The sequence below is a fragment of the Sorex araneus genome, chromosome 2 (assembly GCF_027595985.1).
Source record: "Sorex araneus isolate mSorAra2 chromosome 2, mSorAra2.pri, whole genome shotgun sequence".
Taxonomy (NCBI): Eukaryota; Metazoa; Chordata; class Mammalia; order Eulipotyphla; family Soricidae; genus Sorex; species Sorex araneus.
Genome location: NC_073303.1, coordinates 280,593,910 through 280,663,665, shown reverse-complemented (window position 1 = coordinate 280,663,665; position 69,756 = coordinate 280,593,910). Strand labels below are relative to the sequence as shown.

The window sequence follows — 69,756 nt, the reverse complement described above, 5'->3', positions numbered from 1 at the left end:
ATTCTCTGGATGGGGTATTAATCCCATGATGGAACGAGAATTAAGAGCTGTTAAAATTCTAGTTCTCTCCAAATGACTGTGCTCATAGAACTAAAAGTGAATACTTAGAACCAGTTTAGATGTCCACTCTTGGCACTGTAGCCAATTGACAGGTTGGGGGAAAGCATTAATTCTGCACTTTGAGCTGAGGTTCCCCCCACTAAAGCTCTGGCTTCCAATACCCTGGTCAGACTAGTGACAGCATGTTCAACATTGAGTCCCAAAGACTAGGCTGCTTACTTTACAGTCAGCAAAACACATTTTACCTGAAGTACCCAAAAGGGATACCTTTTAGATCAAGATTAGAATACATTGACTAGATCACCTCTGTAGAATTTGAATTTGATTCTTTAAAAAGCAAGTTACAGAAACATGGCTTTCTCTCCACCTTCATTTTAAAATTTGCCTGATGGCTTAACAAATCTGACTTGTTCTTTTGCATAAATACAGCAAGATTGGAGAGCTCTACATTTGGGGTACCCCATTATTTACTGAGAAGTCCTGGGGGTTGGCTAAAGACAGGAGGCACACCAATAACGGCATTAATCTTATGTAGCATGTCAGAGTTACCCAGGCCTGGCCAAAAAAAGTTACAAAGGGGCCGGAGCAATAGTACAGCAGCTAGGGCGTTTGCTTTGTACACGACCGACCCAGGTTCAATCCCCGGCATCCCATATGGTTCCCCGACCACTCCCCAGGAGTGTCCTGAGTGCAGAGCCAGGAATAACCCCTGAGCCTTGCCGGTAGCGATGCTGAGTTCCTGATGGAACAGGTGCTGGCAGCTCTCACGCAAGCCTGGAGCTAGATCATGGCCTTTTTTTTTTTTTTTAACTGACATCAAAGTGGCTGGCACACTGATGAGTGAAAACTGTGAGCTTCCAAAGCCCTCCAATGCGGCCCTACTTGACATTCCTCAAGGGGTCGGATGGAGCTCAGTGGGAAGGCACGGGTTTTGGATATTTGAAAACCTAATTCCACCCTGGCACCCAGTGATAAAAAGTCTGTGCGTACAATGCGTAAGAACACACACCTAGGGCCAGAGAGATGGTCCAGGGTTAAGGCTCCTGCCCATTTCATCTGCTGCGCTGCGTATGGACCCCAGAGCGTCACCAAAAGGGACTCGTGACCAAGTGGGACCCAAACTCTCTCCCTACCCCGAAGAACACAGGAGAGCTCTACTCTCTTTTCCATCACCTTCTTTTAAAAGTCTGGTTCTTTTTTTTTTTATTCAGCGATGCTCAGGGGTTACTCTTGGCTCTGCACTCAGGAATTACTCCTGGCGGTGCTCAGGGGACCATATGGGATGCTGGGAATCGAACCCGGGTCGGCCTCTTGCAAGGCAAAATGCCCTACCCGCTGTGCTATTGCTCTGGCCCTGAAAGTTTGGTTCTTTCACTTGGCTTTGTTTTATTGCTGGGGAGGATTGTGCCGTGCCTGGATCAAACCCCGGCCCTCCCGCCTCTACCCCAAGGCCTGGTCGTTTTAACAGTCTTCGTTTAATACTCAGAGACTCTTCTTAAAGGTACTTTTCCTAAATTTTTTTTTTCTTTTCTCCCTTTGTTTTACTCTGTGAAAGCACCATGATTGACAAAGACTCCTCCACTGGGTTTTTGACATGCAGTGCTCCATTGCTGATGCCACCGCCAGAGTCAACTTCCCTCCACATGCATCCCGGGCTCCCTCTCCCACCCCACCCACCCCCAGCCCGACAGCTCAACAGGCACCTTTTAAAGTTTGTTTAGTTCAGTTCAAGTCTCATGATTTTAGGTTGTTGCCTCTGTGGTTTGGATATTTCGCTCTATCGTTCCTTATTACTACTGATGTACCATGCCCCTTGCCCCCTATGCTTCTGTCTGTCTGTCTCTCCTCTCCCCATTCATTGTCTTTCCTTCTCCTCCCTGTACTTCGGGGCCAAGGATGGTCCAGGCATTCCCCTCTCCCCCAAACCATTGCTTTTGCTCATCCAGTTACTCTCAATACCACATATAAGTGACACCACCCTGTGTTTGTCCTCTCCTTTTAGCTTACTTCATTTAACATGATCTGGCCCAGTTCCATCTGTGGTGCAGCAAACTGTGATTTCATCATTCCCTACTGCTGCATGGTACTCCATTGTGGATGTATGCCACATCTTCATGATCCACTGATCTGTTGCCGGACATCTGGGTTCATCCCGAATCCTAGCTGTCGTGCTGGGTGCAGCAGTGAATCCTGGTGTGCATGCATCGTAGGGGTACTTTTAGTAACAAGAGACTGTAGCAGAGCACGGCAGGCTTTCTAACTTCTAGGATGCTGGCGCTGCTCCTAAGGGAGCCCCCCAAAAGCTGTCCAGGGGGCAGGGAGATAACTCAATGGCTGTAGCTCCTGGCTTGCACACAGGAGGCTCTGTCTTTAACCCTCTGTCCTGTATGGTCCCCAGTACCGCTGGGTGTGAGCCCCCAAGCAGACAAACAATTCTATTTCAAAGCTGGGAAGGGGGTGGGTCCTGCTCTCACTTTATAGGCGTGGAAGCAAGGCTCATCGAGGTGAAGGACTCGAGAACAAGATAGAACTGGCCTTTGCTCTCCTAAGACCCACATGCTTTAGAGTCTCCAAGAGGTATGGGGCTGGAGCGATAGCACAGCGGCTAGGGCATTTGCTTTGCACGCGGCAGACCCGGGTTCGATTCCCAGCACCCCATATGGTCCCCTGAGCACTGCCAGGAGTAATGCCTGAGTGGATGAACCAGGAATAACCCCTGTGCATTGCCAGGTGTGATCCAAAAAGCAAATAAATAAATAAATAAATAAATAAATGAGTCTCCGAGATTTCTATCACTCAGGCTCCCTCCCCACGCCAGATCCATAAAACTCATACCCCCCCACACACATTTTTTGTTTCTTTTTAATTTTTCTTTTTAGTTTTAGAACAGTCCTGGACTGTACTCAGGGCTTACTCCTGGCTCTGTGCTCAGAGGTGATGTTTGAGGAACTCCACAGGGTGCCAGAGGATGAGATTCAGGTCAGCCACGTGCCAGGCAACCATCTTACCTGCTGTACTATCTCGCACCCCACCATCTTTGCCACCCACCCTCCTAGGAGTCAGATGCCCCATACCCCAGCAGGAACCCCATCACCCACGGTCCTTACCCATGGCCCCCCCAGAAGGACCCACATTGCCCTTGGCACAGGATGCTGGGTCTCTCAATTCCAACCTTCTGACTGAACCTTCTAGATCCTTCTACATGGATGTAGAAATTTCTGGAAAATGTCTTTTAAAAGAAGGTTGCTCTCCACTGACCATCCTCTTCCATCAGTTCTTTCCCAACAGGGAGCACTGTGGCAGGGAGAAAATGTGCCCCAAGTAGCCAGATAAGCTGGCAAGCGTGGCGCAGTGGTAGCGCGTGTGCCTTGCCTGTGTGAAGCGGGGGTAACCCTTAAAACTAGAAAAGAAAATGAAAGGGGAGAAACAACACTCTCTCGGGTGGCTGGTCTCTCCCCGGCCCCTGTGAGTGGCGAGCGAGGGAGTGAGAAAGTATTTCCTACACTGTTTTGCTCTGCGTGGTCACACCCTGCAGACTGGCATGAATCATGAGTAATTCCCTACAGCCCCCATCTGCCTGGAAATGCCTCATGGTGTTTCCCAGACCCGGAAGCCAGCAGCCCTGCATGCCAGCCTGCTTAGTTACTCCCCAGCTGCCACAAACCTCTTACCCAGGGCTGGGTTGGACACCAAGGGACAGGGGCCTCCCCTCAGTGTGTGGCCTCTCTGGCTGGGGCCAGAGCTGAGACCTCTGAGAGAACACTCTGAGCGTTAGGGGGAGATGTCGGGGGGCCAGAGCAGACCCTTCTCTCCGGAGACCCTCCAGGCTCCAGACGCCCCTATGCAGTGTGTGGTCTCTGCTCACCATCAAACAGGAGTAAGCCCTGGCTTTTGGTGTGGCCCCCAAATGAAACAACCAAAGATGCCCATGACGCCACTTGCTAGGGCTGCCTAACGGAGCTATGGCTAATGGCATGGATGTGGAATTACTGTGTAGAAATTTCTGGAAAATGTCTTTTAAAAGAAGGTGGTGATCATAATGCATAAAAGGAAAATGAGAGAGAGAGACAGAGAGACAGAGACAGAGACAGAGACAGAGCAAGAAGGAAAGTGCCTCCCATAGAGGAAGGCTGGGGGGAGGGAGTGGGGTGTTAGGGGATGGTGGTGGGGAAACGGCGGGGGGGCATTGGTGGTAGGAAACGTACACTGGTGGAAGGATGGGTGCTGGATCATTGTATGACTGAAACCCAATTATGAACAGCTTTGTAATGGTCTATTGCACGGATATCCAACTAAAAATTTTCTTTAAAAAAGTAATGTGGAGGGCTGGAGTGATAGCACAGCAGGTAGGGCATTTGCCTTGCATGCGGCCGACCCGGGTTTGATTCCCAGCATCCATATGGCCCCCCAAGCAACCACCGGAGTAATTCCTGAGTGCATGAGCCAGGAGTAACCCCTGTGCATCGCCGGGTGTGACCCAAAAAGAAAAAAAAAAAAAGTAATGTGGAGTTCATGCCCAGTTCAATCAGCTTAATCAATGGCTGAATAAATAGCAGTACTCCTACATTTAAATAAATAAATAAAAAGAAGATGGTGGTCTTTCTAGACCAGGTAGATTTGGGGTTGGGGGGAAAATCTTTTATCAAATACCTGAATGAAACCCAGAAGCTCAGAAGGAAAAAATGAACATATTGGTCTAGATTAAATGAAAACTTCTGAGCTGGAGAGATAGTAGGGCAGGGAGGGCACTTGTGCTGCATGCAGCCAACCTGAGCTCCAACCCTGGGGTTCTATCTGGCCCCCCCACGACCACCAGGCATGATCCCTGAGTCAGGAGAAAACCCTGGGCACTGCCGAGTGTGGCCCCAAAACCAAAAATAAAATTTAATTAAAAAAACTCCTAGTGGCAAAAGATAATACAGAAGACAAAAATAAAGGTTTGGGAACTTTATCAGTAAAAGGTACAAAACACTTATTCAAATTAACAAGAAAAAGAGAGATGACACAATAGAAATATTGGCAGCGTATGGAAGGGCGGTTTCTAAGAGCCCAAACCTGAAGAACCACTAACAAATGTTTAAGTGGGCCCAATCGAGTACCCACGTGGCTAGTAGGCTTGCAGATGAAGGGTCAGTGGAAATAAAGGCAGGTTTTCCAAAGAACTGATGTAAGGAGCCGGGGTGTGGCATGAAGGTACAGTGTGTCCAAGGCCCTCAGTACGATCCCCAGTAGCTCAAAGAAAACAAGAATGAAAGAAACAGAGGTGGGAAAATAGATCAAAGGGCTGGAGCACATTCTTTGCATGAGGGAGGCCTGGGTTTGATCCCTGGCACCACTTGATCCCATGAGCACAACTAGGAGACACCCCAGAGCAAAGAGCCAGGAGTAGCCCCCCAAGCATTGCTACACCCCCACAAAGGAAAAAGACTCAAAGAACTGACCTGGTGGGTGGGGCAATAGTGTACCAGGTAGGGCGTTTGCCTTGCACACAGCTAGGCCAACCCGGCTTCAATCCCCAGCATCCTATATGGTCCTCTGAGCACCGCTATGAGAAATTCCTGAGTGCAGAGGCAGGAATAGCCCCAGAGCATCGCCAGGTGTGTCCCAAAAAGCAAAAAAACAAAAACAAAAAAAAAAAAACAACACTATCTGACAACATTAAAATTATTGCACAAAATTAACAATTTAGCATTCTACATGAATACAGTATTTGCTCTTTTTTCATTTTTGCTTGGTTTGGTTTTTGTCACACCTAATGGTGCTCAGGAGTTACTCCTGGCTCTCTGCTCAGGGATCACTCTTGGCGGTGCTCAGGGGACCATATGGGGTGAGGGGGATTGAACCTTGGTTGGCCGTGTACAAAGGGACCACCCTACCCGCTGAACTGTGGCTCGGACCCCTTCCCTTTGCCGTGCTTTTGTGTCAGGGTCGGGGTGCATGACTGGTGTTTCTCACATAGGGCTTTGGTTTTGGAGACGACGCTAGGAAACGCATCATCTGGGAGCTGCGTGCGGAGAGTCTTGCTTCCCTGCAGTGGGGGAGGACGGGGTTTGTGGGGCTCTGGGGTGTTTCCCTGCTGGGGTGGGGGTGGAGGGAAGGGCTCATGGGCTTGTCTTTTATTTACATGGCACTACTTTTATGTTTTTTTTTTTTTTTTTTTTTTTATCCAAAATGTGTTTATTGGGATGGTTTCCCGTTCATCTGATTCAGGGAGCTTTTAGTGCTGCTTCCGTCTGAAGGAGCATCCTTCTGTAAGCCTTGCCTTCCCGCCCGTGGGCTGGCAGAGGACCGTGGAGCAGCCGACACACAGAACCACGGTCTGTGCATGGCTGAAGATGGTGGTGATCTTATAGCATCCCGGGCACTTGACATCCATGAAGTAGGAGTTGGGGCTCTGCACCAGACGCTTCTTCTTGTGCTTCCGCTTCTCCTCCTCCGGCGAGGGGTGAAGGAGGTCCTTGGCGAGAGGCATGTTCTCGTGGGGAGGCCGTCACCGCTGGAAAGTTACGTTTGTTTTTGTTTTGGTGCCACACTGGCGATGTTCAGGGGTTACTCCCAGCTCTGCACTCAGGAATCACTCCTGGCAGTGCTCGGGGGATGATATGGGATGCGGGGATTGAACCTGGGTCAGCTTCGTGCAAGGCAATTGCCCTCCCCACTGTCCTCTGGCTCAGACCCTGTACTCTTTTGTCAGCCGGTGTCCAGGGCCGAGTCCTCCGTGTCCAGGCGAAGGCCCCCAGCCCTGATGTGATCTGCCCAGCTAGCGGGAGTCTTTCGTGTTGAGCGTCTCTACATCTCCTGTGGAGAGTGGCAAGATCGCCTGGCGCCCAGGGTGGGTGGCACCTAACTGCTGTTTGCAGATGGTTGGCCTTGGTTCCCACCCAGTCCCTCTGCTGTGCCGTGTCCAGTTTCCTGCACCACCCAGTGCTCTGTGCCAGGAGCAGGCCAAGCCCAGTCTCCCAGGGTAGCCCCCTAGAGGCTGGCACTAGGCGGGGAGCACACTCTCTTTTCTTTTTTTTTCAAACCAATTTTGTTTGTGGGGGGAGTCACCCCAGCAGTGTTCAGGGCTGTTTCTTGCTCAGGAGACCATGAGTTGGGAATCGAGCCTGGGTCTCCTGCCCTCAAAGCCTGTGCTCCAATCCTTGAACTCTTGCTGGCTTTTGCTTATATTCCTTAAAAATGCACAAAATGGGGCAGAGGCACAGGAAGGCAGGTAGCAGCTAGGATACTTGCTTGCCTCGAATGCGGCAGACCCAAGTTTGATCCCTGGCAACCTGTTTTATACCTCTAAGCACAGCCAGGAGTAATTCCTAAGTGCAGAAGCAGAGCCAGGAGTAACCCTTGAGCATCTCTGGGTGTGGTCCAAAATTTAAAAAAAATAAAATAAAGAGGTGCAGAAAGGGGTTGCAGCTGCAGGGGCCTGGCTTCACGGCCAATCAGCCGTCACAGGACTCGCCACTGAGTCACTGTCATTATCGGCACTTTTCTGGGGAGAGGCCTTCCCAGGCAAGCCAGGGCAGTGAGTCAGCTCTGAGGAGCCCTCCCTCAGTCCCCGCCCTCAGCCTGCTTCCCAGGCTTGAGCTCCCAGCAGCTGGCTGAGGCAGCCAGGGAATTGAGGATTCGGGCTGGGCGGGCTTCCATGGCCTGGTTTTGGACAAGTCAGATCTGATCAGCTTGAAATTCTTGGAGCCCTGCAGGGTGCAGCCCAGGACCTCTGTGTCCTCAAGAGATTTTTCATGCAAAAAAAAAAAAAATGTAAACAAAGGTTCTTATCTGCAACCTTGGGGGCAGGTGTGTGTTTGGAATTCAGAATTCAGGGAGTGAAGACAGGTTGTGTGTGTGTGTGTGTGTGTGTGTGTGTGTGTGTGTGTGTGTGTGTGTGTGTCTTATGGCATACCCACAGACATGATCTGTGCTAAAACAGCTCATGTAAAGACCTAGCAATAGTATATGCCAGGCACATGCCATACTCCGGTTCTGTTCCTGGGACCACATGGTCCCCTGAACAGCACTGAGTGCAGCACCCCCAGGGTATCTTGGGTACCTCCGGGCCCATGGTACCAGTGGCCCATTGCCCAGTTGGTTGAGTGTACAAAGTGCCCTTTGTATGGGTGGTGTATCCTGAGCACTGCATGCGAGGGTCCTTGTCCTTCCAAAATAAAACAAAAACCAAGTTAGTGTTTCTGCAGGGAGCTGGATACAGAAAGTCAAGATGGAATATAAGTTGGTGCGATTTTATTTAGACTTTGATACTAAATGTGTTTTGTCAATTTTTTTCTCTTCATTCTGCTTTATTTCCCCACTCCTGCCCCACTCAATTCTCACCTCACCTCCAACAAGATTCTGCTTCTTCTTTTTTTTTTTTTTTTTTTTTTGCTTTTTGGGTCACACCCAGCAATGCACAGGGGTCACTTCTGGCTTTGTACTCAGGAATTACTCCTGGCGGTGCTCAGGGGACCATATGGGATGCTGGGATTCGAACCCGGGTTGGCCGCGTGCAAGGCAAATGCCCTACCCGCTATGCTATCGCTCCAGCCCCTTCTTTTTTTATTTTTAAATCAACTGTTTGGGCTTAGTTTGGGTTTGGGTTTTAAATCAACTGTTTGGGTTTGGGGCCCCACCTGGAAGACATGCATTGCGGGGAATTGAACGTAGGCTTCCTGCGTGCATCTGCTCAGCCTGAATGCATGAGCGAAATTTCCCACCCTTTTTTGGGGGGCCTTTTATCAATTTTTAAACTTCATAATTATGGATAAGGGAGTGTGAACTTGTGTCTCTTTCTCTCTCTCTCTCTTTTTTTTTTTCTTTAATGGTATTTTAGGGCCTGGAGAGATAGTCTGAGGGTTAAGGCACTTACCTTGCATGCAACCAACCTTGCTTCCAATTTCTGGCATTGCATTTGATCTTCAGAGCACCAAGCACATCCACCAGATGTGCCCCATCACCCCACCCTACCCCCAATAGATGACCTTAGGCCATGGAAATGGGTCTATTTGATTTGACGCCTGGCACCCTATGGCCCCTCAAGAATCACTGGATGTGATACTCCCCACAAAATTATTGGTAGCATTCTGCTCACTCTGGGTTGATCCTAGGAAGTACTTTATAAAATATTTCATCTGCATAGACTTTCACCATATTAAAAAAAAAAAAGAGGGAAAAAAATAAAAGAATTTCCCTATACTCATGCCTCATTTCCTTTCTTTCTTTATTTCTTTCTTTTTTGCTTTTTGGGTCACACCCAGCAATGCACAGGAGTCACTCCTGGCTCATGCACTCAGGAATCACTCCTGGTGGTGCTCGGGGGACCATATGGGATGCTGGGATTTGAACCTGGGTCGGCCGCGTGCAAGGCAAAAGCCCTACCAGCCGTGCTATCACACCAGCCCCTCATTTCTTTTCTTCTGCCCAATGCATTAATACAACCAACAGTAACATTGAACATTGATTGAGCGCATGGCCCAGCATATCTGAGGATAAATTCCTATCAGTAAATTGCTAGTCAGTGACTAAGAATGATAATTAACATTTGCATGGGACTTATGGAGAGCTGGCTACTGCTCTAAGTTCCTTTACAGTGGTGAACATATTTGAATCCTTACAATCACCTCCAGGGGTAGAAGTATCCTCCTCCCTTTTCACGAAGAGAAAAAAGGAGGCACGAAGATGGCTCTCACAGATGCGGATCAGACCCAGGTGTTCTGGCCCGGGCTCCTGCTCTGAACCATGACATTCCACAGTCTTTGAAGACCGTGGGAATCCATAAGTTACAGGTCGATTGCCCCATCGCCCTCCAAACACAGTTCCCATTCCCGCCGCGTGAGTGTGCTTGCTCCCCCGCCGACGCGGAATCAAACCTTTTGATCTTTGCCAAATCTGATAGGTTCAAATGGCATCTCCGTGTCGTCTTGACTTGAATTTCATTGCCCCGTGAGTCAGGTTGGAGCGTCTTTTCATCCCTGGGCCCTTTGCAGCTCCTAATCTTTTGCTCTTTTTCCTTGCTGGTGACATCTGGGTCTTGGCGAGATGACTCCGCAGTGATTCAAGTCACTCAGTTCTTTGCCCGGGGAAATCACCGCTCTTGGGCTTGGGCTTGTGGGAGACTTAGAGGCCAAGTGATGGGAGAATGGGAGGGGAAGCTTTCACTGTCGGGGGAGCAGAGGGAAAACAGACCCCCCGGCCCACTTAGCCAGGGGTGGGGGAAAGGGGTGCAGTCTGAGTTTCCCCGGGAGGGGTCTGTTTGGTGAGGACACTCTGTGGCCCAGCGAAGGTCTCTCTATCGAGGACTGCCCAGCGTGGCACCAACACCATGGACCTTGTGACACCCTGGCCAGAGATGGTCCAGGGGCCCAGCCACACCCACATTTCCACCCCTGCCTCCCCTGGCTCCTCTAAGGGTGAAGACTGGCTCTTTCCTCCCCCATCTTTCCCAGGTTTGCCCTGTTCTGGACCCTGTCACCAGTCCCCTTGTTTTCCTGACTTCTTCTCAGCATGGGCTTCCTGGGAAAACACCGCAGCCCAGACGCCTTGGATCTTCTGGTAGAAATCGGTGTGAAGATTATATAATTGAGAGGCCAGAGAAATAGTGCAGCAGGCAGGGTGCTTGCCTTGTCCTGGGCAAACATCCCCCCCCCCCCCCCGGCTCCCTGGCTCTCGGAGTGATCTCTGAGCACAGAGCCTGGATTCAGCCCTGAGCGCCTCCAGGTGTGACCCCAAAAGAAGAAAGGAAAATAGTGTGTGTGTGTTGAGAGAGAGAGAGAGAGAGAGAGAGAGAGAGGAAAAGCGCCCGCCATAGAGGCAGGCTGGAGGATAGGGAGTGGGGGGTGATGGGAGGGAGCGGGGGGACACTGGTGCTGGGAACGTGCACGGCTGGAGGGATGGGTGTTGGAACACTGTATGACTGAAACCCAACCATAAACAGTTTTGTAAGGGTCTATCTCCCAATGATTTAAAAAAAAATTTTTTTTTAAAAGGAAAATTATGAAATTGAAAGATGATGTGTCTAGTGAAGGTCTTCACTAGTGGGCTATATACTTTGCACACGGGAAGCCGGGGTGCAAGTCCGGGCACCACGCACAGGCCCGGGAGCAGCCCTTGAGTTCACTGGTTTGCATCCTCGTTCTTTGCAGGGAAATAAGGGGGAAACAGCACCTCAGCACGTGAGCAGTCCCCAGAGAGCCTGGAACCCTGGGTGGCCTCTGATCTCGCTCAGGCTGCAGGAGCAGGATGGAGGGATGACCTCTGTCTGGGGGGATGGGGTGTGTGGAGGGGGCAGGAAGGATCTCTTGGGTAAGGAAAGGGGGCGAACGCGCCACACGCACAGGATCCCGGTCCATCTCTTCTCAGTAAAACCTGGTTCCACACCCGCGCCCCCCGCCCGCAGTTCAAGTTCCCCTGTTCATTCTCCCTTTTTAGCTACCATTGGTCCATTACTCACCCCTGTCCCTAATCACGGGACTAACTAGTCTTTCTGAGGAGCCGGTGGACACAGTGTCCGTCAGTGCCCCTCACAACTAGTTCCTGCCCGGCACCCTTTTAATTTTCTTCTCCTCCCTGTGGCCTGGTTGCCCATGCTGTGGCTTATACATGACTTAGGAGGAGGAGACATATGTTGTGAGCTCTGTCTGCCATGCTCAAGTTTCTGGAAGAGTCCTCTGCCAGTATTGAAAATGTCAATGGCATTGGGGCTGGAGCGATAGCACAGCGGGGAGGCCGTTTGCCTTGTACGCGGCCGACCCAGGTTCGATTCCCAGCATCTCATATGGTCCCCTGAGCACCGCCAGGGGTAATTCCTGAGTGCAGAGCCAGGAGTGATCCCTGTGCATCATCGGGTGTGACCCAAAAAAAAAAAAAAAAAAAAAAAAAAAAAGTCAGTGGCATTTAGTAAAACCCAGGCATTCTGGAAGCACTGTTACAATAATGAACAAGTTTCGATGCTTGTAAGAATCTCCAGGGGTAGTATTTTATCCTCTCCTTCCACGTATGAGAAAAACTGAGGCACAGTGCATTAGCTGGCTTTTATGGATGGAGTTAGACCCAGGGGCATTAAACCATTCTCTTCTGCGCAAAAACCAGAATTTGATCCCTGGAACTGCACACCACAATCAGCCACCACTGCAAGCATGGCTGGGTCCTACCATTGAATCATGTCAACCTGTGTGTCAGCTGAGCATAGCTGAGACTTGCCGCTGGGGTCCTGTCCACTGCCCCATGGGACTATCATGTCTTTGAAGATGCTCAGTGCAGCCCAGACCACATGCCCGGCCAGGCCATGTGGGTTACGCGTGCGTTCCCAGAGGACAGACATTCCCAGCCATTCTTCTAGCAGCCGTTCCCACCATCCATATCTCCACAATCACTGATCAGCAATAAAACCACTAATTTGCATCAGATATTCTTTCAACTCTCTCACCAGGATTACCCGCAATGTTGAAATGCACGAGAATGTAAGTTAGCAGGAAACACTTACTGAGCGCTCACGGGCCGGGGTAGGTAGGTGACAGGTCAGTGGATTACAAGAAAGCAGAAGAGGCGGCAGGGGCCTCCCCTCGGGAGTAGCTTGCCCAATCTCTAGGCACAGACAATGCTGGTCCCTGGTGACTGTGCACAGCAAGTGACCCTGGACAGTGGCCCTCTGATGGAGCTCCTGGTGGCCGTGGGAGCCCCCTGCAGCAGGCAGGCACTGAGATGGGTCCTGAAGAATGGCAGAGTCAGACTGGAGGGAGGGAGTTGCCTCCAGAAAGAAGGCGACCAAAAAAAAAAAAAAAAACCCACAGAAAAATGATCACAGAGGAGGCACCATTTGAGGGGCCCAGAGATGTCACAGGGCTCGGAGGGTGCCGCTTCCCGACCTGTCTGCGGATCTGAATGACTCGCAAGCTTAACAGAATACTCGGGCCGAAGAGATGGCACAGTGGGTAGCAGCTCACTGTGCACACAGCCTACCTGGGTTTGATCCCCCAGATGCCCACCCCCCCCAGCCCCGCCAGGAGTGAATCCTGAGCACAGAGCCAGGAGGAAGCCCTGAGACCATCAGGTGTGAGGCACCCCCTAAGAAAATTTATATATGTATGTACACATATACATACATATGTATACATATTGATTTTGGTTTGTGTGTGTGTGTGTGTGTGTGTGTGTGTGTGTTTTTGGGTCACACTCGGCGATGCACAGGGGTTACTCCTGGCTCTGCACTCAGGAATCACCCCTGGCGGTGCTCAGGGGATCCTATGGGATGCTGGGATTAGAACCCGGGTCGCCCGCGTGCAAGGCAAACGCCCTACCCGCTGTGCTATTGCTCCAGCCCCTACATATTGATTTTGAGTGAAACAATGGAAGTTCCTTTTCAAAAGAAAAAGATGGCAAGCAGTAGCGTACCCAAGGGCACTGAAGTCCCTTCCCAAGAACGCTGTCCCGGGGGCCACCTCTGAGCATTGGGCAGGGCTGTCCCCGGCCGTGTGATGACTCTCCCTGCACAGCCCCCCCAAGGCTCGCCCCGCCCGCCCGGACGAGCAGCGTGGGAGATGCCGTGGCTCTGCGCGGCGCAGTCAGCCCTGTTGTTTCCCAGCCTCCAACTATGCCAAGAATGTGAACCATTTCCCAGCGGACCGGCAGCCACTTAGCCATCCTGAGCCCAACCGCCCCAAATATCTGCTACGCAAACAGATCCAACAGACAGGCATCCTGACAATGCGCTCCTCGGCGCTCACCTTGGGCCTTGCGCCCCTCCGCCGGCTCCCCAAGTCCACCAGAGATGTGCTGGGAACAAGCTGGGGGGTGGTCGGGCTCCCTGGAGCAGGAGAAGGACAGAGAACTCTCTGGAAGCCACTTCCATGGGAACCGGCCTTGTCAGGGGTCTGGCTCCTACCTCTGTGCTCGGGTCACTGTCGGGTATCTGGCATGAGGTGGCCTTAACCAGTGGCAAGAGCACACTTCCTCCAGCCTCTGTCTTCTCCATGCACACCCTTCAGAACTGGGGCTCTGGCAGGGGCTCGACCACCGTGCATGGGAAGGGGAGGGGTGTGGCAGAGAGCTTGCCCTTTGTAGTAGCACCCCACTTCTGGAATACTCTGGAATGCTGCTCCCTGACTGGCACGATCAGGTCCTGGTGACCTATATCTCCTTCTAGACATCTGCGGGGGGGGGCGGGGAGAAGGGGGCTCTGACTCACAGGACGGGAGCCCCCCTCTGAAAGGGTGGGGGTGGGGAGGGTCTGTAATCCCAGCCGCTGACACCATGAAGGTTTGGTGATGTCTGCGTGAATCATGAGCTATGCACAGGCTGGAATGTTATGTAAAAGTGGTTACTGTCAAGACGGTTTAGCAACAGTTCAAGCCTATATGATCTAATGCCCGGGGAACAGAAGGAACATAGGCACACTTTGTTTGGCACCCCAATAAGAAAGGACTAGATTTTATTGAGGGATGTGATTTTTGGTTTGGGCTCCCACACCTAGCTGTGTTTAGGGGTCACTGCTGGCAGACTCGGGAGGCCATATGTGGTGTCCAGGGGCTAACCAGGTGCAAGGCCGATGCCCTACCCACTGTGCTATCACTCTGGCCCAGAATGGGATTTTAAAAAGCACTGGTTGCTAGGCAGCCATGGAGCGGTGAAGGGCCTTGCTCTTTTAAATGGGAACAGCGACTTCAGAGGCAAACAGATCTGGATGAGCCACTCAGAAATGATCTCGGCAGGTCATGCACTGTCCAGGACTGGCTCCTTGGCCCTAGTTCCTGCCTTCCAAGATTCCTGTAAAGATAAGTCAGAGGCTGTGCTTTCCTCACTTCTCGACTTCCTTTCTGCCTCTTCTGGCCCTCCTCCTCCCCTGCATAGCATATATATTTTTGGTAGGTTTTGTTTTGTTATGTTTTGTGGGCACACTCAGTGGTGCTGGGAACAGGGTTGGGGGTGGGGGTGTTGCTATTCCTCTCCCTGGGCTTGTGGGTTGCTCCTGGAAGTGCGTCTGCATTCAAAGGACCAGGGACTGTTCTCAGGCCCCGGTGCGAAGATGCACTGCAGCCCACTGAGCACTGCGCAGGCCCCTCCTCCTCGGGGCTCCTCAGGAATCCAGTACCTTCCGGTGATGTCTTGAGACCCACAGGTGAATCCCAAATGGGCCTGCATCTTTCCCCGAGGCACGGAGCACGGAGGTTCTCGAACCTAGAGCCTAGGAATCACGGCAGAGAAAGTGTCAGGAGGAGCATCTAGAACAGCATTTCTCAGCTGGGTGGGGGCCAGAGGGTCCCTTGTAGGCCTCCAGGATAGTGCAAGGGGACGCAGATGAAAAATGGTGGAAACTGAGGGGGTTGCTGGAGGCACGAAGGAGACTCGGGGACCATAGGAAGGAAATGAGATCAGAAGGGGGCCATCGCAGGGAAAAGTTGAGGGGCCAGAGATAATTCAGGGGTTAAGGTGCTTGCCTTGAAGGCGTCCAACCCTGGTCCCATCACCCGCACCGCACGTGGTCCCCTGAGCACCACCAGGTGTGGCCAATTAAGGAGAGTAGAGACAACTGCTCTACCCTCCATCATCAAGCCTCGGGGCCTTCCAGAAGGGGTCTCTGTCCCTCGTGCAGTGAAATGTGACGGGGATGGTCACCCTTCCTGGCCCCACATCAGGATCCTGTACCCCGGTTTCTGCACCCAGCTTGCTGGCTGCACCCCAGGCCTGGGTGGGGCTTGTGACATCCCTCCCCAGCTTTCACCACCTTTCCCAGCTTCCTCCCGGGAGACCGTCTGCGCGATGGGTGGAGGGCGGTCCGGCCCGACCTCTGTCTTGTTCTGTTGGGAACTAGATCCTAGGTCACTGGTTCCTTACAACGTGAGGGCAGATGGTAGTGGGGTTTAGGTGCTGCCTTGCCCATGGTCTACCCCGATTCACCCCCCCTGGTCACTGTCAGGTGTGGTCCCTGTGTGCCTGCAGAGTGAGGAGGAAGCCCTGAGCCCTGCCAGGTGTGTGCCGATCTCCCCTTCCATCCCCCACCCCCCACCGCCCACCCAAAAATAAACAGATAAATAAATAAATAAATAAATAAATAAAGAGCAAATAATAAAAATAACAAAGGCTCTAGCTCAGGAACAAAACCAGCGTGGGGAGCAGAGGAGGGCAAAGTGTGGGGAGACCGTGGGAAGCCTGCAGGCCACGGGGCGCCCTCGCCCCAAATCCCCACCTGTTCCGCAATCCTTCCCGGCTCTTGGCCAGGTGTAGGTACTGAGCCTGAGTGATTAAGTCACTGGCAGTTAAACTCAACCTCCAGCCCCTCCTGGAAATGCGGGGTGCCCCACCCCCTCCACTGTCTCCCAGACACGATCTCTGAGGGCCATCTCTGAGGGCCCGGGACAGGTCCCAGTTAGCGTGGTGGGGCCTGTAACAGCAGGGGCGGGGGTGGTGGGCTGGAGCCCACTGACACAATCCAGCGACTGCAGCTGTTGTTTGTGACGGCAGGGTCTCCTCGAATCCCGCCGGGCGGCCTGGAGAGAGACCGGGCTTCCACAGCCACTTAGCCAAGAGGAGCCGGGCTCACTCAGCTCATTCTTTGCTCAGCTAGAATGCGGCAGAGCGAGGATCCAAACCTGGTGTGGCGCATGCACACACACACACACACACACACACACACACACACACACACCCCAACCAGAGACTTGGGTTAGCATCCCAACACACACACACACACACACACACACACATACATACACACACACTGAGACCAGAGACTTGGGTTAGCATCCCAACACACACACACACACACACACACACACACAACCTGCCCTGCCCCTCTGCAGTTCCCAGTCAGCCCTTAGTCTCACACACACATACACACACACACCCTTGTCCTGCCTTGCCCCTCTGCAGTTCCCAGTCCTCACTCTCTCTCTCTCTCTCTCTCTCTCTCTCACACACACACACACACACACACACACACACACTCCCTTTCCCTGCCCTGCTCCTCTTCAGTTCACACGCACCCCCCACCCTTGCCCTGCCCTGCCCCTCTGCAGTTCCCAGTGAGGCCTCAGTGGGGCGCACCAGGTCGGGCCTCCTGCCACCAGGTGCGGAGGCGCCTCGGCCTGGCATGCCAAGGTCACCGGGGCGGGGTGGCAGAGCAAGAGGAGGGACCAGCCGAGCGGACTCAGAGGCCTCGTGGAATTTCTGGCCTTTTTTTTTTTTTTTTTTTAAATTCTGAGAAGAGGAACCAAAAAAAAAAAAGGTCGCAGTATTTGAAGTATGTCGAGATAATAAGGGGCTCTGTGCTGTTTACGGGCCAAAACATCCCTGGCAGCCGGCACCTGGAAGCAAGGGGCCAGGAATCCGTGCGCCCCAGACGCCCCGAGCGGGGCCCCCGGCTCCAGAGGGGGCAGCCGGGGCGCAGGGGCGCAGCCGGCCCGCCGGGAAGGGGAGGTCAGGCGCGCGGCCCAGCCCGCGTTTCCTGCAGGAAGAATTCCGACCCTGCCTGGAATGTGGGCGGGCCCCGCCGCTGCAGAGAGCAGCTCCGCTCCGCCCTCGCTCCCCGGCGCGCCCGGCCCGCCGCGCCCGCTGCTGGGGGGCAGGGCAGCCCCCGGGGCTCCGCCAGGCGGGCCGAGGGGGCCGGAAGCCCAGGGCGAGGGCGCAGCGCGGGAGGGCGGCTAGCGGGAGACCCAGGTTAGCCACTCGCTTGCTGGATTCCGAAACTCCGCGCTGCGGAGGGGGAAGGACCGTGTCATTCCACAAGGCAGAAATTCCTTAGAAATGCCCGCGGAGGGGCTGGAGCAATGGCACAGCGGGGAGGGCGTTTGCCTTGCACGCGGTCGACCCGCCTTCGATTCCCAGCACCCCATAGGGTCCCCTGAGCACTGCCAGGAGTGATTCCTGCGTGCAAAGCCAGGAGTAACCCCTGTGCATCGCCAGGTGTGACAAAGAAAGAAAGAGAGAGAGAGAGAGAGAGAGAGAGAGAGAGAGAGAGAGAGAGAGAGAGAGAGAGAGAGAGAGAGACAGACAGACAGACAGACAGACAGACAGACAGAAAGGAAAGAAAGACCATGAATGCGAGCGCCTGGACAAGCATAGCTCCAGCCCACAGCCATGGGCGCTGGGCTGACTCTGTGCCGGGGGCATCTGGAAGCCTCTGGAAATGTCCACAGGGATGTTTCTCACTCACTGGGGGTTTGCGCACACTCACAGCAGAGCCCACCCCCCCTACCCCCTACCCCCCACCCCCTGCCAGGAGTCAGTACTTGGAGGGGGAGTTTGAGGACTTTCATTCCCAGGTACAAGCAGTGGATTCGAGACTGGTTTGTGGGCTGGAGCAATGGTGCAGTGGGTAAGGGGTTTGCCTTGCTCCACCGCTGGCATCTCACACGGTCCACCGAGCACCACCAGGAGTGATCCTTGAGGACAGAGCCAGGAGCAAGTCCTGAGCACTATAGGGTGTGTGGCCCCCCCCAAAACAACAAAACAAACAAGTGATTTGTCTCAAAGTCCCCAAATCCTATCTTTCTGGGAAGGTGTGGGGGAGAATGTCAGCTTGGGCTCATTCTTCCATCTCACTGATGATTGTTTAATACCTGTGGAACCAGATGTCCTGCAAATGGTCTGGGTCACGCCGACCTGAACCCCAGGCTGGCACAGTGAAGGGCTGCGTGCCCTTCTGCTCCCCTGCAGTGCTCCCCATTCTACCAGCAGAAAAGCAGCCCCCTGGGGTCCTCTCCTCCCTTCCCCCCACCCCTGTGGTCTCCCGCCTTTCCAATCCTCAGGCTTGTATCTCAGCGGACCCTCGGGTGGTCACTGGCTGCTGTACCCCGTGTCCTCTCTTCTAGCCTGTCACCTGCCCCTCTGCCACTGGCCCTGTCCTGCTGCTGCGGGTTCCAGCCAGGGGCCTCCCCACAGCATGAGACTGTTCTCATGGAGGGTGCTGGGCGTGGCCGGACCCCGCTGCTGCGTCTTCACCCACCGCACCCAGCGCGCAGAGGGCAGGACCTGGCATTCAGCGGGTGCTCGGCCACGGCTTCCCCAGCCCAGCGTGATCTCACGCGGGGACAGCTTGGCCGGACCGCAGGGGCCAGGCTGCCCGCTGCTGGGCGGCCGCGCCTCCGGTGCTGACCGTGGTCGCCCAGGAGGACCCTGCCTTTCTCTTGTCATCCCTGGGTGTTTCCCACACATGCTGCTCTCCGTAGCCCCGGGGCTCCGGGTCACATTCCTGGGCGGGAGGGCAGCAGGGACTGCTTGGTGGCCGGTCACGTATGCAGCCCGGATGAGCCGCCGCGCCTGCGCAGAAGCTGAGATAATGGGCTTGAGAACAATTGTAAAAATGCCGCACATGCCTGAGGGGGGCCCGATTCGGGAGGTTCGGGCCTCTCGAGTCCAGGAAGCTGCGGCAGGGCCGGAGAGCTTCAAGGAAACAGCCTACCCTGCGTCAGGTGATGGGCTGTGGGTGTGTGCGTGCACGTGGGGAGCAGAAGGGCGGCGGCCGGCCAGGGTCGCCGCCGGGCGGGGGGGATGCCACATTCCTCTTTCTTGCCGTTGTTTATTTGTTTGGAGTGCTTGGGGGTTAACTCCCTGCTCAGTGCTCCAGGATTGCTCCTGAGTGGTGCAGGAAAGGGGGGGGCATGCAGATCCTGTCTTCACCCCAGTGAAATGTTTCTGGGCCCCCCAACGTCACCTTTCTTTTTCCGGGAGGGGGGTGGGCACACCCAGTGATGCTCAGGGGCTCCTCCTTGCTCTGCCCTCAAGAATTACTCCTGGCAGGCTCACGGAACCATATGGGGTGTCAGCGGTTGAACCCGGGTTCGCCGTGTGCAAGGCAAGCGCCCTATCCGCTGTACTATCTCTCTGATGCCACCTTTCCGGGAAGGAGAGCTAACCCGTCTGAAAGACCCCAGGCAGAGTCCTGCTGGCAGCTCGCTCTCCCCACCCTGCCCAGCCGGGACAGAGGGACAGAGGGGGCAGCACCTCTACCTCCCCGCCGTCTGCTCCCACCCCTTCCCAAGGCTGGGGGGCAAGGGCACGCTCTGTGACGCCAAGTCAGACCCCTTTTCCTGTCTCAGAAAAGTCAGACCCCCCGCCCCCCCCCCACACACACACATAAAGACACACCAGGTAAGTATGTGGGCCACTTTCCCTGGAACAAGGCCTCCTTCCTGTGGCCGGGGGAGGAGAGAGCTGCCAGCATGTACCAGCTAGAGGCAACGGCTTCGCTCTGATGCCCCGGAACCACCGCCCTCTCCCAAGGTGGGGTCTGGGGTGCCGAGAGATGGGAATATACCTATGGGAGTGCAGAGAGGGGGGCAGCTCATAGGCAGGGGGTCCCGTTGATTCTCTGCTTGGATACCAGGCAAGGAAACTGAGGAAGGGAGAGAGGGAGGCCCAAGTGAGAGGTGATAGGGGCTGGGGCAGAGCTGGCACAGCCAGTGAGGGTGAGGCAGGAGGTCACAGTGGCTGGGGTGAAGAAGGAATGCCAGGGACGTCCTGCCACGCACACATCTGAGCGGGCTTGTGCCGGCTAATCAAGTCAGCCTGACTCAAGCACCTCTCCTCAGGTCTCCGTGCAGCAGCTCCTAATCCATCAGGCCGCCTCCCAGCCCCGAAGGCCCATCTGGCACCACGTTAGCGTCCAGCCCTGGCCGCAGGACCCCTGCTTCTGTGCCCTTTTACCCTTCTCCTGCTCAGTCTCACCATGTGCAACCACCAACTCCTGGAAGCCTTCCCCAGATAAATAGGCTGGTGCCCAGGGTCCGAGTGAAGGACCCTTTTGTCTCGGGGAGCCTTTTCCTGCTCCACAGACACGGCCACATAGGCGCTGCAAAGCTGGAGGGTGGCTGGCAAGGGCCAGCTCTGTGTGTGAGTGTGTGTGTGTGTGTGTGTTATAAAACCCGCAGTAAGGATAGAGGATGAGAGAAAGAGAAAGAAAGAGAAGAGAAATGAGAGAAAGACAGAGAGAAGAGAGAAAGAGAGGGTGGTAGGGAGAGAGAGAGAGAGAAAGAGAGAGAGAGAGAGAGAGAGAGAGAGAGAGAGAGAGAGAGAGAGAGAGAGTATTGCACACTCTGGTTCTTGTTCTTAGTCAAGACTGAAAGCAAAATGGGCTGGAGCACAGCGGGGAGGGCGTTTGCCTTGCATGGGGCCGACCCGGATTTGATTCCCAGCATCTCATATGGTCCCCTGAGCACCGCCAGGAGTAATTCCTGAGTGCAGAGCCAGGAGTAACCCCTGTGCATGGCCAGGTATGACCCCAAAAGGAAAAAAGAAAGAAAGAAAAGAAAAAGAAAAAAAGACTGGAAGCAGAAGACTGGAGATTCAGTAGAAACTTGATTTGAGAAAAGGAAGGACAGGGAAACTAGGCCATGGGATCTCCTTAAATCTCCTTAAATGGCAGCCTGGGAAAGGAGGACAACATTCTCTTATGTTCTATATAGTCTTTTTACTAGGGAGATGGTGAACACAGTGCACTGGGTTTGCAAGTTTAAGACATGGGGGACTGGAGAGAGAGTACCACAGGGCAGGTGCTTGCCCTGCATGCTGCATCCCATAAGGTCCCCCGAGCCCTGCCATGAGTGATCCCTGAGCACAGAGCCAGGAATGAACCCTGAGCACCGCTGGGCGTGACCCAAAAGAAAAACAAAAACAAGACCATAAAAGGAATTTGAGACGTGGAAAATGGGAAGTTGAAGGGTCCAGGAAGAGCGGGAGAGCTAGATGTCTGAGAGGGTTATCTTCTGTCTATTCTGGGTGTGTATCCTGGGCCCGCTCTCAGGGATCCGTCTCTGAAGCCATCCTCCGCCTTCCACCCTCACCGTGCCCACGTCCCTCCTGTCCCAGGACAGCCATATTAGTGGAACAACAGTCAGGGCACCTGTCTTATTTGTAGCTGTAGCTACCATCAATAGCACAGGGGGATGGCACTTGCCTTGCTCATGGCCGACTCGGGTTCGATCCCCAGCAATGCATATGGTCCCCTGAGCAGTGCGGTGTTTATCTGCAGCCCACACCCAAGAATGTTCCAGAGAACAGCAGGAAGTGTTTCCTTCCACGTGAAAACACTTAGGAACCCCTAAAACTCAGGGAATGGTCCTGCTGCCGGGGCCTCCCTCTGGGCATCTCACTCCAGCTCCACTGCTGTTCCCCGCATGCTCCTGAGCCTAGATCAGGCCCTTATTTATTTATTTTTGCTAAAAAATGATGTGGTTGTATAGAAAAGTGATCACCTTGCTTTATGGATATCACTAGTCCTAGGAAGTGTACAGATCACTCAAGGGAAGATTAGGATAAAGGTTCAGTAAGACCTTGAGAAAGGTATATGACGTCTTTTCTTTTTTTTCTCTTTGTTTTATTGAATCATCATGAGATAGAGCACTACAAAGCTGTTATGATTCTGTTTCATGAAATGTTCCAATACCCGTCCTTCCACCAGTGCAATTTCCCAGTTTCCCTCCCACCCCTTCAAACCATACCCCCACCCCCACCTGCCTCTATGGCAGGCACCTCTCTCTCTCTCTCTCTCTCTCTCTCTCTCTCTCTCTCTCTCTCTCTCTCTCTCTCTCTCTTCTCTTCTCTCTCATGTTAGGCATTATGGTTTGCAACACAGATGCTGAAAGATGATTATGTATATCCCTTTACCTACTTTCAACATTCAGTTCTTGTCCAGAGTGATCATTTCCAACTAGGAATAGACCCTCCTCTTTCTCAGCTACCCTCCACCTCCCACACCCTTGTGGTAACTCCCAACCATTGACCAGTCACCAGGCCTGTTATCCATGGCCTTGGGTATTAGTTTTATACTGTTTTTTTTTTATATCCCACAAATAAATGCAGTCATTCTATATCTGTCCCTCTTCTTCTGACTCATTTCATTCAGTGTGATAGTCTCCAAGTCAATCCATTTATAGGCAAATTTCATGATGGATCAGGCCCTTGGATCTGAGCCCGTCTCCTTCACTTGAGCCCCACTCCCTCCCTCTTCTCCCCAGAATCGCTGTGTGGATCCATATCCTGTGGTGTTCAATGAGCAGTTAAGATTTTGCCCAAAGTGTTGCTGCCAAATGTGCCCTGCCTCCCCCCTGGTCCTCTGTCACCAGAGAGGTTCACCTCAGGTCTAAACCCCACGGTGACCACCTGCCTCAGCAGAGAGCATGTCCACTTCGGGAGGGGGGTGCCCTCTGCAGCAGCACCCCCTGCAATTCCTGCTGTACCACTTCCCCACCATGCCACCCCTTCTGGAGAAAGGGCTCAGGGTTCTCAGCCACATCTCCCGAGCGTAGCAGGCCGAACTTCTCAATAAACCCTGAGCATATCAACAGCGTATCTCAGTCAAGATTCCTTTGATTCTTATTTTAGATAAAATAATTTTTCTTTGGACAAAGACTCAACGTACAACGGGTAGGGTACTTGTCTTACGCATGGCCACCCTAGTTCAACCCCCCAGCACCCCATATAGTTTCCTGAGCACCATCAGGAGTGACGTCTGAGCACAGAGCCAGAGATAACTCCTGAGTATGGCCAGGCATGGACCAAAAAAAGTTGTAGACAAAGGAGGTAGAGGGTTCCTCAGGCATAGCTCCAGGATGCGCTTGCCTCTTTTTCCTCTTCATCCCAAGGTGGGGGACATGTCCAGCCATGAACTTTCTGGCTGCAAATCCAGAGGGGAAATCTAGATTCTCACAGTTAAGAAGGGGCTGGGAAGCCGGCTCAAAGGCTGGCATGGGAGCCTGGCGTCTGGCCCTGGTGCCAACTGCATGGTCCCCTGAGTATGGTCCAAGCAGCCAACTAGAAGTAGCCCCTGAGCTCTGGGGATTTGACCCCAACCCCACCACAACAACAAATCTCAGGGAGAATGCTAACTGACTCAACATGAGCCAATTGCCCATCCTTGGAGCAGCCCTCAGGAGGGAGACTAAGATGCCAGTTCCCATTCAGTGTTCCTACGGTCAGAGGGTGAAGGGCCAATCCTGGGGATGAGGGGCTGCCCTGGGAAGACGAACAAAGCTAGATGTTGCTTTGTTTAATTAATGTGTTTTAATTAATTAATTAATTAATGTGAATTAATGTTTAATTGATTCTTCATTCACCAATGAGTGAATGAAGAAATGCACAAGCCAAGGACAACAGACATCCTTGTGGATGATGGTGCAGTTTTGGGCGACTTGTAAATCTTTCTCATGGGCACTTACAAAACAAAGTTCCCGAAGCCCACATTTCCTAGGTGAGGTAACAGGCGCAAAGGCACACGGTAGGAGAGGCAGCCAGGATGCCACCTCCACAGGATGTTCCCTCCCACGTGGGTATGGACAGCGAGGCCTCTGCGAGGCACTCACTGGAGAAAAGGGCACGTGTTTTCGGGGGGTGCTGGAGTGATAGCATAGCAGGTAGGGCGTTTGCCTTGCACGCGGCCGACCCGGGTTGATTCCCAGCATCCCATAGGGTCCCCTGAGCACTGCCGGGGGGACTAATTCCTCAGTGCAAAGTCAGGAGTAACCCCTGAGCGTTGCCTGGTGTAACCCAAAAAGCAAACAAACAAACAAAAAAAGAGTTTGCTGGGAGGGAGAGGAGAGGGAACTCTGCCAAGGGTCAGCTCCAAGCCCATTCGGGCGTCAATGCTGCTGCTGTTTGAAGATCTGCGCTGGCCTTGGCCAGCATCGTACGTGAGAATGTGGGGATTGGAGACGACACCATTCATGTCTAGGCCTAGACCTATCCCCAGCAGTGACCAGGGCCAGGAGGACTCAGGAGGCCAGCACCAGCCGGGTGGGAGGAGGCCCTTGACCTGGGCTGAGAGGCAAGTGGCTGCGTGGTGCCTCCTTCTCCCCACGCCTTGCTCTCACCCACCCACACAGAAGGCACTGCCTGCTCCGTGTCTGCCCACTGGGTGCTTCCTCCAGACGCCCAGAGGCTCACTTGCCTCTGGGAGCAAAGCCTGGCTCTGTTCACCTTCTGCCCCCAGAACGTGGAGCCTGTGGTCAGGTGTCCTGCAAAGTTGGCTTCCATCATTTCCCCCGTTCCTCTGCAGCCTGCTGCTTCTTCTCGGAAGAGTTGGAGTCTTTTCCTACCGATTGGACTGGAGCTGGCCTGTGACTTGCTTGGACCCCTAGAACATAGCTTCGTCTTCAGGAGACCTCACAGCTTTTTCACTTCTGGCCTCTTCCACTCTGCAAAACTGCAGAACATGCTTGAACCAACCTGCTGGGGCCTGGGAGGCCTCCTGGAGCAGACAAATGGCTGCACAGCTGAGTCTCACCAGACTGGCTACGGCCAGGGCCAACACCGGCACATAGGACCGAGGCCATCCTGAACTTTCCAACCTAGTAGGACGACCAGAAGTCTAACCACGCTATTGCACGGGTGAGGCGCGGCCAAGAATCTGTCAGCTGAGTCCCAGGGCCAATGGCTAAGTCAGATAATCAGGATTATCGGAGAAATCAGATAGCAGGCAGCAACCAAGTGCTGAAGTGGTATGTCACACAGTGATAGTGGGTACAGGATGTGGCTAGAATGCATGTCTCCAAAAGATATGTTCAAGTCCCACCTACCAATATCTGTGAATGTGACCTTTTGTTTTTCTTTTTATTTATTTATTTTTTTCTTTTTTTTTTGGGTCACACCCAGCAATGCTCAGGGGTCACTCTAGGCTCATGCACTCAGGAATTACTCCTGGCGGTGCTCGGGGGACCATATGGGATGCTGGGATTCGAACCTGGGTCTGCCGAGTGCAAGGCAAACGCCCTACCCACTCTGCTATTACTCCAGCCTCATGTGAATGTGACCTTTTAGAAATAGGGTCTTTGTTGGTGTTGTAAATTGAGATGGGGGTCATACTGGATTCAAGTGGCCCCTGCGTCCAATGGCTGATATCTTTTTAAGAGAAAGCAGAGGGAGGTTGGGATAAAGAGACAAAGGGGATAGGAAGAAGGCATGAGACAATAGCAAGTAGAGAAGAAACAAGTAGGAAGAAGGCATGAGACAATAGCAAGTAGAGAAGAAGCAATAAGCCTCAGAATGCCAAGGATGGCTGGCAGCCCCCAAAACTAGGAAGAGGTAAGAAGTTTCTCCCTCCAGAGCTTTTGCTGAGCCTGCCAGCATCTTGACTTCAGTCTCCAGAAGGGTGAGAGGACGGTTCCTGTTGCTTTAAGCAACCTGGGTGGCGATGATTTATTCAGCAGCCCTTTGCAGTTAATAAATGGTTGAAAAGTTTTCCTCAGAGTGCCGACGGGTGGCAAGGAGGAGCAGAGGGGACTGAACCCCTGCCTCTGGACCCTCTCACACTGGCTCCGTCCCTTATGCTTGGGTCACTGTGACCAGGCCTCAGGCACCTGCAGCCTGAGGTCCACCAGCTGTCAGCTTTGTTTCCGTGACCTTTCTCAAATTCAAAACGAAGATGCCGTGTGTGCACTAGTGTTTGCTTCCTGCTCAGAACTGTAGTTTGTGAGCCGCTGCGTAAGCCCAGCAGGTGAAACAGAGCAAAAGAAGAGCCAGCCACAGTTGGCACTGGTTTGTAAGTCCTTCAGCCCCTCATGTCTACAGATAGTGACACAAGTGGGGTCATTCTGTGTGCACTGTTTTGAGTCCTGTGTTTGACGCTCAATAATATGCTCTGGATTTTTTTTTTCCCGAAGTCAATTATTCACCAGTCTATTTATTCTGCCAGTATTTATTAAATACACCACATGTCAGGCCTTGCCCCTCCCCTTCTCTTTGCTGCTATTATTTTCATGATGGCGGGGTTGGGAGGGATACGTCTGTCTGTCTGTCTGTCTGTCTGTCTGTCTGTCTCTCTCTCTCTCTCACACACACACACATACACTTTGGTTGTGTTCAGACACTAGCTTGTGGCGCTTGCTAGGGCTCACCATCAGGGGATTGCAGTTTCAGCTGGGGTGCCCGTGGACTTGCCCAGTATTGCCCACTCACTGCTGGTGCCCGTGTACATTCTGGTTGTAGTTCTCAGTGGGGTCCCTCTGAGAGGGTCTATACTCCTGCCTGCAGTGCTCCTACAGCTTTAGATGGGTAGTTGTCATTAGTCGCACACAAAAGCAGTAACTGATTTTGGTTTGCTTTTGGCTCATACTTAGTGGTGCTCTGGACCGTCTCCTGGCTCAGTGTGTGGTGATTGCTCCTGGTGGCAGTGCTCAGAGGGACCATGCAGGGCTGGGACTGGAACTCAGGGCTCCTGAAGGCTTCAGCCCTTTGAGCCAATTGCCGTGCCCTCACACACACTTGTTTTGTTTTGTTGGTTGGTTTCAGTCCCATACCCAGCAATGCTCAAGAATCATTCCTGGCCCTGATTAGGAGTGACCCCCGCCCCCGTGGTGCTTGGGACACCTTATGCAATGTGGGGGGGTTAAAGTGGAGTCAGCAGAGTACAAGGTACCTGAACCCTTGTAATAGCTTTCCAACTCTCCACACACTTTTCCGTTGTGGCAGTCACACACAGCTGGCTGTGCAGTTGGAACTCACAAGCTGATTGCGGACCTGGAGGTCTGGGCACCAGAGCCGTCCGGACTGTGCTAGATGCTTGTGGGTGGCACTGGAATCAAATTCATGCTCTCGCGCTTGCTTTGTCACTGAGCTCTTCCCTGTGTTGGGGGAATGCCAAGATGCATTGGCGAGGCCACTATACCTACCATCCCTGTCCTGATGTTTATTGCCCAGCAGAGCATGCAAACATCCTGTCAATAATTACACAGATAGACATTTATTATTATTATTTTTTTTGCTTTTTGGGTCACACCCAGCAACGCACAGGGGTCACTCCTGGCTCATGCACTCAGGAATCACCCCTGGCGGTGCTCAGGGAACCATATGGGATGCTGGGATTCAAACCCGGGTCGGCTGCGTGCAAGGCAAACACCCTACCCGCTGTGCTATCGCTCCAGCCCCATTTAATTTTCTATTTCAGTCCACTTTAGAGTCATAGAAGAGTTACAGGAGCAATGCAGAGCTCTTGCATACCCTTCATCCAGCTTCCCAAAGTTACTAAATCTTCCACAAAGGGCCTTGACAGTTCTGAAGAAATGAGCACGGCACCGCACTACTCAGTACTGACTTTCATTCCTGCTCGAATGTTTTCTTTCTGTCTTGGGATGGGCTCCTGCGTGATGCCTCACTTTGTTGACACACTTCTTTGTCCTCCGCTGAGTTCTGAAAGTTTTTCACTTTTTCGTGACCTGGAGGTGCTTGCAAAGCCTAAACAGTGTGGCTCGCGCTCCCAAAGTCAGTTATAATTATCGGGAAAAAAGGCTGGCAGGGAGTGGTGCTTCTCAGAGCATCCCAGGAGCACGTGCTGTCTGAGCACTAGGAATGCTCAGGGAAATCTGCTAGGGTTCTCCACTGGAACTCAGATAATTTATTGGGTGAAGAAATATTTTGAGGCTGTGCAAATATGTTTCTTCTGAAGCTTTTACGCACGAAGTGGATTATCCAGAGGATCTGGCCTGCTGACATCTGATATTGTAATGATTTTGTGCTTCCTCATTCCCTGTACAGCTATTCAGTGAAATTCTTCTGTCACAAATAATTCTTTTGTGACATCAGGGAATAGTTTTATAAGGATGCAATGAGAACATAACACAGAGTGACATAATTCAGTCTGGGAGAGGCTGGGATGTCTTCCCGGAAGACGGGACATTTAAATCCTGTGGGATCAAAAGGAATTAGCCGGGCAGAGAGTGGAAGGTGAGGAGAGAGCTGTTTCAGGTCCAAGAACTAGTCTATTCAAAGTGGCCCATTCAAAGTCAACAGTGAGATGCGTTTGCATACCTTGGGATCCACACTTCTTTGGGTTTGTTTTTGTTTGAGGGGGTATCACACTTGGATACACTTGGGGTCATTCCTGGTGGTGCTTGGGGAACCCTGAGGTGCCTGGGCTCGAATCTGTACCTCCATTATGTAAAACAAGCCCTTTGACTCATATCTTTGACCCTAGAATCCATCCCTTTAAAACAGGGCTAGGAAACTTTTGTTCTGTCACTGGTCATTTGGATATTTACAGCATCATTTGTGGCTGTAGGATACAAGCTAACGGGCTGCAGGCAGCTGATAGGGGAATAAACATATCTGATTATATGGCCTACGGGCCAGACATTTCCTCCACTCTCAACCCCTCCCACCTCCCCCTCACACTCACAAAGACCCTCTCCCCGCCACACACACACCCAACCATACAAGTATACAGCCCAGGGATTTTCTAGTGTAGTTAACAAGTCTGGATGAAACCTAGATGAAACCGTCACCACATCTCTGCCCAGAAGTTTCCCCTCACCCCAAAGAGAACTCCTGTTCCTTCTTTCTCCTCTCCTACCTCCCGCCCAGTGGCCAGTTGGTCTGCACGCGCCTTGAGGATCAAATTATTCTGGCAGCTTCGTGCCAGGGTATCATCCACATGGGCCAGTGTGCCTGGTCCTTCAGGAAGTGGAATGCTGAGAACTTCCCTTTTGGCTGTGGTGTGGTTTGATGTTGCTGTCTCTTGAGATGATCAAATTCGGTGAGAATGAAGGCTAGATGGACTCTCATGCCACTGGTTCCTCTACCATTTAAAAAATGTTAGGTGTGTCCAGAAAGATAGTACAGGGGTTAAGATGCTTGTCGTATTATTATTATTATTATTAACTTTTTTATTGACTCACCATGAGAAAAGTTACAAAGCTTTCAGGTTTAGTCACACAATGATCAAACACCCATCCCTTCATCAGTGCACATGTTCCACCATCAAGAATCCCAGTATACCTCCCATCCCACCCTCACCTCTGCCTCCCGCCTGTGTGGCTGGTGATTTTCACTTTACTCTCTCTTTACTTTTATTACAATCAATATTTCAACAGAAAACTCACTATTATTATTTGGAATTTCCCCCCAAAAATCAGACCTGCCAAAAAGGCATCATTTGATAATTTGTTTTCCATTGCTGGAAATGAAGAGCATATGAGGTCCCCCTCAGCCACGCAGTTTTGGATTTCAGGTATTTTAGTAATTAAGTCCAGAGATATTTCTGCCAGAAATCGCATCACTGCAAGCACGTACCTCTGCCGCCAAAAGGAAAGGCCAAGGGACAAAAACCTTTCCCCTCCCAGGGCTGCACGGGGCTGTAGTTTAGTTCACAGTCCAGAGGCATTTCTGCAAGAAGTCGCTGGGTTCCAAAAGTAGTTAGTGGTCCTCTGGGATCATGGTAAGATGCTTGTCTTGAAGGCAGCAAGCCCGAGTTTGATCCCCAGCACCAAATATAGTACCCTGAGCTCCACCAACAAATGACCCCTGAGGAGAAAAAGAGGAGTAACCTCTGAGCACTTCCATGTGTAGCTCATACCCTGCCCCATCCTCAATAAATAAATGAATGAATAATGTTTTGGGCGAGACAAATAGCTCAGCAGATTGAGCATATGCTTTACAAGCAGGAGAACTGCATTTGATTCCTGGCACCACATTATCCCCTAAACACTGCCAGGAGTATCTCCCAAATATTTAAAATTTTTAAATGACCTTGGGCCAGGCTGAACCTCATATCTGGTGCACCCCTCAGGGGGGTGGGTAAGTCCCCACCTAAACAGAGCCCTGGCAGCAGAAAACCTCCAGAAGCCAATTGCCACCATGCTCACAGCCAATCTCTACAGGCTCGACAAACCTCATCCATGATTGAATCTGTTGAAAAACTCAGTTATGCAGGGTTTGTGACCAAAATCTCCAGGCTGTCATGGAATCAGGGATGAGTGACGTTCTCCCATCCCCCTGTATTCCTGTATCCCCTGTTCACTCAGGAACCTGGCATTCATGCCCACAAACTGCCACTGGCACCATATAAGCTCATTAACTGGCCATGATCCAAAGGCTCACAAATAAATCTCAGAAGAGATCAACAAGCTGTAGAGATGCCTCCAGACCCTAAAGTCACCACCCAGTTAAAAAATTAACTCCAGGTGTTTCACCTTATTTAAAATTTTAGAATTCCTGGAGCATGCAATCACATATGCGGCCATGAGACAGCTCATACTCTATATGACTGATGTACCAGAAGTAGGACACTTTGGATAGGATGTAAAGTAGAAGGCAGCCAATCTCGATATTAGCACACAAGACTGTAACAACATGTACGTAATCTCTTATACAAGGACTCAACGGCTCCAGAGGGATATACAACAATCTTCACACAATTTCTTCTAAGGAAACCTTTTTTTTATAATTTGTAGAGAATTATTCATAACAAGCAATAGAAAATAAATTATTTAGGGCATGCTATTGTGGCAGGCTTAGGTGGTAGTTGGGAAAATTTGCAATAATGGTGGTGGGAAGGTGTAGTGGTGGTGGGATTGGTGTTGGAATACTGAATGTAATAAATTACTGTGAACAATTTTATAAAAATGAAATAAAATGTTTTTAAAATGTGAAACCTCGTTTGTTCTCCCCAAACTGGAGAGTATCATGCTGAGTGATGTTCGCCAGAGAGAGACATGAATGATTCCTCATACATGGAATATAAAAATGCATAGTAAAGAAGCAGCATAAGTCTGAAATAAGAACTGGTCTATGGAATGAGCTTATCATGGTAATCAGATGAGGGGTGAGTGTTGAGGGGGGTTGGGAGGGGCCAGAGGGAGGACTCCAAGAAAATGGTAGAGGGAAACGGATGTTCTGGTAAGAAGTTCTGGCATTGGAATGTTGTATGCATGAAATCATATCACTGGCAAGATTGTAGCACTTTAAATCATGGTAACTAAAATTAAAAATAGGGGCTGGAGCGATAGCACAGCGGGTAGGGCGTTTGCCTTGCACGCGGCCGACCTGGGTTCTAATCCCAGCATCCCATATGGTCCCCTGAGCACCGCCAGGGGTAATTCCTGAGTGAAGAGCCAGGAGTAACCCCTGTGCATCGCCGGGTGTGACCCAAAAACCAAAATAAATAAATAAATAAATAAATAAATAAAATTAAAAATACATCTTTTTAATTTAAAATGTTTAATGGCAATCACAATGGATTCTGATGCTAAGGCTTGGCCTGGGGATGGGGGAGAGTCGGGGGGGGGTCTTCCTTGTTTGAAGAGAGCACCTACTTTCACGCCAGTGAAAGTCTTGACACGTGGCAATGGGGGTCTAGGGTAATTGGAGTTTCTGGTGTGCAAGAGAAGCTGGGCACCTGGATTTTTTTCCTATAAAATTTCTCAATCTTTTTCATGTTGACAGATATTCCCATTCACCTTATAAATCAAACAGAGTCTTTTCTCAGGCTTTTCTCTTCCAAACTTGACTGCTTTAGGGAAGTTTTAGGTTCACAGACAGCTAGAGGGGTCTGCACAGAGATTTCCCATAGCCCTCAGCCTGCTGCCCACCACAGTGACCTCCCCCAGCACACAGCAACCTCAGTTACATTAAAAGGACCCATCTCGACACTCCAGCACTGCTGTGTCCTGGAATCACCCTCGGGCTTACTCTCAAGCTTGTGCATTCTGGGGTCTGACGAATATACGCCCTGTGTCCGCCATCATACAGAACAGTTTTGATGCTCTGAAGTTTCTCAGGGTTCAGCCCATTCACCCCTTTAGCCACCCACCAGAACATGATTGGACTTTGTGTGTGTGAGGGAGGGAGGCCAGGAGGATACACCTGCCTGTGCTCAGGGCTTTGTCCTGGCTCTCTGCTCAAGGATCACTCCTGGCAGAGCTCAAGGGACTGAGTATTGAACCCAGGTTGGCTGCACGCAGGGCAAGCACCTTCCCTGCTCTGTCACTCCAGCCCCCTAGATCATGATTTATTCCCCTCCCTTGCTAGATCTTGAATGGATTTCCAGTGGGTCACTGACATAAATGATGCTGTAATGAACGCCCTGGGCAGATGACCTCAGCACCTTCTTCAGCTCTCAAAGTTTGCTCGGGAGCACGCAGATGGCTTCTCCCTGCAAGGCCAGCCCCACCTTTGTTCACCCTTTAACTTCCTCCCAAGCCATAGCTATCCTTCCTTTCCTCCAACTCAACCCTGGCATCCATGACCAGAGAGAAGTCTGAGGGGCCATGTGGTCTGGTCCCTTATGCAAAAGGGCACAACTCTCATCTGGCTGGAGCCACCCAGCTGGTCCTGGTCTTGAGGGCATTTCAGGCCAGAGACCTGGCCTGGCTTGCTCTGCTGATCTGCTTCCTGGAAGGGAAGGGCCCAAGGCCAGCTCTGCAAACACCCTGGTTGCTGACCGGGCAGCAAATACATTCTTGGTGGATTCACTGAATTGCTCTGATAAGGCTGGTATGGAGGAGATAAGGGGTTCAGGCCTGGTGCCAGAACCCAGACAGGAATTCTCCCCACTTGGGGAGGCAAGAAGCAGAAGCTGCTGCTACAGCGGTGGCCCCAGCACTCTGGGTGCCCCCTCTATCTGTGGGGATCAGGCTGCTTTTAACTGCAGGGGTCAAAGGCCAGCCTGGCACGTGGAGGGGGCATGGAAGGAGGAGGAATGACTTTGTCATCCAAGTTCCTGCTGGGGACCAAGAGGACACAGTGCTCTGCATGTCCTTTTTAGGCAGCGAGGGGGGTCTCCTGTTGGCACTGGAAGGAGGGGTTAGGGGTAGACGGGCTTCATGCTCCCTTGGTCTTAGACTGATTCATGACTCCGAGCGGAGCATTTTAAAATTATGAATAAAATGAAGCTTATAAGAGCATGGGATTATCAGAGTACTTCCTTATAGAATCATTTACAAGTAGCACTGTAGCACTGCCGACCAGTTGTTCACTGATTTGCTCGAGTGGGCAGCAGTAACATCTCATTGTGAGACTTGTTACTATTTTTGGTATATAAAATACGCCATGGGTAGCTTGACGGGGTCTCCGAGAGGGACGTAGGAATCGAACCCAGTGGCCAGCCCTGTGCTATGGCTCTAGCCTTAGGGCCAGGGAAATGGCAGAAAGAGCTGGAGCACATGCTTTGCATAGAAAGCCCTGGGCTTGGGGCTGGAGAGATAGCACAGCGGGTAGGGCATTTATTTGCCTTGCACACGGCCGACTCGGGTTCAATTCCCAGCATCCCATAGGGTCCCCTGAGCACTGCCAGGAGTAATTCCTGAGTGCAAATCCAGGAGTAACTCCTGTGCATCGCCGGGTGTGACCCAAAAAAAAAAAAAAAAGAAAGCCCTGGGCTCAACATCTACTGCCACACCATCCACTGAGCACCTCTAGATATGACCCAAAGGGGAAAAAAACAAAGGCTCGAGCCCACCAAAACCCTAAGCACAGGGACCAGAGAGAGAGAGAGTACCAAGCTGCCTTGCACACAGTTGAGTCTGCTTCCATCCCCAGTCCTGCCTCTGGTTCCCCAGAGCACTGCCAGAAGTGATCCTGAGCACCTCTGGATATGGTCCCCAAACAAAAGCAAAATGACCATGACCACGCACATCATCACGTGCTCCCTAGCTCCGTGTCACCCATCACACAGGCTTCATCCTCAACTTGTCGACTTATGGGCTGGCTCTCAGGAGTAGATGAATAGCTCGGTTTCAGGAGGATCTTAGTTAGGAAGCGGGTTGCTCAGAAGCTGGTTAGAGCAGCCTTGATGGCGCTAACAGCCCAAAGGAAGCACAGCAGGCTAACCCTCCGCCCATACCCAGCCCACTGTCTTACCTGCACTCAAGAGCAGGGCAGGTTTATCCCGTTCTGGGCCCCGGACAAAAGCTGTGTGTGCAGAGACAGTAAATCTCCACAGCATCTCCCTCCTGAGCCTGAGTGACACTCCCTGGCGTGCATCCCCAGGAAGGCTCCTCTGAGCTTGAGGGGCCCATCACTGCCCCTTCCTCTCACAAGGATGATGCACGCTGGGACATTCTTGTCATCACAGAATGGCCCCCACTTCAACTGAGCTTGATGGAGGTACGTGGAATCCTGGTTGTAAGAGATTCTGTTTCTCATTCATTTGTGGAGGCTCTCGGATCTCTCACTGGCACTGCCAGAGGCCCGGCCACATGGCGGGGAGCTGGATGCATGTGGCCTCTGTCGTTCAGTGGGAAATCCTCTGGGAAAACCTAGCAAAATGAATCAACCTGAAAGGAATCACAGGGTCTGGGGAGAGAGCTCAAAGGCGTGTGTGTGTGCTTTGCATGCAGGAGTCTGGGGTTCGATCCCCAGCACCACATGGTCCCTTGAGCATCATCTCAACCAGCCCCCAAACACCAAGTCAGGAGTAGCCCCTGAGCACCTCTGGGTATGATCCCGGGAGAAAACCAAAAAGCCCATACAAAAAACAAGTTGCAAAAAGAATTTAAAACTATTTATGTGTCTGCCTGACACATAAATAGTATTGTAATCTAGGATATCTCAATAAAAATAAAATCGAATAATGGTATTAAATGATATAATTCACTGTCACTATCATCCCATGGCTCATCGATTTGTTCTAGCGGGCACCAGTAACGTCTCTCATTGAGAGACTTATTGTTACTGTTTTTGGCATATCCAATACACCACGGGGAGCTTGCCAGGCTCTGCTGTGCGGGCGTGATACTCTCAGTAGCTTGCCAGGCTCTCTGAGAGGGGCGGAGGAATAGAACATGGATCAGCCGTGTGAAAGGCGAACACCCTACTGCTGTGCTATCGTTCTAGCCCAAATTATATAATTAAAAGAATTATATATCATCACCCCTTGGTACTTATTCCAGAAATTCATGTTGGATTTATGACAAAATGTACATGATCATTTCAAAAGTTCTAGAAAAAGCCTTTGATAAAATCCAACACTCATCATGAAAATATCAAGCAAGCAGTGGAAGGGAACCCATGTTCTCAAGTTGACAAAGGAGAGCTGAAAAACCCACAACTAACTGTAGGACTGCTGGTGAAAAATTAAGATTCCCTTAGATCAGGAACCAGACAGAGTAACAGGGAGATAAAAAACTATCTCCACTTGTAGACAACATGATATTGTATGTAGGAAATCCTGGAAGGTTCACAAGAAAACAATGAGGGCTAGAAAAAGAACAAAGTTTAGCAAGGCTGCAAGGGAAATCAATATAAAAAACAAAAAACAAACAGAAAAAACCCCTCAGCATTATTCCTTCACACAGTACCACTGAAGAGTCTAAAATGAAATCAAGAAAGCAATTATAATTAGAACAATTATAATTATTATAATAAAAACAATGATGACAGTTGCATTTACAATAGTATCAAAAAAGAATTAAATGCGGGCCGGAGCAATAGCACAGTGGGTAGGGCGTGCCTTACACGAGGTCGACCTGGGTTCAATCCCTGGCATCCCATATGTCCCCCGAGCACCGCCAGGAGTAATTCCTGAGTGCAGAGCAAGGAGTAACTTCTGAGCATCGCCAGGTATGACCACCCTAAGAAAAAAGCAAAAAATAAAAAATAAAAAAAATAAAAACAATGATGACAATTGCATTTATAATAGTATCAAAAAAGAATTAAATGTGGGCTGGAGCGATATCACAGTAGGTAGGGCATTTGCTTTGCACGCGGCCGACCCGGGTTCGATTCCTCCATCCCTCTTGGAGAGCCCGGCAAGCTACTGAGAGTATCCCGCCTGCACAGCAGAGCCTGGCAAGCTCCCCGTGGCATATTGGATATGCCAAAAACAGTAACAAGTCTCACAATGGATACGTTACTGGTGCCCACTTGAGCAAATCGATGAACAACGATGAATGACAGTGACAGGAACAACTTTCAAAATGAAAGTTTTGAGATAATGGAGTTGAGAAGAGGAGGCTAATGGATTGGAGCCAGGGAGGGGCAGACAGATCCAGCGAGCCGCGCTGGACTCCCCACCCCCAAGTCCTTCCGTGCTGTAGCTCCGCAGCACCCTGGAGCTCTGCCTACCATCAACCCTTCTGGTCCTTTAAGAAGGGGTTTCTGGGAGCCTTTGCCAGTTCATATGGTTAGTGCCTGTGTGTGTAGCATGTCAGTGCCGGGAGTTCAGTGGTACAAAGTTCATTCGAAACAGGAAGTGCCACACTTCCCAGAGGCCCTATTCTCGTGGGCTAGGACACAGGCAACACCTTGGGAGGGCAATGGTTTGCTTCCTGCTTCTTCAACATGCAAGCAGCTATCACGATTTCTTTAGCAAACGTCTCATTTCCGTACAGTGTTTGCCTGTGGAATTTGCGGGCAACCCTACGAAGGTTTCCTGTGTACCTTGTACTCTGTTTTCCCTGCCGTTACCCTATTAATCAGTTCTGCACATGTATCACAACGAATGACCCAACACTGCTAGCTTATCACTAATTAAAGTCCACACTCTGTGAAGACAGCCCGGCTTCTTCTTGCCGTCCTTTTCTCTGCCTGGGGCAGGCTGCACGTTCCATCGTCCCACTGGCGTCGGCCCCACTTGCTGGGATGGTATAAAAGGCAAATGGAAGCTTACCATGCAACTGGAAGCTTTTCAGGTGAAAGCGCGCTGGGCCTGGGTTCCCATCTGTGACATAGAACCCACAGTCACAAACGGGCAGGAAGAAGGCAGCATGACTGCGGCTCCTTCCTCCCTAGCAAGGTGGCCGGCCCGTCCCTTCCCAACCCCTGCCCTGTCAGCCCCTCCTGATAGTGGCAGTGCTGCGGACTCACCCCCTTCCCTGCTGCAGCCCCCCCCTGACCACTGCCCCTTCACTTCCTCATCTACACCGTGCAGAGCCGGAGCCCTGACCCTGACCTTTTGCCTGGGGCTGCGCCGACCCAAGCTCACAGGTGCACGAGAAGATGCCACCTGACACCACCTGCCCGGCTGGCTGTGCCCAGGCTTTCTCCGCGAGGCTCCACTCTGCAACCAGCCCCGAGCTTCTCACCGCGCTGACCCACTTGTCAGGAATGTGCCGGGATCGCCCGGGTCCTGGCCCCGAGTCAGCACCTGGGCGCTCCCATCACTCCTGCCTGACCCACCCCACCCAGCCTTGCCCTTCTGAGGGTCTGTGCCCAGCCCCTCGGGCCGTGCTGCTGGGTCACCTGGGGAAAGGGACCTACCTACTGGCCTGTCACTCACGGACATGTGGGAGTTTCCTCTGTGTGGGAACTTGGAGGCGGGGCAAGGGTGGGCGCATCTCTGGGAGTGTGTGTGCGGATGAGTGAGTGCGTGTGAGGTTGTGAGTGTGTGTGACTATATGAATATGTGGATGTGTATCTGCATGTGTATGAGTGAGATTGCATGTCTGTGTGACAGTATGTGTGAGAGTGTGCATTTGTGTGAGTGTATGAATGTGTGTGAATGTGAGAGTATGTGATAATATATGAATGTGTGTATGTGAGCATGCGAGTGTCTGAGCATGTGACAGTGAGTGTGGGAGTGTGTGAGAGTGTATGAATGTGAGTGAATGAGTTTGTGAGTATGCAAGTGTCTGTGTGTGAGTTTGTGAGAGCATGTGTGTATGTGACAATGTATGAAGGTATGTAGGTGAGGGTATCTGTGTGTATGGGTGTGTGTGAGTGTGTATATGTGAAAGTACCTGTGTTTGTGTGAGTGTGATGTATGTGAGAGTGTGAGTATGTGCGGATGTGTGTGAATGTGTTTGTATGTGAGAGAGTACCCGTGTATGTGTGTGTGAGAGTTTGTGTGTGTGAGTGTATTTATATGTGAGAGTGCCTGTGTATGTGTGTTTGTATGTGAGAATATGTGTGTGTGTTTATATGTGAAAGAGTGCCTCTATATGTGTGTGTGAGTTTGTGTGTATGAGGATGTGTGTGTTTATATGTGAGAGAGTGCCTGTGTATGTGTGTTTGTATGTGAGAGTATGTGAATCTGTTTATATGTGAGAGAGTGCCTGTGTATGTGTGTGTGAGTTTGTGTGTGTGAGGATGTGTGTGAGTGTATGTGTATGTGAGAGTGCCTGTGTATGTGTGTGTGAGAGTATGTGCGGATGTATGTGAGTGTATGTGTATGTGAGAGAGTGTCTGTGTATGTGTATGTGGGGATGTGTGTGAGTGTGTGTGTTGTATGTGAGAGTGCCTGTGTATGTGTGTGTGTGAGAATGTGTATGTGTGGATATGTGTGTTTTTATGTGAGAGAGTGCCTGTGTATGTGTGTGTGTGAGATAATGTGTATATGTGCAGATGTGTGTGTTTTTATGTGAGAGGGCCTGTGTATGTGTGTGTGAGAGTTTGTATGTGTGAGGATGTGTGTGAGTGTGTGTGAGTGTGTATATGTGAGAGAGTGTGTGTGTGTGTGTGTGAGGATGTGTGTGTGGACGAGAGAGTGTCTGTGTGAGTGTGTGTGTGACTGTGAGGGCCTGAGAGTTTCTGGATACATGTTTCTGGGTAGGTGCCCAGGTGGCCCTAGCCCCTGGCTGCAGCCCGTGCCAGGTGTGTGCTTGCATGAGTGAGTCTGAGTGACAGGTGTGCACAGGCAGGTGAGGGCCCCGCAGGAAGCTATCGCACCTGCACAGGTGCCACACACCTGGGCTCCCACACTCAACTCCGACAGGAGCCGTGGCTCCAGCATGGCCTCTGAGACACGGGAACAGGGCTGGGTGCGGGGCCAGGCAGTGAGCACGGGAAAGTGTCCTTTCCCCAAGAGCATGGCCAGCATCTGGTCTTCCTGTGGCCTTCGTGTCAAGTGCTGAAAGCTGGCTTGAGACGGGGAGGTTCTGGGGAAGGACCAGGGGCTGGAAAGTGACGTTCCAGTCAGATCACAGTGGCTCTGGGGGATCCTTCCTGGGCCTGAGACACCGCCCAGCACTCGCAGGGGTAGGGGAGTGCAGGGCAGCGGCTCTCACTCTTGTCTCCCTCCTCTGTTCCCGAGGACCAGACGTCACCTCACGGTACCGCAGTCTGAAGATCTTGGGCCTCAGGAGCCTGTCCAGGGATCCCGGTTTCATGTCCTCTTCACCTGTTCTTTCACTTCAGCCCCCCCCCGCCCCCTGCCGCTCACTCCTTAAGGAGGATTTAACCAAATCTGGATGACATTCTCTTACTAAAGCTTCCGCCTGAGCACGCCTTCCCCTCCTCTCCCGCCAACCTCTGCTCAAACACCTTCTCAATGGCCTCCACCAAGCTTGTCATTGCCCCTGTCTGTCTTGCCCCTTGTGTCTCCTTCAGAGCTCTCGTCTCTGTGCAGGGACCAGCACTGTGAGGGAAGGGCAGGGAACAGCCAGAAACTTCTAGGCGGCAGATAGAGGGCTCTACAGATCCTAGAGCAATGTGACCTAGCCAGAAAAACAAAAGCAGATTAGGGGGAAAAAACTCATTCAGCTTCTTGCCCAAGAGGCTTTAGCAATTGTTGTCCCAGGGCTGAAGAGATAGTACAGTGGGTAAGGCACTTGTCTTGCTCACGGTGGCCTGGGCTTGATCCTCAGCACAGAGTCTGGTCCCCCATCACGCCTGTCGGGAGACATCCCTGAGCACTGCTGGGTGTGGCCCCCAAACAAAAAGAAATAATAGCAACAGAAACTAAAGGAATCATTGTCCTGGGACCGGAATGTGGCTCAGGTAGAGCCCTTGCTTTGTGTATGTTCCATACACACACACACACACACACACACACACACACACACACACACACACACAAACACACACACCATGCTCTCCACCCTGTTTCTTTTTTTTTTTTTCTGCTTTTTGGGTCACACCCAGCGATGCTCAGGGGTTACTCCTGGCTCTGCACTCAGGAATTACTCCTGGCGGTGCTTGGGGGACCATATGGGATGCCAGGGATCGAACCTGGGTCGTCTGTGTGCAAGGCAAACACCCTACCCGCTGTGCTATCGCTCTGGCCCCTCCACCCTGTTTCTTATATGTTTTCCTTGTACCCCATCTCTGCTCCTGTGTAAGTTCCCAGGGGAATGGGGGGTGGGCGGCTTGTCTGATTTACAACCGTCCCCACCTTCCACCACCCCCGTCACGCTGAGATTCATGCTTGGCACATAATGGGCCCTTAACGGCTCGGCTCGTTGTTGAGCAAAGGTCGAAGAGGACCCTGAGCGGGTTCAGTTTTGTCGGCTGTCCGGGACTGGGGGGAGCCAGCTACCATCCCCTGGCCCCCACGTCTGGTTGTGGGCCCAGAGATCGCCGTCAGAACGCCTGTGAGCCAACCCTGGGACTAGGCACCTTCGACCAGGATCGGCTGCTCTGATGAAAACTGCCACTGGCCTGGGCTGAAGGCAGCTCGGGTTCCTGCTGCCGTCCCCACGTGGCCAGCGGTGCCTGGGTCGGCCTCCAGGGCCAGCCATCCTGCCGGGCCAGTTCTGGGCTCACACCCACGGCGCAGCTCAAGCCCTTCTCCCCACTATGGACGAAGCCCCGAGGCTCAGGTTCTCCTCATCTTACCCATAGGATCGCTTTATGCTCTTCCTGCTCCGGGAATGGAGAGCATCTGTGCGAGAGAGGAGGGTCGGCCTCGGGGCCCCGGCACCCCGCCGGCTACTGTCCGGAACAGGAAGAGGCTGTGGGTCACGGCAAAGGCAGGTATATTCTTTGAGCTGCCCTAGTCTGAACCACACTGCCTCACTCTGCTAGCTGGTCCCCTGGGTCAGAGGGTCTCCCCTGCTCCCTCGCTCGTCCTGGGGCACAAGAAGGAAGCTGCCAGCTCAGAGGCGTGGAGGAGCTTCACGCTGACTAGGCAGAGAGAGGGAGAGAGAGGAGGAGGCATTCCAGAGGGAAGGAATGGCATGTGGGCAGGTGAGACGGCCGCGCTCCGACCCTCCGGGGCTTGGCTGGGCCCGCACAGCTCAGCCAGGGGAGGAAATGGAGGCAGCTCGCATCAAGGGCTCTCATTTGCCCCACACTTGTAAGCACCCCTGCGTTTGGCTCGGGGTGAGGAACGAAGATAAAACAGATGGTAGAAACATGTTTAGACCAGGCTCTGCCTTTTTTCAAAAAATTCCCGCCCCTTCGGAGCCTGTCACAGTGCTGGCCCTCGGTGTTACCTGTCACTCGAATGAAGGAATGAAGGAATGAAGGAGAGGCCATGGACCCAGGGTTCTGCTGGAGCACCTGGGAAGGAGCACCCTGCTTTCACATAAAAGCAGATCACGGGGACTTTCAGGGTCAGCCTCAGTGGCGGCTGGTGCCAGGCCAAGGGTCACTCTGGCTGAGATTTTTGTGTGTGTTTTTGCTGCTGATGCAACAGGCCGTGAGGATTTTCCATAGCGCATTGTGTTGGCAGGAGAGACTGGACAGGGCCCGCCAGAGTGGAGGAGAAGGTCAGGCTGACGCAAGAGGCAGCGCGGCCCCGGGGAAGGGCCACCCAGTTACCCAACCCACCTGGAGCAGAAGCCTTTGGACTCGAGGGAGACGTTCATCTGGGGACAGTTGGTGACATCTAACTGCCTCAGAATCGAAAGTGGACAGACAGGCCCTCAGTGTAGAGGAGACTGAGGCCTGGGCACCATCAGGGTGGCCAGGCTGGCCAGGCTCTGCAGGGCCAGCTCTCAGATGCGCCCCTGCTCTGGGAGGGGTGAGTGCAGGGTGTGAGGTGGGCCGGCCACATGGGCAGGAGTCCCTGAGTCTGGGCTGCATCAAGGCACGCCTTCCCCACACCCGGGCCCAGGCCCCCGTGGTTCCTTCCCCCAGGAGAGTCCAGGGGCTTGCGGGGGGGTCAGAAGCAGCCACTGATGTGCCGTGGGTGGAGGGAAGTTGTGTTTGACTGGTGTCCGGCTCCACAGGCCTCTGGGAGTCACTACTGGAGCCTCATTCCCGTGGGGAGCCCAGTGCCCCGGGCTCAGGAAGTTACGATGAAGGCAGCGGGTCCTCCACCCCGGGGCTCCCTCAGCTCTGCCTCGGGGCTCCCTTTAGCAGCCCCTTTTCAGAATTAACACCTAATTTCTTCTGGTTTGATTTTGGTGGGGGTCACCTCGGAGGTGCTCAGGCGTGACTTCTGGCTCTGCACTCAGCGATCACTCCTGGCAGGGTTCAGGGCCTCACATGGGGTGCTGGGGATCCAACCCAGGTTGGCCAGGTGCCAGCAAAAGCCTTACCTGCTGGACGACTGCTCCAGCGCCTCGAGACCCCCTTTGGGCTTTGCTATTATTGTTCTTTTTGAGAAGCCCCCCAAGCCCTGCAAGCTGCAGGCCCAGAGGAAAGGCTCTGGAAAGCCCGGGGCAGACACTGAGTGCCTGAGGCTCAGCTTGCAGGCAGGCCCACTGCCCTGGGGCCTGGGGTGTGCTGGTGGGGGCGCAGGGGCAGCAGACTGCCAGTCACGAAAGGCCAGTGGATCCTCCTGAGAAACCATGGTGGACCGCGGCCTTAAATGGACACAGTGATATAAAACAGCCCCGAAATGAGCGCTTTGAAGGGTGTTTGATGGTGTGTAAACTCTGGGTCCTGTGAAGAGCACAGCTGGGCTGGGCTTCAGCCGTTTCCGGGAGACTGGACCCTGGCCTGCATCTCCTGTTGTGGTACAGCAAACCAAGGCTGCGTCATTTGTATTTGGGGACCACACCTGGCAGTGCCTGGGGATGACTTTGTGCTGGGTGCTCTGCGGACAGTGCTCAGGGGACCATGTGGTGCTAGGGCTCAAACCCCAGTCTCTAGCACACCAAGTGTTCGGCTCATTGCGCTCTCTCTCTCTCTCTCTCTCTCTCTCTCTCTCTCTCTCTCTCTCTCTCTCCATTCCAGACGGACACACAGTCATTTGGTTCGGAGCCTATGTCTGAGCCAAGTCACTGGGGCTGCTGGGTCCCCGGGAGAGCAAGCCCTGGCCGTGACCGGGGTGCTGGTCTACACTGTCCCAAGGAGACGCCCCGGGTCTTGGGGTCCTACAGTCCTGGGGTGGTTTCCACTCCGCCACCAGCCTGATTGCAGGTCGGGGGCAGGGAAGCGGCTGTTTTCCACATCTGCCCTTGAGGCTCCTCCTCTGGCCCTGCGACGTCCTGTGGGGTCTGTCCTGCGCCCACAGGGGCTCTCTGGGGTCTCTGCACTGTGCTTCCCTGGCTGTGGGGCTCGGGGGGCGGGACAGCAGGGAGGGGGTGCCAGGACATCCAAAGACAAGTGTAGATCCCCTGCCCTCTGCCAGAGTGAGCTCCAGCTCCACGACACACCCCCTCTACACCACACAACCTACACAACACACACACGTTCCCCTCCACACCACACAACACACACACACACAACCCCCTCCACACATTCTCCACACCACATATCCTCCACCACACACACACACACACACACACACACACACACACACGACCCTCTCTACAACGAAGCCCCTCCACAAGACCCCTCTACACCACACACACACACACACACACACACACACACACACACACCTCCACAGCACACAGGCTCCACAACATAGAACCCCCTCCACAATACACACATCTTCCACAACACCCCCCCACCCTGCCACACACACACACTCCCTGACCCTCTGTGGCCGTCTCTGGTGCAGGAGGGGGTCATCCGGTCTGGCCAAGGACAGCGCTACCCGAGCAGGCTGCCATCCTGCCTGAGCCTCCCAGCCCCTCTGTGGTCTCACGGGTGCCGAGTGGGAGCCCCCGGACTGGCCTCGGGGAGTCACTGCTCTCCTCTGGGCCGGGCTCCATGGTCTTCCCTTCCAGCAGGGAGGCCCGCCGAGCTGGGCTGACCTGGGTCCACGCTGGCCAGAATCGAAGAACCAAGGCAGAGAGCCCGGGGAGGGCTCAAAGGGCAGAGCACATTCTCTGCACGGGGGCACCCTGGGTTCCACGCCTGCCACTGGGCACTGGCACGTATGGGGCGAAGGGGTCAGGGGCTGTGGCTGTACCCTCCCCCCACACCTTTCTTCCCTCAGTGAGTTTCTCCCTTATGCCAAGACACCACTTTAGTGTTTTCTTTTTTTTTTTTTTTATTAAAATACTGTTAGACCCCGTGGAATGCAGCAGCAATCCTGGTACAGGTGGCGTAACAAAACAGCCATGTTTACATTTTAAATATTTACGATAACTTAAACATACAGACGCACATCACGGTCTTTGGCAGAAAAATGTTCACAGCACAAAAAAAAATACTTTAAAAGAAATACCAAATATTCATCCAAAATATATTAAGTGTTTTTTTTTTCCTTTCACGAGTTTTTCTTTTTTCTTCACTTTTTCTTTTTGCTTTGTAAACAATGCACATGAACCAAATGGATGTTTCAGCTTTTCAGAGAGGGTAGAGAGGGTTTAAAAAAATATGCAATTGTCCAGCAAATGCAAGTGTTTAAAAATGAAAACTTGAAGGAACCATGGGAATAAAATAACACAAACAGAACCTAAAAACGGTAAAGGAAAAAAACAACAATAACAACACACAAAGATTCAAGATCTACAAACAGTCAAGACACGTTGCTAAAACCCGCCACTCGCTCCCAGGCCGAGTTGGGGGCCTCGTTAAGACGGGAAGTCAAGACTGGCAGTCAGTCAGGGATGGCACCTCCTGGGTGAAGCGTCAGCTGTCACCGTGCCTCCCGCCATCAACGCCTCCAGGTGGGGACAAACAGGAGACACAGCCGCTTTCTCCAGCTTCCTTCTGGAGAATCGGTGCCAGATTCCACCAGGGCAGGCGTCCGTTGGGGGATGCAGGGGCTCATTTCACTTGGCTCAGGGCTCACAAACAAACCGACGGGATGTCCAGGAACAGGAGCTGGGAAGCCATTTCAAGACGGTGCAGACGGGGTGGGGTGGGAGGTGTCCCGGGGGCATTTGAAACAGGACTTGAGACAGGAGTGCAGTGGCCAGTCTCCTGGGCATCGGTCAGCATCCGAATCTGGGAGCACTGCACCGGAGTTGGAGCCGGAGCCGTGGCAGGCCTGGGAGCGGAGCGCCTGGACGAGGCACAGCGGGCTCGCCTCCCGCTGGACAAGCCCCTTTAGAGTCTCGATCCAGGAAGGTCCCCTCCAAGAAGCCAGCCTGTGGCTTTCTGCAGGAGCCACCGCCCCCCCCTCAACAGTTCCCAAAGACGGAGACTCTCGGCGACCTGGCGGATGCAGCCGGGGGCCACGGCAGTAAGGTGGGCCTGGGCAGAGGGCACCAACTCTGCCGCTGACTTGATTTCTCAATCAGACCCTGCCCCGTGTCCACGTGTGGCTGTCCTCCGAAAACAGCCCCTCCGCCAACCTCTGTCCTCCTTCCCTCTCTGCCTGAGTGCCAAACGGGTGCAGAGGGGGGCACAGCTTCTCTCTGAACCTTCTGCAGCTGTGCCCCCGGCAGCAAGCCTTGGGCCACAGGTGAGGGTGACACGGGCTCAGGGTCCTTGTGCTCTGCCACCGCCCGCAGCGTCCCGCCCGAGCTCCTGGGCCTCAGGGAGGGAGGCGGGGGGGTGGCGGCGAGTGGCCGCTGAGGACAGTAGGGATGCAGCCGCTGGAGGGACGGCTGGACTGGTCACAAGCGCCACAGGCAGAGGACACGGGGCCTGACGGCCAGTCCCCGGAGCAACACCTCCTTCAGATCAGTATCTCCACCATGTCCGCCAAGTCCTGCACCCGGGACGGGGCCACGGAATCTGCAGAGACAAGACGAGAGGTGAGCAGGCTGCTCTTGAGAGCCCGGCCCACTGCCCCCGGAGCAGAACTTTCCTCATCAGCTTTTTAATTTTTTTTTTTTAATTGAATCACCGTGAGAGTTACAAAACTTTCCTGTATGAATTTCAATCATACAATGACCAGTGTACATTCTCCTCCATCGATATCCCCAGTATCCGCCCCCCCTCCAACCCCAACCCTCTCCCTGCCTCCATGGCAGACAATTTCCCCCATATTCTCTTTGGTCTGCAGTATAGACACTGACAGGCCATCACGTTTGGTCCTTTATCTACTTTCAGCACACATCTCCCATCCTGAACGATCCCTCCAACCATCATTGACTCAGTGATCCCTTCTCTATCCCAGCTGCCTTCTCCCCCAGCTCATGAGACAGGCTTCCAACTATGGGGCAATTTTCCTGGCCCTTGTGTCTCCTGTCCTTGGGTGTCAGTCCCATGTCATGTTATTTTATATTTCACAGATATTCCTCGTCAGCTTTGCAGGCTCAGACCTCAGCCCCAGGTTCCCCAGGCCAGGCCCCCAAGGCTCTGACCCGGCCCCCCACCGCTGGTGTGGTGTATCCTGGGAGCTGGTTGGAGGGCGGGCAGGGCGGGGAGGGGCCAGAGGCGGGGCGGCCACCTCATTCTTGGCATGCCTGTGGTTTAGGGAGGTGAGAGGCGCAGGGAACTAGGCAGGGGAGAATGAGCAGGGGAACTGCATCTGGGAAGGGCATCTGGAATCTCTCTCCTTCCCCGGTGTGAGCGCCACTGCCAGGACAGTCCCCACGCCTGGTCCTCTCATTTTCATGGGTGACAGTCATGGGAGGCAGACACCACCCATGGGAGCTCTGATAGGGCAGAAGCGAGGGCCGCAGCCATGCCTGATTCCTCATTCCTCAGAGAGGCCCTGTGCAGTGCTCCCCTGGGGTGCTGAGCGAATGGGCAGGGCTGGGGGAAGGAAGGGAAGGGCTTGGAGCCTGGGTCCCCCTCAGTGCCACCCAATGCAGAAGCCCAGGGCAGGTGGGACTTACCCAGGGAGGCTGTCCGCTGGCCTCGGCTGCACCCCAGAAGGCTGTCGGGCTCCAGGCCCAGGCCGGGGGTGGCGCTATCTGGGGTTGCGTCAGTCTGGGTGCTCCCATCTCTGCTCCCGTGCTTGGAGTGGGCGGGGAGGGGGGTCACAGCCCCAGGATCCTCTGCAGGGCTCCTGTCTGCTGGGAGGCCGGGAAGGAAGCAGATGGTGACTGCCTGGTCCACCAATGATGCAGCCCCCTCCCCACCTAGAGAACACCCAGCTCACTGTTACCCACTGGGGTGGGTGATACTTGATTTAGAAGAATTTCTATTAAGGCTAAATGCTCCTCTTTTCTTTTTTTTTTTTTTTTTGATATGGGGGCTCTCCCTAGTGGTGCTCAGGGCTTACTCCTGGTCAGGCTCGACCTGGTAGGCAGCGTGAGAGGTGGGCACCTAACCCCAAGGTGCCAAAGCTTGGGCCCTGGCCATAACAACCACGGGGAGCGGGTTCCAGATGTTTCCTCTGGGTGAGCCCTTCCCTGCAGATTAAATCTGAAAACGAGGAGGGACACTAGGGGCACGGAGCTGAGGAATGAAGGGGCCGATGACAAACACCTTTTCCTCAGCAGGCCGGTAAACGTCTGGGGCCGAGACAGGGGGCGAGGGGGTGGGCCACGGCCTGGATGGGACAGCCGTGGAGGTGGGGCCCCGGGAGCCCGAGGACCAGCCCGCTGCTCCTCCCTCACCTGCAGCCATCCGGGGCAGTGTGTCCACCGGCTGCTCGGTGGAGGCGAGTCGGTGCCAGGCCTGGGGGCCTGCCGCCGTGGCCACAAACAGAGACGGCACCGACTTGGCGGGCCGCAGGGAGCCCTGGGCCGCCCTGCCCGGGTCTTTCCGGGAGCGCTGCTGCAGCACCTTGATGACCGCGTCCTTCTCCAGGATCTGCGCGTGCAGCACCTTCAACCTGCGGGAGAGACGCGCCGCGTTTTGCATCAGCCACGGCCGCGGGTAGAGCTACGGGGAAGTACGGGGAAGGCCCTGGCCCGGGGGTGGAGGGGGCTTCGGAAATGCCAGGGCAGCTCTGGACATGGGGTGGGGTGTGTGTGTGTTCGTCTGTGTGTGAGGCCGAGTCTGCTCTGGACATGGATGAGTGTGTGTGTGTGTGTATGTGTGAGTGAGTCTGCTTCCTGGACACGACTGGGAGGAACCTGGCTGGTCAGCAGCACTGCCGTGGTCTCAGTTGCATTGAGAGCATGACCCTCCCTCCATCTCCCTTCTTTCCATCTATAATTAGTTCTCTCCTCCCCTCCCCGCCGCGTTCCTCTCCCTCCCTCTCTCCCTTCCTTCCCTCTCCCCTTCCTGCTTCTGGGCCACACCCCGCAGTGCTCAGGAACTGTCCTGGCTCTGTGTTCTGGGGTCACTCCTGCCAGGGCTCAAGGTAGCGTTAAGTAGCGCCAGGGATCGAACCCGAGTCGACCACAACATGCCAGGCAAGCGCCCTGCCCACTGTGCTCTCTCTTCCGCCCAACAGCTACGCTTCTGAGTTAGAGAAAGCCCTGACGGAGTCTAGAAAGGCTGCTGCGAAGGCCCTTTGGAGGGAAGACACTAGTTTCCCTAAGCCTTTCATTCCATGTCGGGGGCAGAACCTGCCTGGCCCGGGTCAGGGAGTCGATTCCCGCCTTCATTTGGGGCTGAAAGGGGCGGGGAGAGGCTGAGAGCGTTAGCCAGTGGCCCCATTCCCGTAGCTGGGCGGAACTGCTCCCTCGGGAAAGAGTCGGCCTAGGGGGTGTGGAGAGCAGGCTTGTGACCTCTCGCCAGAGTAGGGGCCTGGTAGGGCCTGGGCAGTGCCCCCCCCCGCCCACTCCCCCCACGCCCAGCTCAGGCGTGCCCGCCGCACCTGCTTTCCATCTCCTGATGCCGGTGGCCGCCGGCGAGCAGACCCTCATTGAAGCTGCTGCTGGGGGGGGGCTGGGGGGAGTGTCGGATGAGGGTGGTATCCCGCTGCGCGGCGGCTGTGGCCGCGGCGTCCATGGCAAACTGCCTCATGGCACGCTCTTCCAGAAACTTCTGCTCCCACTTGGTCATGTCGGCCTCCAGGGCCAGAATCTGCTCCTCCTTCTCCCGCAGCTGCTCCGACAGCTGCAGGGCACTGAGCTCCGGGGAGCCCCCGCTGCCGCCGTTCAGGGGGCCTGCCTGTCTCTGCAGAGCAAGGAGGACCAGTCAGAGGCCGAGGCACCAGTCAACACCCCTCTGCCCTGATGCTGCGGTCAAGGCTCCAGGCAAGAGGGCTGGAGAGACAGCACAGCGCGCAGGGCGTGCATGCGGCTGAGCCAGGCCCAGCCACGCGTGATCTCTGCGCACAGGAGTAAGCCCTGACTGAGCACCACCCATCCCTGCGTGGGGGAAAAAGAGGGCAGGAAAGACCAAGTCCACCTCTGCAGAGGGCACCCCAGACAGAAGCTTCCAGAACGGAAAAAAGGGGTGCTCATATCCATGCAACCCAGACAACGGGTTTCGTGAACTCAGAAAGCGCAACCCCGAGGTCTGGTCACCCTAGCTCCGTGGGAAGGATGAGGCGTGGTGAGAACTCGATCTGGTTAGTAAAGCCCCGAGTGGTTCACAAGTCCAAAGCCAGGATAAAGATTCTGGATCTGGGTGGCCATCTGGCCTCCTAAGAGCTGGCTGGTAATCCCATCAAGCTTCCTGGCCTATTCTCACTGAACCCTGTGGGGGCTGGGCGAGGGGGATGCTGAAAGCCCCAGAAGGCTTGCTCTGCGCTCAGGAGCCGAAGTTTTCCTGCCCGGCATTGGACCACCCATGCCGAAGACCGCGGACCCCCACGGCGCCACGAGCCTCCCTGGCTCACCTGCTGCGCGCGCAGCGCCTTGAGCTCCTGCTCCAGGCGAGTGCGCAGCCGCAGCTCCAGCTGTTCGCGTTTCTCGCACGCGGCCTGCAGCTGGCCCAGCGCCTGCTGCAGCCGCTCCACCTTCTCCACGTACGCCTGCTTCTTGCGCAGCTCCTCCTCGGCGCGCGCCGCGCGACCCTGCGCGTTGCTCAGCGCCTGCTCCAGCAGCTCAGCGCGCCGCCGCTGGTCCTCGATGGCTCCGCGCAGCAGGGCCGTCTCGCGCTCCAGCTTCTCCTGCTCCTGCTGCTGCTCGTAGCCTGCAGGCACACGCGGGTAGGGGGGCGGGGGGCTTGCTCAGGGGCCGTCCTCACCCCTGTGGGCCCCACGCTGCACCCCCAGGTGCCGGAGCTAGCTCCCTTTGCTGTTCCTTCCAAGGACCCCATCATCTCCCCACAACCCCACACACGGCAAGCAGATCCCATAGTTCACCCCAGCTGATGAGGGGGTGAACCCGGCTGTGTCCTGGTCACTCCCAAGTGGGAGAGTCAAAGGACAGGGACAGGAACCACCACGCACAGCCTGAGCCCCATTGCACAGACCCTTCCACTAACAGCCCTCAAAGTGGAACCTGGGAGCCCCCCGGGCCTGTCCCAGCTCAGAGGAACAGCCAGCCAGGACCGGAACCCAGAGGTCAGGCGGCCTTTCAGTGTGTTGGGAGATCCCGGCCAGGGCTCCAGGGTTCACACTGCCAACCCAGGGCGCCCCCACTTCAGTGCCACACTTCCGTGCACGGTCTGGGGAGACCATGAGCCAACGGTCAGCAGGCTCATGCCTGAAGAAGCATCAGCTCTGCAGCAAGAGTGCTGCCATGTTGGTTGGTGCCCGAGGCTCTGGCCCTCTAGACTTCATGAACTGCCCAGGGACGTCTGCACAGACACTCTCCACCCAGCCAGGACCTACAAGGCCTGAACCAGAGCCCGGAGCCTCCAGCTGATGTTCTAGGTGTCAGTCTCCCTAAAACCCTCGCCCTTGGGAGGTCCCGCCCAGGCCCCAGGAAAATGTCCATGCCTGCCTCGATGGAGTCAGAGGCCGCAAGGGCGGTGGAGTGCTTGCTGGGCAGTGAAACCTCCTAGAGGGAAAGCTTCTTCCAGGGCACACAGGCCTTCTGTGCACTTGAAGTGCAGCGAGCATGAGGCAGGAAGCGAGTTGGAAATGGCATTTAATTAAGATTCCCCTTTGGGCACGGAAGGCAGAGCGCCAGCGCTGGCGGAGCGAAGGCTTGGGAGCTGGGAGGCCGAGCGAGGACTCACTGACTCAGGGCCCCGGGGGAGGAGAGGGCACGGCGGCCTGAGCAGGTCGGGCTCCCTTGGGATCTGGAAGGCGGGGTCTGGGCTGGCCTCATTCTTCGAGGCGAGGGCAAAGGGCTCAATCACACTGGAATGGGGCCATGCCCGGGCACCGAGGGCTGCAGGGCAGACCGGGAGGGCGAGTGGGGGTTGGGGCTGAGAGGAGCCTGCGCTCCCGGCAGGGTTCAGAGAGGGCCATGTGGAGTGTCGGGGATCGAACCCAGGTCTGCCCGGGCAAGGCAAGCACCCTACCTGCTGTATTATCTCTCCCGGCCCCGTGTCACTACAATTTTACGTCCCATCCTAAGGCCCAGGAGCCCAGGGGCCACGGAGTGCTGAGCTTACCCCATGGGGGGCAGGGCTGGGGCTCAGGGAGTCTTCCTTTCCCACTGCAGCCGACCCCATTCCCTTCCCTTACACTTGCCTCCCAGTGAGTGCGGGGAGGTGGGGGGTGGGGGCGGGGAACTCAGCACTTAGGGACCCTGGGGGGCATCGACCCACAGTTTCCTGCTTCCACCAGCATCTCCCATACCCAGCTGCCAGGATAAAACAGGGGCATGCCTAGCAGAGCGGGCGGGGGGTGGGGGGGGATCCGGGTCCCCGGGGCAGGTCTCAGCCTTCTATTGTCTTCGCCACCCCCGCCCCCACCCCTCTCCAAGAGCCGGCCTGCGAAGGGCTGGGGTGGGCAGGCCGAGAGGGAACAGCCTGGCGGCTCAGGAGCTCAGGAATGCCGGGCATCCAGGTCAGCGGCTGTGAGATTAAGGTCTCAGGCACGGGCGAGAACAGCCCCGCGGCAGAGGAAACGCCCCCTCCCCCTGCTGCTCCCAGGAGCCTTCCCAGCCACTTCCTTTCTCTGCAAGGCGGGCCCCCAAAGTCGCGTCTCCGACAAGACACCCCATTTCTCCTCCTCATGGCTGCCCTCCCTCCTTTCTCCCTTACCCCCTGCCCCAGACCCCACCTCCCGCCATCAGTCTTGCATACCTATAGCTTAGACTCCCTCCTGCCTGCACCTCCACAGAGGCCTTCCCCCTGCCCCTCACCTCCCCTCCCTACACACACTCTGCCCAGGGCTCCTTCTGAGCCCCTCCTGGACACACCCTTGGGTCACCTGCTGGACTGCTAGAGTCCTTCCTCAAAGGACACCCCCACCTCCTGTTCACTTCTCTGCACCCCCCTGCCCTCACTCCACATCACTGGCCTGGGGGTTCCCTCTGCCCTCTACCCCCTACCCCTTCACCCTCACCTCGGCTGTCCCACAAAGTCATTCTACTCACAGTGCCCTCCCCTCCCCGCTAGGCCGCCAAGATACCCCTGCTCCCCAAATCTGTGCTTAGAACCCCAGGTCCCCACTCAAGTTCAGTGCTCGCCCCTCCCCACCTTGGCACCTTGCGGCCACTCCACACTCTGCCCACAGGGATCCCACCAAGCCTCAGGCTGCAGGGACACATTCTCAGTCATGTCTATGAGCGAGATCCCGGGGCATAAAGCTCTCAGTTTTCCTGGGCACCCCCTCATCCCCCCTTGGCCTAAAGGCCCCCCCACCAACCCCGGAAACTCAGCCTCCGCCTCCTCCTTCTTGTTCCGGGGTCCCCTCGGTCCACCGTGCCCCATGGTGATGGACGCTATGCCAAGAGCAAGGCCAGTGTCAGCTGCCCAGGCCCATAGCCAGCGCACTGCGGGCACTCAGGTCAGCTGATACAGACTGGGCCGGTCCTCCTGGCCCAGAGGGGCTGCCGTGACCCTGCTGCCTACAGTCAGGCTTCCCGGGGGGCCCCCACTCACTCTGAGCCAGCAGCTTCGCCACCATGTCCTGGTTGCCCACTTGGGCCTCCTGCGTCTTGCTCGCCAGCCGGCGGTTTGCCGTCTCCAACCTCTCTGTTTCAAATAAAGAACAGCTCCTTCAAGGGGGCTGCCCGGTGCGGGTACCCCTGGGGTCCTGTCTGTGAGGCTGCATTCTCTGAGCTGGGGGGGCACCCCCCTCCCCACCAGGGCAGGTCAGCTCACGGGGAGGCAGGGAGCCGTTCTGGGCCTGGGGGATCTGGGTGACGCCGGTGGGACCCAGAGACTGTCCACCAGCGGCCAGGCTCCCCGCGGCCAGGCGCTCACCTCGCAGGTCCCGGTTGAAGTCCTGCAGCCTCCGCATCTCGCTGTCCATCTTGTTGCGCATGGTCTTCTCCAGGGCCTCGCGCTTGGAGGAGGCCCTCGTCAGGCTCTCGTGGGCCTCGGAGAGCCGCTGGATTTCACCTTCCAGCTGCGAGAGACAGAGCACCACACTGACGCCTGGCTGTCCCCAGGAGGACCCAGCCGGGGCCGAGGAGAGGCAACAAGGAGAACAAATCCTCGGGGATCCTCGCGGGCTGGCCGCAGCCCCGAGAGGCAAAGGGACCAACAGAGCTGGCCGGCCAGCAGGGAAATTGCAGCCCCGTCAGGCCGCCCCCGGGGATGGAACACGGCCCTTCGACCAAGGCCCAGGGAGCAGCAGTGTCCAGCCTCGTGCTAGGGGCCTGGCCCCTCTCTCCCTGCAACCCCAAAGGCCGCCTGCTTATGCAGAAAACCTGCAAGCCTTATCTCGACACGGGGCAGGGACCCCAGCCCAAGCTACCTCGCCCAAGTGGGCGCGCCGCCACCATCTGCCACCACGGCCTGGCCCGATGCCCTCCCCTGCGCTTCCGCACGTGCTCCGAGCCGGCCCCGTCGTGCCAACAGATCCTAGTTGTTTTCCAAGAGGAGGGGCTCTGAGCTGGGCCAGGGCTGGCCAAGAACAGGCGGGCCGTTGTGTGGGGGACACAAAGAGCTCTCTATGGGAGGTGTGCTCCAGAAGGGAGGGGGGCGCGCAGGGCCGGTGCGAGTGTGCAGGGAGCTGGTGAATGGGCCCTTTCTAATCCCCACGGCCTGCCACTGCTCATGTGCCAGCCTGCAGGCCGCACGGCTGCTCCCTGCCATCTGTGAGGACGGGGCAGGCAGGACAGGGGCCCAGGAGCACCACTGAAGAGCCCCACCATCAGGTAGAGGCTTTGGACCCGCTGGCCCTGGGCTTACCTTCTCGATGCGGCCGGCCTTCTCGGCCGAGCTCTCCAGTTCCCGCTGCAGCCTCTCGTTGGCCCTCTGCAGCCTGGCGTTCTCTCTCAGCACCGACTCCATCTGCGCCAGGTGGGCACTGCCCGCAGCGGCTGAAGGGACATGGGTGCCGGCTGGCCCCTCCAACCCAGGGGCGCTGAAGGATCCAAGGGGTGGCCCGTGGCCCAGAGCGGCCGGGGGTGGGGGTGGGGGGTGCTCGTGGGGTTGCTGCAGGTACTGGTACTGCTGCTGCTGGAGAAACACAGGAGGTACCTGGGCCTGCAGGATCCTGGGGACAGAAGACAAGGCTGTCAGGGACCCCAAGGCTGTCACCCCAGTGTGCGCACGACTGAACGGGAGAGGTCAGGCCCATCTGGTCTCTCCACTTTTAGGCAGCAAGTCTAAGACTCGCCAGAGCCAGGAGAGCGGGGCTAGAGGTGGCTCATGTCAGGGGGCTTTGCTTGGTTCCAACAGCTATGGCCGGGACTCTGGGGTCAGCGCGGGCAGGCCGAATCAAGGTCCTGACAAGCCCTGCATGTGGCCCTCTGGATCAACAGAAGGTTCAGGCTGGGTCTGGGGCCACCTTCAGTAGGGCCGGGCACACTCTCCAGCCCAGGACACAGGGGTAGGACCCCACTGTGACCCTGTCTGTGTGCCCTGCAGGCAGCCTCGGGGCTGGACACAGGCCTAGACGTGGGCACACTCACCCCCTGCCCTCCTCATCAACACTCCCCAAAGAGACCTTTTAGATGGCTTTGGCCAAGGCTGGAGCAGTAAGTAGATGTTGGGGGGTGTGTCTGAACGCCAGGGCTGAAAGCACCCTGCTTTGAGGGCAGGAGGGGGCCACCCAGGGCCTCTTGGACATCACTGACCCCCCATGGTGTGGCTCCCTGGGGCCCACAGGAGATTCCCCAGTGCAGGGTCCACCTTCTCCCTCTTTCGGGGGTACTGAAGTTTACTCTACTTAAATAAGTGTGACCCCAACACTGGGTTTCCTGGGCCTGGGGTGACTCTGGACTACTCTGATCGCCTGAATTTGGGGACAATGCCCTACTGGCCCCAGGCACTGTGTGAGGATGGGGGTGAAAGGTAATAGACACAGGGGAACTCTCAGGATTTCTCCAGGGTCCTCAGAAGCCGAGTGTGAAAGAGTCTTAGCCTCACCAAGGCATCCCCAAGTCCCAGGAGAGCCCCAGAACTTCACTCGCGGGTCCTCATGGGGCTCCCAGGGCCACCCTCCTGGCAGCCAAAGGGGCTCTTGCTCTTCCGAGGAGCCGAGCGAGTAAGGCCAAGAGAAAAGTTGCTGCCTGGGACCCCACCAGACCCCACCGGATGCCTTTCTCTTCCTGTCTGAGGTGGGGCGCCCAAGCCGAGCTGAGCTGGGCCCCCTGGAATGTCAAGATTCTCTTCGTCTGGCTCAGCGGGCCTTCATGAACTTGGCCCCCGGGCCCAGGCAGACACAACTGGCATTCTTTGGGGATGACCTAGCTGGAGAAAGAATGGCCTCCCTTCCCTTCACACTCGAGGCCTTCCCCGGGCCTGGCCCTTCCCCTCCCCTTTGTGTTCTCCTGCAAACAGCCCACTTCCTTTCCCCGACATTATCTTTTCCTGACAGGGTTCACGAAGGATTGCTCCCAAAGAAGAAACCTCGACTCAGCTTCCGAAACTCTCTCCGGCCAAGCCCTGAGCAGGGAGATAAGGTGGGGAGGAGAGGTGGGGACACGCCGCCGTGGCGTCACGCATCTCTCGAGAGCATGGACAGGCGTCTTTCCCAGGAGCGGCCCCGCGGTGGGGAAGGGGTGAGTAAAGGAGGGCTCAGCAGGCGTGAAGAGAACCAGACTTTGACCTGGAGCCGGCCAGGGAAGGGTGTCTGCAACCCTCAGGCTCCCTGGGGTCGCTGGACCACCCCGGATGAGGGTGGGCTTCTGGGCCTCCTGCCTCTACCCTGGTCTCTGTGTGTCCACGCGGGCCCCTGAGAAACTAGGCTTTGGGCAGCCAAAGGGACCTTCTTCACTCAAGGCCTTTTACCTTTCAGCCCTTCCAGTACCTTCTCTCACTCTCAGAACCAAATTCCAAGCCCCGGTCTGCCCAGCAACCTCGCCTACACCTCCATACCAAGGGGCTCACCTGCACCCAGGCTGGGCTCAATTCAGGGAAAAGCTAGAGGCTAAGTGGGGGGCGGGGCCATCTGGAGGAGTCACCTGCTCCCCTTCCTCCTCCAAAGCGCTTAAATCTCTCCAGGAACCATCCCGCGCCTCCCCCCCCACCCCCCGTCTGGTCTTTCTGAAACTCAGCCTATATTTACTTATTTTTCTGCTGCGGGTGGAAGCCAAGGCCTCACTCGAGCAAAGCACCCCGTGCTCCGCGGCTCTGAAACGTCCTGGGCATCAATGAATGAGGACAGTCTGGGAATGAGACCGGGATGCCTGCATCCTTTTCCCCTCCAAGAGGCAGCCCCGCTCTGGAGCTGGCAGGGGTGCTGAGGGGGAGGAGGGGAGGCCCGCGGGGTGGAGCAAGAGCTTGGCCGTTACCTGACTTCAGCATGCTGGAAGTGTGGGCTGCCGCGGGCGCGGCACCGAGGGTCGGGGCCAGCGGCGGCGGCTGCCTCATGAGCGGGCACGACTTGGTGTGGGTACTGAGGTGGAGGTCCGCGGGGCTCCGGGCCCTCGGCGGGGGGGCCCCTGGGTGGGGCGCCCTGTTGGCTGCGGGCCAGCTGCGGGAAACTGTGGGAGGAGCTCATGTGGCTGGGGGCGCGCGCGCCGTTGCGCTCCAGGGACAGCTGCAGGAGCCGCTCGCTCAAGGAGCGCACGTGCCCGTGCCTCAGCTCCCGCAGGGCCTCGTCCTGCCTGCGACCGCCGCCGGGGGCCCCTCGCGGGTCCCGGTCCGCTGCCTGCTGGGCCGCATAGTACTGCGAGTGGGCTCTGGCCTCCTCATACGTGGGCAGCTCTTCGCCCTTGCCGGGCTGCGGGCACAGCCGGTAGAGGCCGTTCTCTGCCAAGTGGGTCTCGCCGCCCTGGTGCTCCTGGCCCTGGGGCTCCTGCCTCTTGGCCTGCTGCAGCCCCTGGCCGTCGTCCGGGGCCGCGATCTCCAGGGAGGCCTGCGGGGCGCCCGTGCCCGCGGCCCCGCCCCGCAGGGCCTGCTGCTGGATGGCCAGCAGCGTGCGGGTCTCCGTCAGGTTGCCGTAGCGCAGCTGCTCCTGGATGAGGCGGTGCAGGACGGTGCCCGAGGAGTCCTCCAGCGTCCGCATGCTGCCTGGGCTTCCAACACCCGCCTGGACGCTGGCCAGCCCACCTGGGAGGAGGGGAAGAAGAGCCATCAGTGGGAGCGTCTGGGAAGAGGGACGTCGGGGGGCTCCATCCCTGGATCTGAGAGGTCACACAAGCCCTGAGTCCAGTGCCAGTGCCTCCACCCCCGAGCCTCCGTTTCTTCATAAAAAAAAAAAAAAAAAACACCCAAAACCTAACAAGAATGCCTGCCTCAAGAAATTGAGAAATACAAGAGGCGATGGCTGTTGGGCACTGGGAATCCTGGGCCAGGGATTACCGGCAGCATCGCCTCCATGGAGACGTCTACACCCACAGAAAAATGACACCGGCCTACACGGTGACCAGAAGGGACAGCAGCCTCGCATCCTGGCTCAGCCACTGAGCAAAGAGCCAGGGCAAAGGGCAGGCCTCGGCCCGCTCTAGGTCTGTCTGAGCGGTCCAGGCACTGGTGCACGGCCCCCGGCTTATTGACAGAGAGGATGGGGGAAGGAGTGTCCATTAGAAACCCTGGACACACAGTCCCCAGCATCCACTGCAAGAAGCATGCCGGAGTCCAGCCTCAACACAGCTCACACACAGGGCCCTCCCCGTGAGCCCCCTACAGGATGGAACAGGAAGAAGATGAGCAAGTAAAGGATGGTAGAAGAGTGGCTGCCTCAGACAATGACAAGCACCCCAGGCCGGCCACTAGGGCGAGTGGGTGTAGGCTGGGCAGCCTTCAGAAAAACGCTTTAGAAAAAAGGCTGTGGATTTAGGACCATGTTCACCACGCAACACACGCATGCATGCGTGTACACACACATACATACATACACACACACACACACACTTTTTGGAAAAGGCTCTGACAGCCTCTAGGCACACCCACTTGAGCTGACTGGGAAGCAAAGGGGGACACTTGGTTGCTAACAGGAACCTGAGAGGCAGATATGCAGGGAACAGCCAGGCCAGAGGAAGGGGGTCCCTCCGCAGGCTCCCTGGGGGCGTGCCTGGAAGGCTGCCCACCTGGTGCGCTTCTTTCTCTGCTCGGCTTCCTCCAAGACCAACCTCCAAACCCAGATTCAGGGAAAAACCCAAGCGGGGCCACCCTACCGCGGGCCAGGCCCGGGAAGGCAGCGGCAGCAGCGGAGGGGCGTGGCTCGTGCCCGGCCACAGCGGCAAGCCTGGTGCCCAGCCTCTTGGGGCCTGGCAGGGCGCCCAGAGCGCAGCCATTCCCGGCCCACTCCCTGCAGAGCGGAGTGAGTGATGGAGAGCCGGGGTCGGGCGCCTCGGGACCCGTCTTCCACGGCACACGTCCCACCCCCAGCCCCTCTCCCTGACGCACAAGGGGTGCAGGCGCGAGACTCCAGATACCAGCGGCCACACAAACTGGAATCACTGGGAGTTCGAGTTTCCTCCCTGGGGCATTCCCGGCGTTAATCAGTGTCTGACCGGCAGGCCCAAAGGACCAGCTTGGGCGATCCCAGGCACCGTCCCCGGTCCATGCTGGGGCGGGAACACCTTGGGGCCTCTCCGTGTACACACACACACACACACACATACACACACACACACACACACACACACACACACACACACACACACACACACACCTCTTCCCGAGCCTTTGTCTGTCCCCGTCCAGACCCAGACTCACACCCCCCCTTACAACCAAGGTTACCCAAACCTGCACTCCCCGACACCCCCTGCCCCAGCAGCACGGCCCCCACGCGCCCAACCCCGGCGGCCCAGCACCCTGAACCCCACTCCCGGTCTCAGCCAGACTCACGGTAGCCTAAGAAAGCAGGGCGAGGGTCTCTGCCAAATCGCCACCCCCCTCCCCCGGCGTCCGAGCCGACCCCGCGGCCCCGCAGCCCCCGGTGGCAGCGGCGAGCAGGCGCGCGCAGCGTCGGGCCCCGGCCCGCCTCCCTCGGCCCTCCCGAACCCTCTTTGTTTTCCAAATGCTCCAGCGCTGACGTCACCCGGCTGGACGGCAGCTGCATTCTTGCTAAGTGAGAGCCAGAGCGCGGCTTCGGAGAGGATTTTCCAAGGAAGACAAAGAGGAATTCTCGGGCCGGCGGGGGGCAAAGACACCTGTAGCCCCCACCGAAACGACTCAGCCCCCCAAAAAAGTGCTTGCAACTTGCTCCCCAAGAGGTGCCTCCTGATCAGATCCGCCTTTCTCTCCCACCGACCCCCGGACACCCACCCGATCTCCCTAGAGACCCTGTCCCCACTTGCAGCTCCAGGGACCCCGCGCGCCAGCCAGAGCCCCCTCGCCCAGGCGCGCGAGGCGCGCCTCCCCAAGTACCCTCGTACCCTCCCCCCTCGGAGCGGGTCGGTTCCGGCCGGGATTGGCCCACTGGACTCCCGGATCCTCGCAGGACGCCGTGGCCGCCCGGCTCCCAGACCCGGGAAGGTGTCCGGCCGCGCTTACCGGTGCTGGGCAATGCGAGCCCGGCGGACGCCTCGGAGGAGGTGTGCACTCGGCGGCGGCGCCGACGCTCTGGCCGCGCTCGGGCCGCAGCGCGCAGCCCCAGGCTCGGCCCGCGCTGGAGGCGGCAGCTATGCCAGGAATGTGAGAGTTTCAGGTTCCCCCTCGGGATCAAAGCGAACCACAAATAACCTCTCAGCGCGCCGCCCTCCTCCGCCCGCCGCCCGGCCCCCGCCTTCCTCCCGGGAGGCGGCGCTGCGGGCCCCGCGCAGGCCGGCCCCCCGGAGCTGCTGCGCCCCGCGCCCCTCCTGGCCCTCCCCTCCCCTCCCCTCCACGTCTGCCTGCCAAAGCTGCAACCCCTACCCCTCACCCTCCGGCTTCCTCCCACCCCTCCCACCCCATCGACTGGGCCCCAGGGGTCGAGAGAGCGGTGTCCCCTCCGTGTGCGCGCAAGAGGAGCCGGGGACGCAAAGATGCCCGGATCGCCCCCCACCCTGTGGCCAACCCGGGACGGTAGCCCCCAGCCAGAGATCGCGATACTGCCCCTCCCCTCCCCCCACTTTCATTCACCGCCAGCGGCAAACTGTGAATTGCACTTTTATTGTTTACACCTTGGCCAGCTTTAGGACCTGTCTCCACCGGAAGCGTGATGGGGTGCGAAAATTTTCGGGTCGATTTGACCCACCTCACCGATGGAATCATCCGTCGCCAGGTCAGGGTCCTTGTCTAACCCCCAAACGGGGAGCGACCAGGCAGGACCTTTTTTCATTTTTTTTTTTTTTTTTTACACCCAGGGCCCTTTGTCCTCGCACCCACTCTGCAGCGACTCCTTCCTCTCCTTTCTCTCAAGCCGGCTTTGCAGAGGACCGCGGCTCCCAGATCTGAGTTTAACCGAGGAAAGTGGGGCTTGGGGAGGCTGCGAGCGTGCCCAAGGCCACGCAGACAGGAAGGGCCGCAGCCAGGTAACCGCGGGGCTATTTCTCACCTGCAAAACCACTGTGTGGAGTCCCGGGTGGGGACCCCCCTCCTCGCATCTGCCCCTCGCAGTTCCATCTTCTTTGTTCCCGCCAGCCCCCTGGCCTCTGGGAGAATCAACCCGCTTCCTCTCCCTTCTGGGGAGCCTGCAATTCCCCTGACCACTGGAAATCGGGGGGGGGGGGGGGGCACAAAGGTTGTCCATGCTCGGAGCCTGGCCAGGGACATCATTACTTTTTAATAAAGCCATCCCAGCGGGGGTGTGATGAAGCCAAATACAGCATTTCCTATAATGACAGAATGAGACAAGGGAAACAAACCCCCCCAAAAACAGGACCCCCTGGCCCACCTAGCCACCTGCCTGCTGTGGCCCGGTCTCCAGGCTCCAGATGAGACCAGGGAGTAGGGGAGAGGTCCCAGGGGGCCTCACCTGGCAGAGTGTTGGTGGAAGCACAGGTGGAGGTGTGGGAGTGGGTGTAGGCATGTGCCCGCTGGGTTGCAAAACCAGGGGAAAAGCTGTTGGGTCCAGCGCTGTCAGTCAGGGGCTCTGGGGGTGGGGGTGGGGGTGGGGGGGAGAGGAGGGAGAGGTGGGTACTTGATCCATGTCCCGATGCTTCTGAGCTGTTTGCAGAAAGGGGTGGCTCCACGTGGCTGAGGTCACGGAGATGCATCCTGAAGTGGCCTCAGGGATATGGCCCTTCACCTATGTGTCCCAGAGCCAGCAAAGGGGAGAGGACGCCTGCCCCGCCCCCTCCCCCGATACACACACACACACACACACACACACACACACACACACACACACGGATGGGATATTTATACCCATTTTTCTTCTTCCTTTTTCTTCCTCGCTGCACAGAGGAAGATGTGGGCAGGCAGAGCCCTGGGGCACTGGAGCAGGGCAGGCTCTGCAGTATGGTTGGGTGGGGGTCACCTTGGCCCAGACATGAAGAAGGCTGCAGTGACAAGTGCCAGCCTCCTGCTCTCTCTCTCTCTCTCTCTCTCTCTCTCTCTCACACACACACACACACACACACACACACACACACACACACACACACACACACACACACACAGCTTCTCTTGCTGCCCTGAACTACTTCTACTCCCTCCATCCCCCCTGCTCCCCCCTCCCCACTCCTGCTTTCTTGCAGGTAATGATTTTTCCCAGGTGATACCTGGCTGCCTGGGTTTGGAACCCTGCCCAGGAGCGCTGCAGAGGTGACCCAGTTCTCAGAGGAGCCTGGCTGGAGGCCTTTGCTGTGGGGAGTGCAGCACTCAGGGGCGTGTCTGCATCACAGACGCCTGTGGGGATCCAGGCACCCACACCCTGGTCCCTCCTTAGCGTGGCTCTGTGCTGTGCACGGCGGCCTCAGCCTGGCCCTGGGCTGTGTCCCGCTGCACGCGGGTGTAGGGCAGTTCTAAGCCACACCTGTCCGACGCCCCCCACTGTGGCAATAAGAAGAGAAGGGCCCCTTTATTTCCCAAGCAGCTGATTGGTAGTGGAGGGATGCTAGCACTTGGTGACATCAAAGGAAGGCTTGGAGTTGTGAAATCTTCCCCTGCAGCCTCCCCTGGACACTCCCTCAGACAGGTTATGGGAACAGGAAGCCCCCCCAGAAGCTGGTGCAGGAAGCAAATTCTCAGGAAGGGCATGGACGCTGCAATGCAAGTTTCGTTGTCCAGTTCCAGGAGTCCATCTGGAACCTTCTGCTCTTTGGCCTTTTGCAAGACCCAGGTCCCCTCTCCACATGCCTCTAGGATTTTTTCCACCCCCTTCCTCCACAGTGGGGTCTTTCCCCTGGACACAGCTCCCGCCCGCTCCCCATTCTCCCCTACCACTTGGGGTGGTAGCCAAGGACCCAGGAGTCCCCGTTAGCCCTGGTTACCTCACCAAGTTTGTTTCTTTGGGGGTAATTCTTTCAGGGTTGGAGCAATTTTGAGATCAGGCCCAATAATGGTGGAGATAAGTGGGTGCTCTTGAAAGATGAAGAAGCCCCAACTTTCGGGCTGAGCCTTGAGCTTTTCAGTGTACCCCTGGCCTCAGCTGCTCCTGCAGGCCCCGGGGCGGGATGTTCCTGTGGCACCCAGTGCAGGTGCTGCTCCTGATTCCCCTGCTCTGGGCTGATTAACTGCCCACCTCTCCGTGCCCCGGTCCTGCCACCCGGTCCTGCCACGGAGCTGAGTCTACTGAGTGGATGTTAGGGACCCTCCGGGAAACAGCAGGAGGGGGCCCAGGGCAGGCACTTGTTAGGGCTGGGGAAGGGCTCTGGGCAATGTCTGTCCTGCAGGCCGCCTGTGCTGAGTGGAGCACTGATTTGGCGGCAGTGCCACTGCAATTGGGGTGCCCTTCTGCTCTGGCAAGAGGCAGGGAATGTGAGAAGGCCCCTGGGTTTGTCCTCAGTTCCCAGGGGAGAGGCCAGAGCCAGCGTTCCTGGCTGCTGGGGCATGATGGAAGGGCGCCCCCTGGTGAGGCTCCTCGCTGGCCACTGGGGTTCCCTGGTGCACCCTTAGTGGGGCCAGGTGCTGTCAGGATTCCGTCCAGGCCACAGGTATCTCTGATGCCTCCAACAAGGAACTGATGTCTCCACAGAGTCTTCTATGTGGATCCCCTGCCCCAAACCTGAGCTTTCACATGGGTTTATTTTTAAATGTGTTTGTTTGGGGGTCATACCCTGCAGTGCCCAGGGATTACTCTTGGCTGTCTTTGGGGACCCTATGCAAGTGCTAATAATGGAATCCAGGCCTGCTGCAGGTCAGTTAAGCACCTTGCCTGCTGTACCGTCTCTCCAGCCCCTTTCACGTGGTTTCAAAACATCTATATGGTTTTGCGGGCCACACACAGTTGCTCAGGAGCTACTCCAGGCTCTGTGCCGGGGGCAGGGGAGTGTGGTGGTAGGAGGGGATGGGGGGGGTCCATGCCTGGAACCAAACCCTACCTGGCTCCCTGTATGCAAAGCATGTGCTGAGCCAGCTGAGTTGTCCCCACTGCTCGTGTTTAAAGAGACACTGTCTTCAACACAAGCTACCACGCATGTGCTCCCCCCACCACCTGTTCATGATGATCTCTGTCTTGGGTTTCATGCGTCCAGTACACAATATTTCCTGAGCACCCACTCTGGGCCTGATCTGGAAGGGGGCCCAACCTGGAGGTCACACAGGTCGGGGGCACAGAGGGGAGAGATATACTTATCCAGAGCAGGCTGGAGGAAGGGAGTGTGAAAGGGAGGGAGCCCTGGCATCAGGAGGTGCTGATCAAACTGAGCGCTGGAGCCCCCGATGGTGGGTGGACGGTGGACAGTGAGGTGTCTTCCCCAGGCTGGTTACCTGCATGAGAACCGCAGAACCTTGGTTTGCTAAAGCAGAAGTAGTATGTGTGGGGGCTGGAGCAATAGCACAGCGGGTAGGGCGTTTGCCTTGCATGCGGCCGACCCAGGTTCGATTCCCAGCATCCCATATGGTCCCCTGAGCACCACCAGGAGTAATTCCTGAGTGCAGAGCCAGGAGTAACCCCTGTACATCGCCCAGTGTGACCCAAAAACCAAAAAAAAAAAAAGAAAGAAAGCAAGCAGTGTTCTGTTCCTCTCGTCTCCCCACCAAGCTTCATTCTCCACAGACAATTCCACTCAAGTCCTGTAGATGTTCTGCTGTTTACACTTACATGTCTAAAAATATCCTTCGATTTCATTGTGTTTCTGTTTTAGATATTATCTGTCTTTTTCCTATTATGAAAGGTTGGGATTTCATTCACACACATACACAATATACAGGGCTCTTCCTCCAGTCTCTCAATATGGATACACATAATTTTTTCTGGCGAGGGGAGTGTTTATGGGCCACATCCGGTTGTGCTCAGGATTTACTCCTGGGCTCTGTGCTTAGAGATGACTCCTGACGGCTCCACGTACCTTCTGTGGTGCCGGGGATGGAAACCAGGTTGGCTGTGTGCAAGGAAAGTGCCTTACTTGTCATATTACCATCTCTCCAACCCCACATGACTTTTTTTGTTAAATTATTATTCGATGTTTATATTGTTGTGACTGTAAATATTGTTAATAGCTGAATCACATATTGTGCTGTGATTATACTTCCTTTCTTACACAACTTTTGTTTTTATTGGAGTTAAATATTTGCCTCGTTTTTAATTTTCTTGGTGTGCTATATATTTAGCATTAATTTGTGCCCAAGGGAACAGAGGGAACTCTGTTGATTGGGTTTTTAAAAAAATTTTTTAAATTGAGGGGCTGGAGCGATAGCACAGCAGGTAGATAGCACAGCAGGTAGGGCGTTTGCCTTGCATGCAGCCGACCCAGGTTCAATTCCCAGCATCCCATATGGTCCTCTGAGCACCGCCAGAAGTAATTCCTGAGTGAAGAGCCAGGAATAACCCCTGTGCATCGCTGGGTGTGACCCAAAAAAGAAAAAAAATTAAAAAAAATTTTTTTTAATTGAATCACTGTGAGGTAGACCCTTACAGAGCTGTTCATGATTGGGTTTCAGTCATACAGTGTTCCAACACCACTAGTGTATATTTCCCAGGACCAGTGTCCCCATGGATTTTTTTTTTTATTGGCCACACCTGTTAGTGCTTGGGGGCCTGTGTGGAGCTGGGGGTCAAACCCAGGGCTTCCTCATGTTAAAGCATGTGCTTCAGCTCTGGCCCCTAAGAGAGAACTCTACAATTCCACTGGATGTACATAGGCTCCCAGTATTCTATCATGTCTCTCCTAGAGAGTTCTGCCAGCTTACTCTCTGTCCCACAAATAGCTTTCATCCTGAGATGTCTCGTCACCTTCCCTACCAAATTGTTTGTTTGGTTCGCTGTTTCCTGGGTTCCTTATCTTTATCTACTAGTAACTTCCTAAGAATGGCTATGTGGGAGGCCATTCTTAGGAAGAAATAAAAAGCACCTTCTACTTGCTAAATTGTCTATTCTACCCACATGCCCCATGTGTATAAAATTTTAGGTTAGAAATCATTGTATTCTATTTTGAAAGTATTTTAGAAGTGTTACTTCGTTATCTTCTTACTTCCCAAATTGTGAAAAATCTAACTGGGGTTGCTCATTTTTCAACAGAGCAATTTTCTCTTTCTCTGGCACTTTTGTAGGATTTTCTCTGCATGTGTGATATCTTGAAATTCCCCAGTGATATATGTACCTCGATAGGTTTTGCATTAAGATATAGTTGACATTAACATTATTAGTTTCAATTACACAATACCATGTTGTGGTCCAATAAGTCTAGTTAACAGCTATCACTACACAGGATATTTTATTTTCTCGTGTTTGCGTGTGTCTGTGTGTGTGTGTGCGTGCGTGCGTGCGTGCATGCGTGCATGTATGCGTGTGTATGTGTATGTGTGTGTGTGTGTGTGTCTGTGATTGAATCCAGGGTCTTACATATGTATGGCATGTGCCAATTGCTGATCCACATCCCCACTCCTGAGAATGTTTGAACTAGTCTCTAAGTCACAGTGAGTTTTCATTCACCTTGATTTGTCTTTGTCCTTTATTCTGGGTTCTTGGTGGATCCTTCAACCTGACTCCTCATATCTATAAGCTCTAGGAATTTTTCTCGTTTTTGGTTCTTTTTTTTTCTTCAGTTTAACGACTTAGTTTGTTGAAACTCTAGTTATTTGGGTGTTAAAACTGCCAAAATGATACTCTGATGTTTAAGTCTTTTGTCCCCATTTATCTTCATTTTTCCCGAACATTTTTATTCCTTTACATTTCAACCATTCTATATCTTTTCTCTCATTTTAATTTTCAAGAACTACTTCCTATGCAGTGTTTCCTTTCACAACATCATCTTCTTGTTTCATAAATTAGTTATCTTTTATTTTGCCTTGAGGAGTAGTAATTATAATGAAAATTGTTTTCTTATTCCAGTCCCTACATTATCTCTGTTTCCTTGGAGTTCATTTTTTCTGTTTGTTTGTTTGGACTGTTGTAGTGCGTAGCTAAGGCTGCCTTCAAATGTCTTTGATTCTTGGCTCTCTGGCCCTCTGGGAGGGAGGTGGTGAACAGCTGATGGGAGGAAGCCCTTGTATGGGAGCATAGCCAGCTTCTTGCAGGGTATCACGAAAGGAGGGTGGGTGAGGGTCCTGGGGCTGATGTTGGGGTCCCCCAAATAACAGCATATGTAGATCATTTCCCTTGTTTGTTATTTTTGGTTTTGTTTTTTTTGCTTTTGGGGTCATACCTGGTGATGCTCAGGGGTTACTCCTGGCTCTGCACTCAGGAATCACTCCTGGCAGTGCTCAGGGGACCATATGGGATGCTGGGAATCGAACCTGGGTCGGCCGAGTGCAAGGCAAACACCCTACCCGCTGTGCTATCGCTCCAGCCCCTAGACCATTTCCCTTGAACTGGTCAGTTTCCCAGTGAAGGATTCTCTGAATCTTGTTTCTGAAGGCTGGAAATATAGCTGCCAGCAACTGTGGAGCAGAACAGAGGAGGGGAGCAGAAAGGAGCCTAGGGCGGGTGACCCCCACCACCGCCACACCCCCTTCAGCCTCCAGGATGAGACTCTCCAGTTTGGCAGTGAGGAGAAAGCAGAAGCCTTGTTGAGCTGTCTCCCTTCTCCACAATTTTGTGGTCACGCTCCTGTTCTTTCTCCTGCCTTCTCTCACGGCTTCCGTGCCAGTCAGCCCGGGCCAGGTGACAGCCCCTCTCCTTCAGACACAGCCTGGCCTTGGTTCTGCTCACCGAGGCGGCTCATTCCTGGCCCTGTCAGGACTTGGCGCGGGGAGCTGCCGGCTCAGGGTTGTTGAGCTGGTTCTCCGACTTACGGCCTGGCTCCCCTGCATCTGTGCATCCGCCTGGGATGTGCTGGGGCGGTCCTGCCGAGCAGGACGTACTGCAGGGCTGCACCTGAGACTTTGGAAAGGAAGCCCAGGTGGGCCATACCTGCCGGAAAGGCACAGTGGGTCCTCACACGCCCGCTTGACTTCCCCAAACACGGGGTTCCAGAGGAAGGTAACCCTGAGCTTTGCTCTCCTCTCTGCATACCCAGGAGAAGGCACTAAAGGACACGTGCCCACCTCAAGTGCCTACACACAGGTCGACACTCAGAGCCTTTGGCCTTTCAACCCCATTGGCCAGGCTGCCTTGTTTGCCCTGGCAGGGGCCTGGAAATCCTTGAGACACCTCAGACTCTGGATTTGTGCAGAGTCTCTTGGGGTGGGCACCGTCCCTGTGGATGCAACCTCCAGCCTGTGGTCGTACAGGGCAGGGGCACCAGAGGCGTGAGAGAGAAAACTGGCGGAAAGGGAAGCATCTGTGAGGGGAATGGAAGCAGGAAGGGAAAGGAACTAGACAGAACTTAAAAGACATCGGGTGGCTGGGGCTGGAGCAATAGCACAGCGGGTAGGGTGTTTACCTTGCACACGGCCGACCCGGGTTCGATTCCCAGCATCCCATATGGTCCCCTGAGCACCGCCAGGGGTAATTCCTGAGTGCAGAGCCAGGAGTAACCCCTGTGCATCGCCAGGTGTGACGCAAAAAACAAACAACAACAACAACAACAACAACAAAAGACATCGGGTGGCAGCCAGAGGAGCAGAGAGCGCATCATGCTGGTGGCACTCAGGTGGCCGGAGAGAGTGAATAATCAGCTCCTTGTAGGTGAATCCTTGGCAGAAGGCTCTTGGAGGCCCAGCTGCTCTTGGGTGCTGGGTCTGCTTTCAGACTCTCTTTCCCAGCCCCAAGCAAACCAAGAACTGAAGGTAGGAGTGCCTCCTCTGAGGCTGAGGGCGTGCAGGTCCCGAGCCTGGGATGGGGAAGGGCAGGAGGTAAAGCGGCCAGAACCACGGTTTCAGGAGGGTCTGTTATACTGCTCTCCGCCCTCGCCACACCTGCACGTTTAGTCACTGTCACTGTCTTTTTTTTTTTTTTTTTTGCTTTTTGGGTCACACCTGGCGATGCACAGGGGTCATTCCTGGTTCTGCACTCAGGAATTACCCCTGACGGTGCTCAGGGGACCATATGGGATGCTGGGAATCAAACCCGGGTCGGCCGCAGTGCAAGGCAAATGCCCTACCCACTGTGCTATTGCTCCAGCCCCATAGTCACTGTCACTGTCACTGTCTTCCCGTTGCTCATCGATTTGTTAGAGCAGGCACCAGTAACGTCTTTCATTGAGAGACTTATTGTTACTGTTTTTGGCATATCCAATACGCACGGGTAGCTTGCCAGGCTCTACCGTGCAGGCGCAATACTCTCGGTAGCTTGCCGGGCTCTTCGAGAGGGATGCAGGAATCGAACACGGGTTGGCCCCATGAAAGGCAAAAGCCCAACCACCGTGCTGTCACTCCAGCCCGCACTTTTAGTAAGATTATTTTTTATTTATTTATTTTCTTTTTGGGTCATACCCGGCGATGCACAGGGGTTACTCCTGGCTCTGCACTCAGGAATTACCCCTGGCGGTGCTCAGGGGACCATATGGGATGCTGGGA

At 55.0% G+C, this 69,756-nt stretch overlaps 2 protein-coding genes across 4 annotated transcripts; both read right to left on the bottom strand.

The window, feature by feature from the left end:
* Positions 1-6,209: 6,209 nt before the first annotated feature.
* Positions 6,210-6,547, bottom strand: LOC101548551 (40S ribosomal protein S27-like). Its single transcript, XM_012931563.2, has one exon. It carries the CDS (start codon positions 6,530-6,532, stop codon positions 6,278-6,280), a length of 255 nt encoding a protein of 84 aa, XP_012787017.2. The 5' UTR covers positions 6,533-6,547; the 3' UTR covers positions 6,210-6,277.
* A 38,170-nt stretch (positions 6,548-44,717) lies between these two features.
* Positions 44,718-60,565, bottom strand: AMOTL2 (angiomotin like 2). 3 transcript variants are annotated; one of them, XM_055128410.1, is made up of 10 exons: positions 60,328-60,565; positions 57,177-57,936; positions 54,628-54,934; positions 53,695-53,839; positions 53,371-53,463; positions 50,264-50,559; positions 49,295-49,596; positions 48,144-48,361; positions 47,418-47,597; positions 44,718-46,368 (listed from the first exon to the last, which is right to left on the bottom strand). In XM_055128410.1, the coding sequence occupies exons 2-10, from the start codon at positions 57,890-57,892 to the stop codon at positions 46,310-46,312; spliced, it is 2,316 nt and encodes a 771-aa protein (XP_054984385.1). In that variant the 5' UTR covers positions 57,893-57,936; positions 60,328-60,565; the 3' UTR covers positions 44,718-46,309. The 3 variants fall into 3 exon arrangements, with proteins under 3 accessions (XP_054984385.1, XP_012787008.2, XP_004603019.2); XM_012931554.2 differs by having other exon boundaries at positions 47,418-47,594; positions 60,328-60,545; XM_004602962.2 differs by lacking the exon at positions 60,328-60,565 and adding an exon at positions 59,680-59,803.
* Between the last annotated feature and the right edge of the window lie 9,191 nt (positions 60,566-69,756).

What these genes read in the sequence shown, in the direction of transcription:
- LOC101548551 (XM_012931563.2), bottom strand. Translation starts at nt 6,532, where the DNA reads ATGCCTCTCGCCAAGGACCTCCTTCACCCCTCGCCGGAGGAGGAGAAG.
- AMOTL2 (XM_055128410.1), bottom strand. Translation starts at nt 57,892, where the DNA reads ATGCGGACGCTGGAGGACTCCTCGGGCACCGTCCTGCACCGCCTCATC. An exon ending in TTCCAGCATGCTGAAGTCAG is followed by an intron (nt 54,935 to 57,176) that starts GTAACGGCCAAG and finishes TTCTGTCCCCAG; the next exon opens with GATCCTGCAGGCCCAGGTAC. An exon ending in AGGCCGGCCGCATCGAGAAG is followed by an intron (nt 53,840 to 54,627) that starts GTAAGCCCAGGG and finishes TGTCTCTCGCAG; the next exon opens with CTGGAAGGTGAAATCCAGCG.